Below are 72,089 nucleotides of genomic sequence, written 5' to 3' on the forward strand. Positions count from 1 at the left end.
GCAGGGGAAATTCGGTTCTCTCCCCAAAACAAAAATACAAAAACTGCACACATTGACATTTCCCTACTCAGAGAAAAAAGCAATAACTCTGCCTGAGGCATATTTGTGGTGAGATTGCATGACTCTCTCAGGAAAAGGGTTTGGTCTGTGCTTTTTTTTTTTTTTGAAATTTCACCAGCAGAAGAATTAAACTACTTTGCATCCTTCGTTTAAGGGATCTGAACATATGCCCCACTGTAGGGAAGAAGGAGCATGCCATCACAACAGCAGCCACACAAAATAAGAAGAAGAATTGGAGAAGATCAGAAAGTATCAAGATCTGAAGCTTGAAAGATTATGACATAAACTGGCTGTGGTGATCCCAGTGATTACTGGGACTCTGGGGGTCATATTAAAAAATCTTGGATGGCACTTAGAAAATCTTCACATTAACAACATTTCCATTTGTCAATAGCAAAGGGTCAAACTCCTCAGATCTGTATGTAATGAATACTATGTCAATATATTACGACATCCGAGGTGGGAACTACAGCATTTGGCATCTGTCTGTGTATTGCTTAGACCAGGGGTAGGCAACTTTGGCTATTTTATGACTCGTGGACTTCAGCTCCCAGAATTCCTGAGCCAGCCATGCTGAGGAGAATGAGAGGTTTCCATGCTGAGCCATGCTGGCTCAGGAATTCTGGGAGTTGAAGTCCACAAGTCATAAAATAGCCAAGGATGCCTACCCCTGTCCTAGGTCTGTGGGGAAAACTCAATTTGTATGAAGGCCAGTGCCAACTAAGGAACTGGCAGCTGTGACTTGACATTGTGAACTGATGTTAATAATAATTTTATCTTAGATTCTTGGGAGGAATCTGATAATCCAAAATACCAGCTCCTCTCAGAGCTATGGCAGACATCTACAATTAGGGCTTGAAATCTACTCATTGAAAAGAATATTTGTACTGAGGGTTGAACAGAGGGGTTCTTGATGTTCTTTGAGGTTGGAGGGTTTTTTTGCAGATGTTTCATTATAAAACTAAGTAACATCATCAGTGCCGTTGATGTTACTTAGTTTGGTCATGAAACGTCTGCAAGAAAACCAACAAGCTCAGAAAGCACCAAGGACCCTGTATAATATTTTGTTGGTCATGTTGGCTGAAGTTTATAGAAGTCTAACATGGCCTTTCCCCGCTCCCCCCATTTGCCTTCCAGATATCTGGACTCTAGATTTTTCCCCCCAGAATTTTCAAAAATGCCTGGGTAATTCTGGGAGATGATATCCTGATGTTTGCAGGAGATATTGGAATTGGGATAGGCATCAAGTAGGAAGAGGCTGACCTGCAGCTGATGAATATACAGCAGCTATTTGGTTAAATAGTGCAAGGTTCAGAGACAATATATTCTGCACTGGTTGCCAATTGTCTACTGGGCACAATTTAAGTTATATGGCTTGGTGCCTGGATATCCTCACAATTGCCAGATACAACTGGATTCAACCTGTCCAAAGTAACCCTCCCACAAGTAAACGTTGGGAGTGTCCCGTTTCCAGGAAGCAGATGGGCCCAAATTCCAAAGATGGTGGTTCTCCATGATGGCATGGCTTCTCTGGCATGGCTTCTCTGGCATGGCTTCTCTGGCATGGCTTCTCCCTGGAGGTGACATTGGCTTCACTGAAAATAGACTTCCAGAAGCCAATTAAAACCATCTGGTTTATGTGAAAAAAAGGAGAAGGTCCTTAATTTCTAGCAATTTATAGAACCAAACCCACAAATACAGATTAAATACATCTTACATCTGGTCCAGATTGGTATATGGACTCTGAGTCATGATGTTCACTGTTGGTAAGTGTCACGAAAGTCGAGATAACCGTGATCATATAATAGAAGTCCCGCCCATTTTTTCCCTGCCTATTCTGATGCTGTCAGCCTTTTCAGGTATTCCAAATAAGGAATGCAAAGCATAAGTAAATGAATCTTGCAAGTCTGAAAGCACCTCTTCCCTCTCCTGAAAACGAGGGAAGTCCTTTCTGGCACCATAGCCAACTCACCATGGGACAATTCAACCATTCAATTTAATTATTTAAAATAATTAAAAAAATAATTTTTGTCATTCCCATTTCATTTTGTCCCTTCTCTTGCATCTTTCCTTTAATGATTCTGTTTCACCTTTTCTTTGATATTAGTGTAACTCGTGTCCTGTGGCAAGTTGGTTGCAGCAAGTTGGCCACGGCCAGTCGTCCTAGACCCCCTCCTGAGATGCTTTCTTCACCCACTCCCCACCCTCACCCCCATTCCTTCTGCGGGCTGAGATATCTCTCATCAGACCTTTTCCTAGGCTGTGGCTTTTCCTCTTGTTCCCCCAAGGTCATTCTCCCAGCGATGCATATAAAAAAGAGATGTCCTCCAATTAACTATCTTGACTTTTTGACCACCCCTCCCTGTGTAGAGTACCCTTTCCTCAGTTCAGGTTTCAAGGCTTGAAAACCCCCCATATATCTCCTTTTAGAGCCCTTGTCAGTTTCCTTTGATTTCTTTTTCCCCTTTCTTTCCTTATATAGATAGGTCCTTACAGTGTCTGGGCTAATGCTTGACAGTCATGATGAGTCAAGGATGGGAAATATGATAAAGCAAGCTGCAGTCAGTGCTGCCTGCTGATATGGCTGCTGCGAGCACAGAGGGACCAAAACTATTTCATGTGGTTTAGGTCTGAAAAGAAGAGAAGAAGGAAATGCAAGAGGATAACTCTCGTGGAAATAATTCTGACTGAGATCAGAGCTGGTTTTTATCTGTCAAATGAGTTTGTGGCAAAGGTGAAGCTACCATATTCGTCACCCACTTAGCAGGAATGCAGCAGTTTGGAATTAAAATCTACTGGTAAATCTCTTATGTTACTAGAAAATTGGTTCCTGGTTGGCTTTTGGATATAAATTGAGAAGCTGGTGGTCTAGAGAGAACTAGGAAAATGGTACCAATAAAAGAGAATATCTATTGCTCAGGGTCGAAATGTGGACTTCTGGGTGCTACTTTGAGCTGGCTGTTTCCTTGCAGACGTTTCATTACCCTACTAGGTAACATCATCAGTGCTCTTTGTGCTCATAAGGAAAATAATCTCAATGGAGACATGCAAGCTCGGCTACCAAAGCAAGGAGGAGTGAAATTTATCTGAAGTCCACAACTGACAGAAAATATTCAGAAGTGGCTCAGACAGACACCTCCCCAATTCACAGGCACAAGTGAGGACTTTTGTTATTTCTTTGATTGGCATCCTTATTACCTTCTTGCCAAATCTCTCTAAAGATATATTTTGCTGCTGGAGACATAGTAGCTAATGACATTTCCTGCTTCTCTGTGTATCAACTGACACATGGCTCAAGGCCAGTTAATCTGGTATCCTGGGCAGACAATTCCACAAACCTCTCTCCTCTCCCATGGAATAAAACTATCTCCAGAATAAATCCCAATGGCCAACCATTCGCTGCTTTTTCATGGACTGCAGCATCCTTTTAAAAAGTGCAAGAGAGGGGTGTGCTGGAGAGAGAGGGGGGGAGGGAGGGAGGGACAGAGAGACGGAGAAGGAGAGAGAGAGAGAGAGAGAGAGAGAGAGAGAGAGAGAGAGAGAGAGAGACTCAAGAGGAGATCATATGCTTCAAACTGTATTTTGTAGAGAGAAATAAAACAAGATTCAAGTGAAAACTGAAAATAAGGAAATGAGAGACTTCTGTTCAGGCTACACAAATGATGCACCATAGCTCCTCAGAAGACGATCTGTGCTTCCATTCAACCTTGCTGAGAAATACAGATTCCACAGTACAAGCAATAAGCAGTCAATCTCTGGACCAGAAGGCACATCTGGAATTTTGAGAGCAACCTGTCTAATAAAGTCTCATAAAATAGCCAAAAAAAAAAAGAGATCGTCATCAACTTACAGCCATTAGTTTAGCGATCATTTGAAGTTACAGCGGCACTGGAAAAACTGACTTATGACTGTTTTTCACACTTGCCGCATCCCCATGGTCATGTGATCAAACTTCGGATGCTTGGCAACTATTTATGGTGTTTGCAGTGTCCTAGAGTCATGTGATCACCTTTTTGCAACCTTCCGACATGCAAAGTTAGTGAGGAAGCCAGATTCATTTAACAACCATGTTACTAACTTTACAGTGGCAGCGACTCACTTAATCAGTGTGACAAGAAAGGTCGCAAAATGGGGCAAAACTCACTTAACCGCTGTCTTGCTTAGCAACAGAAATTTTGGGCTCAGCTGTGGCCTTAAGTCCAGGACCATCTGTCACAGTGAGCGACTATATAAGTCGAATGAATGAAGGATAATCTAGTTCAATGTTTTTCGAACTTGACAACCTTAAGATGTGTGGACTTCATTTTCCAGAATGCTCCAGCCAGCAGAATGGGGAGGTAAAACAATTAAATCATCTGGGAGAGAGAGTTGCCCAGCTTCTTCTTAAACACTTTCAAAGTTGGAAAACCTACACTATCCCAAAGTAAATTGTTCTGCTGTTCAGAAAGTTTTTCATTATGTTTAAATGAAATCTAGATAGCTCTTAAGTTATATCTACTCATGTGTTTGTATGCGTGTGTCTATTTGTTTTCTAGCCAAAAGGGTCCTGTTTTCAAAGCCCTGAGTTGTAATTCACCATCATTCTTCAGGCTTTATGTAATTTTTTTTAGGTAATAATTTTTATGCATAAAATTACTCTGCATAAAAATTACACACTGCTGGTTTGGGCTGTGCTGCATTCAATTTCCTCTTTCTTCTTCTTCTTAATTAAAAGAACTTTCTAAAACATTTTAAGTACAGGTGGGTGGGCAGCCTAGTTGTTGAGCTCTGCCATAAATGTTTGATGTTTCTTGCCCCTCCATGTTTGTGTTTCATCCTGAAAAAAGAGTCTCTGTTCAAGTTTCCCAACATCTCACTCTGTGTCATAAAACGGCTAGTATCACCTTCTGAATCAGCCAAAGAGGGGGTTTTTTTATAAAAAAGAAACAAACGGAAGTATTCTTCTTTTAAGTAGCTTTTTTTCCCTCGACCCTTTGCCTGCACTGAAGCATCATAAGTTCTTCATATTTTGGAAACTGCAAGAATCCTTTCTAGACAGTCAATCCTTCCACATCAAACATATGCTACAGGTCATCCTCCATTTACAGCAGCTCATTAAGTGACCGACTGTTCGTACTTACCATGGCATTGAAAGAAGGGGGCTTGTGACCATTTTTCATACTTATGACCGTTGCAGCATTCCCCTGGGTCATGTGATCAAAATTCAGATGCTTGGCACTTGGTTCCTATTAGTGACGGTTGCAATGCATCTGCAGTGTCCCGGGGTCATGTGATCACCTTTTGTGACCTTCTGACAAGCAAAGTCGATGGGGAAGCCAGATTCATTTAACAACCAGGTTGCTAATTTATCAACTGCAGTGATTCACTTAACAACTGTGGAGAGAAAGGTCCTAAAATGGGGGCAAAACTCACTTAACAACTGTCTTGCTTAGCAACAGAAATTTTGGGCTCAGTTGAGGCCTACCTGTATAACTGAAGCCTTACTCTATTTCAGTTCTGCCCAACTTGGCATCTTCCAGATGTTTTGGGACAGCAGTCCCCAGAATTCCTTCTTAGCATGATCTTTGGGCCTTTGATTATGGTGGCTGGGGAATTCTGGGAGTTGGCAAATTGGGGAAGATTGCTCAACTATAATGAATTAGAAGAAGACAATCACTTTGGTTCTGCATTATCCTTTAAAACTGCACTCATTCTCCTCTTAATAAGCCAATTTTCAGTGGCAAGGTCAAACGGAACAATCTCCCCCCCTTCAGATGATGGTACTTTTTATTTATTCATTTGACATCTGCCAAGGATGTGACCAATGGCATGGTGCCAAGATAGGTAGTCCTTCAGAAAATGTCATAAGCATTCAAATCACTGTGCTTTTTAAAAAAATTGTGCAGTGCAATTTTCATTTGTAATCTGAGCACATTTTGCTTGATTTTGTGAAAATAATTACCGGTAATCACAATAACTGTACATTGGCTTTCTCCTCCAGAAGCAACAGGCTGAACAGATGATGTTTAAAAAAAATGATCAAGGTAGTTTTAAGAAAGGTAAAAGTCACCCATTAAATAAAATACAATCAAAAAGAAAAATAATTATAAAGGATTAAAATAGCAATTTGGTTAAACTCACAGGTACATATATGTGGCTTCCTTGATAGCCAAAGATAAAATACATAAAGTTAAGGACTGAAAAGCTTGCAGAAATAAATACAATCTCTAATTGGTTCCAGAACTCCCATTGAGAATTATCTTAATCTCTTTTGTAATCCTGATACAGTAATTCCTGGTTCTCATCATAGCAGAATCAGATAACTTTTCTGGTGTTGAAAGTAAGCTAAATATTTGGCCTTGCAGGGTAGAAAAATGAAATCTGACTTTTATTCTCATTGCATATGTTAATAGTTCTTCTTTCTCTATTTAGATATTTTTTCCAATGATTTTCTTCTTGTGATTCTTTCCTTATATGCTTTGTAGTATTTAAGAATCTTTTTCTCTCATGTTTTATTTTTTATTTAGATGGTTTAGAACACGGGAGTCAAACTTGCAACGTCACGTGACGTGTCGCGACATATTGCGACTTTTTTGCCATTGCCGGCAATGGGGTGGGCGTGGTTTTCCTATGATGCATCTGACCCATGGGCTGGCAATTTGACACCCCTGGTTTAGAATAGTCCCCCTCCTTTATTAAGTCTATTAGTTTGTATAATGTGCTAAGTTTTTTTCTTCTAAAGCTGTGTTTGTCATACTTGGCAACTTTAAGATGTGTGGACTTCAACTCCCAGCTGGGGAGTTCTGAGAACTGAAATCCACCTCTTAAAGACACCAACTTTGAAAAATACTGTTCTAAATTATGTAGCCTTTATGCAGTGGTGATGGATTTACATAATGCCTTTTAAGCAATGTTAATTGTAATGTTTTAAAAAAACCTCAGTTTTGTTTTTTCTTTAAAAAAGGCCAATGGGGTGCTTATTTTTTTCTAACATCTACAAAGCCAAAAAGCCCACCCAAAATAACAGATTGTCTCATGTGATAACCTCATGATTGGATGACCCTATCAGTCCTCTGAGACGTATGTTTTTTCCCTTTTGTTTCCACTTTAAATTGTAGCTTTTGCTAGAAGAAAGTGGCATGATCCTGATTAAAATAAGTCAGGAATAGCTGAGATCAGTCTAGCTGTCTGTCTGTCTGTCCGTCCACGCATCCATTGATGCATGCATGCATCCATCCATCCTCTATCTATCTATCTATCTACCTACCTACCTACCTACCTACCTATCTATCTATCTATCTATCTATCTATCTATCTATCTATCTATCTATCTATCTATCTATCTATCTATCTATGTTGTACTTTTGATATGAATATACCTAGGATTCGAGTTTTAAAAATTATATATGTGTGTATGTGTGTGTGTATATACAGTATATATATAGGTAAAGGTAAAGGTAAAGGTTCCCCCGCACATGCGTGCTAGTCGTTTCCGACTCTAGGGGCCGGTGCTCATCTCCGTTTCAAAGCCGAAGAGCCAGCGCTTGTCCGAGGACGTCTCCGTGGTCATGTGGCCGGCATGACTAGACGCCAGAGGCGCACGGAACGCTGTTACCTTCCCACCGTAGTGGTCCCTATTTTTCTACTTGCATTTTTACGTGCTTTCGAACTGCTAGGTTGGCAGAAGCTGGGACGAGTAACAGGCGCTCACTCTGTTATGCAGCACTCGGGATTCGACCCGCCAAACTGCCGACCCTTTTATATATATATATATATATATATATATATATATATATATATATAGAGAGAGAGAGAGAGAGAGAGAGAGAGAGAGAGAAAGAGAGAGAGAGAGAGAGAGAGAAAGAGAGAGAGAGAGAGAGAGAGAGAGAGAGGAGGGGGGGGAGGGAGAGAGGATATCAATTTCATTTTTTAATGTGTCCCAATGTGTCCACAGAAAAAAGTGACAACAAAGGTTATCTTAGCTTACAACTCTTCTGGCTCAGCGTCCCCATAACTCCAACCCTGGTTTAGGAGGCATTCTCCTTTCTTCTGGCAAAAGATGGGGGTGGTGGGGAGGGAACAGCAACTCTAACATTTGTTTTTCTGTTACTCAAAGGGCCGAGCCTTTCCTCTATCAAGTCCTGACAGCTCTCCTATCAGTTTTGTGGCTCTCTGTGTGTGTTTACCTTGTGTAGGGTGAGGCAGATAGGCTGAAAGAAGCCTCCCGCAATAATTTCATGGGGGAGAAGAAGTTGCAGGAACTGCTGACTCATCAAATTCCCTTATAAATCATTAGCAAAATATACACATGTTGAGACAGGAAATTGTCATTCTTGGAGCATCCTTCCATTAAAAATAGCTGGCTCCCAGCCAAAGCTCTCACTTCCCCCCCCCCACCGACCTGGCTGTGGGGCCTTGCAAAAGTAACTTGGGCTTTAGAACCAGAGATGGTTGGGAGAAGTTGCCACCCCTGAGCTTCTTAGCACCATGAACTAAGACAGGGGTAGGCAACCTTGGCTCTTTTATGACTCGTGGACTTCAACTCCCAGAATTCCTGAGCTCAGGAATTCTGGGAGTTGAAGTCCACGAGTCATAAAAGAGCCAAGGTTGCCTACCCCTGAACTAAGAAGAACAACAATAAGGTGATGGGAAAAAGAAGGCACACAGTTTGGGCACTGCAACAAAAGAGTGCGCCGCAGGTAGCCGTCGACTTAGGGCCAGGACTTAGCCCCAAATTTCTGTTGCTATAAGTGAATGATTCAGTTTTGCGCGCCGTTTTGCAACATTTCTTGCCACGCTGCAGTGAATCAGTTGACAACTGCAATTGTTATCTAAGTAACAAGGTTGTTAAGTGAATCTGGCTTCCCCATTGACTTTCCATCTTCCCCAAAAGTGATCACATGACCCCGGGGCACTGCAACCGTCATACATATGAACCAGTGGCCAAGCGTCTGAATTTTGACCATGGGACAAGGGGGATGCTGCAATGGTTGTGAAAAATGGTCATAGGTCACTTTTTTCAGTGCCATTGTAACTTCAAATGGTCATTAAATGAAGTTGTAAGTTGAGGAGTCCCTGTTTGAAGCACAGTTTCTTTTTAGTTCCTGACTATAAGAAATTGGGAGTTCTGGGCTCAGTGAGTTCAAACCATTTAAAAATGGTTCAGGGAGGAAGATTTGCAACTCCAAAGATACACAGTGACCATGCTGTGTCTTCACTGAATATCTTTGGAGTTGCAAACCTTTTCCCCTGAACTGTTTTCAACACAGGTAGTCCTCCTTTAGCGATTGCCCTATTTAGCAACCATTCAAAATTACAGCAGTGCTGAAAAAGTAACTTTATGACCAGTGTCTCACACTTACAACGGGTTGCAGCCTCCTGCAATCATGTGATTGCCATTTGGGTGCTTCACAACTGGCTTCCAACAGGTCAATAGAGAAGCCAGCAGTCAAATTGCAACTCCTGGTCATATGATGTCTCACTTAATGACTGCAGGTAACTTGCTTAGCACCAAAAGTGAAGTGACATCCTAAGTCTGTTGCAGTCATGTGATGTCCCAACTTAATAACTGCATGTCTTAGCGACGGAGTTGAAGGTCCCAGTTCTGGTTGTTAAACAAGGACTACCCTGTACAGGCAGTGACTGTTCGAAGTTACAGTGGGCACTGAAAAAAGTGACTTATGACTGTTTTTCACACTTACAACCATTGCAGCATCCCCGTGGTCACATGATGAAAATTCAGACACTTGGGAACTAACTCACATTTATGACGGTTGCAGTGTCCCAGGATCATGTAATCAGCTTTTGTGACCTTCTGACAAGCAAAGTCAATGGGGAAACCAGATTTACTTAACAACTGTGGCAAGAAAGGTCCTAAAATGGAGCAAAATCCACTTAACAAATGTTTCGCTTAGCAGCAAAGATTTGGGGCTCAAAATTGTAGTCGTAAGTTGAGGACTAACTGTAGTTCCTTAAACCAGGGATGGATAACCTACATGTGCTCCAAATTCTTTCTGGCAGTTCTTCCACCCCTCCCATCCCCACTTACCGTACTAGAAATCAGCAACATCATTTCTTACTTTTCTGCAACGATCCGTAAAAATTCTTAGGAAAATCCTAGGGGAAAAAAAAATCTTGCATAAAACCTAAACTAGGTTTTGCGGCATGCCCCTCCCCTGCCTGTCTAGAAACTCAGCAGAAAAATAGATCTCAGGGCCTCTCTGGAGCTCCCCACAAGGGTTCTATTACTTCCTTCTTATACATACAATAGTTGGGATTGTTTTGGCTGAAGGATAAAGCTGCAAAGATGAAAATTGAGATTTATAATGTAACATCCTGGATTGACTGGGAAGTCCAAAAAAAAATCACCTCTGTGAAAAGATAACAAACTATTCCCATATTTATTGCCAAGAAAACTATTAAGCTTCTGTGTACTTATCAGGTGTTGAGCTCAACTGGGTGTTATTACCATTTAAATAGGATGTGATAGCAAGTGGTATGGAGGCCTTTAACAAGTTACAATTTGCTACCATTCAACTTATCTGGAATCTGCTGTCTTTCCCCTCCTTTTCCAGCAGCCTGGCTGGGTGACTCTGCTCTCCAGTAGCAATGCTGTGTTTGCTGTCCCAGTTAAGGGAGCCACTCATGCAAAGTTGGGGGTGGGGGAGAGATCCCCAGAACCCACCCACCTGCATTGGGCAATGAATGCACTGCCACTCTGGAAGAACTGAATCTTCTTGAAATGGAATTGTCTGCCTGGATTTAGGTATTAGGTATTAGATAATCTTTATTGTTATTTTTTTAATGCGGGCACAACCGCACAGACTGAAAATGAAACTTGAGTTGCTTGCTCTCAAAGTGTACACATACATAACACACATTTAAATATACTATATACAACGTATGTATAGACCTACACCCTTACATACAAGTAACATGTAACTATTAATCACTGCCTTATCAGTCTGCTGTTCTGAGGCTAGCACAGGTAGAGGTGGTTCTCGACTTACGACCCCAACTGAGCCCGAAATTTCCGTTGCTGAGCGAAGATAATTATTAAGTTATTTATTTATTTATTTATTTTATTTTATTACATTTAATAAAATGTACATTACATTTAATAAGTCCTCCCTTTCCCGGAGGACTCAGGGCGGTTTACAGGGAATTAAAAACCAAAAATACAAAAGTTAAAAACCAAGTTTAAAAAAGATTAAATTTATCCCTGTACAAATAAAACCCCAATTAAAATAAATTAATCCTCAGCCTGGGCCAGAGAGCTCGAAGAGCCAGGTCTTCAGGCCCCGGCGGAATGAACGGAGGTCGGGGGCAGTCCTCAGCTCCACTGGCAGCTGGTTCCAAAGGGCAGGCGCCCCCACTGAGAAGGCCCTATCCCTGGGTGTTACCCGCCGGCAATCTCTTACCGGTGGGACCCTGAGCAGACCCTCCCTGTGGGAGCGCACTGGACGAAGGGAACTTGATGCCGGCAGCAGGTGTTCCCTCAGATACCCCGGACCCAAGTTAGTTTTGCCCCATTTGTCCTTTCTTTCTTACTAAAGTTGTTAAATGAGCCATTGCAGTTGTTAAGTGAGCAGCAGGGTTGTTAAGCGAATCTGACTTCCCCATTGACTTTGCTTGTTCAGAAAGTCGCAAAAGTTGATCACATGATTTCGGGACACTGAAACCGTCATAAATATGAGCTGGTTGCCAAGCATCTGAATTTAAATCACTACCTGGTCACGGGGATGCTGCAGCGGTCATAAGTGTGAAAAATGATCACAGGTCCCTTTCCTAAGTGCCACTGAAACTTTGAATGGCCACTAAACAGTTTGAAAGTTGAGGGTTCCTTGTGGGTCCTCAATTTACAACCATTCATTTAGCAACAGTCCAAAATTACAGCAGAACAGTGACTTATGACTGATCCTCGCACATACAGCGGTCGCAGCATCCCCACGGTCGCATTGGTAGGCGTGCAAGAAAGGCTGCCTGGGCCTTCGATTAACATGTCATTGATATAAAGAAAACATTGGGGCAAAGTGAGGAAACCCCCTGTTCAGGCCCTGAGAAACAGAGGTCTTGGCTGACTGTCTAAGAGTGAAGGACTTTTAAGGGATGACTTAGCTTAAGTTCTTCCCAGCAGATCCTATATCCAACCTGCAGCATTTTCTATTTTTCTATTATTATTATTATTATTATTATTTTGGCAAGTGGGGCTGCTGCAACTTCTACTCTTCTGCAGGTTTAATTGCAAAGGGATTCTGTGCAGATATACCAAGAAGCACATCACAGCCTCTGGAGTTTGCTGACATTAGCAAAGGTAACTGACACCCTTTTTGACTGCAGGCGGGGAGGGGGTGGTGTTAGTTTTGAAACTTTAGACAGTTCATCTCCTCCGTATGAGGCTCTCTGGGTTGGTCCAGCAGAAGAGAAGCCAAGGGGAGGGCAACCATTGTCTTCCAATCTCATCAAAGAGGCAACCTTTCAAATGCTTAACATTCCCCAGCTCCAATGGGGCCTCCAGCTGATTGTCTTTCCTTGTTTACAAAATAAAAGCAGAAGGCTGTATGCCCCCAAAAGAGGAATGTGCTTGTTTGCTCATCTCCTGGTCTTCAGTAGTGTGCTTATCTAGGCACGCCCACCAAGAGTTGCTTCCTGGTCCAGCTTGTGTCCCAAGAGTCCAGCCAAAGGGAGGGATCGAGGAGACTCACCAAGATGAGCTGGAGAGCTATCATCATCTCCCATAGTTGCTCATCAACACAGATGCTACCTAAGATTCTAGAGGTAATAAATAACAATCAGGACAAGGAGCCACTAAGGGACTCATCCAGTTAACAACTTTCCAACCTGGTCTTTCTGCACACCATGGAATGTCCATGTAGGGCAACATGGAATGCCATAACCCAGCTGGCTTTCATGCCTAAGGTGGGTCTGGAATTCCCAGTCTCTCGATGATTGGCCCAAAGTCACCCAGCCAGTTTTCATACCTAAGGTGGAACTAGAACTCCCAGTCTTCTGGTTTCCAGGCCAGCACCTTCACCAATACACCGAACTGGCTTAAAGGGTAATTCCTGAGAGAGGATTTTCATTTCTACTTCAAAGCAAAAAGACATTCCATGCCATTTTAGAAGCTTTTGGAATAAATGTGTTTTACACCTGTATTTAGAAATATCTATTCAACCAAGCTGACAATTAGTTTAGTGGGTGACAATTATGGCCTGCAATCTCATTGTCAAGTCTTACCGTACTGATTGGCTTATTTTATACAATTCGATTTCTCTGGTGTTCGTTAAAGTGTGCGATTAAAGCAGTGATTCCCTTAACAAATGTGAGAGAATTAGGGAGGCACCTTCCTGCATTGCTTCCAAATGTTATCTGGATATTTAGGACTTAAAATTGTTTCAGGACTTTTACTTCATCAACAGTTCCTGCAAATTTCTATCACAATCATTTTTCTGACTCTTTACAACCAACAAAAAACTGAAGCAAAATTTCCCGGAACTTTTGAGGGACTGCAAAAGCCTGACTTTCTGATGCTGGTTCTGAATCAGCTTTTGCTTCTGCTGGTTTGTTATTTTTTAAAAAATAACTTCATCAAGTTAGCTAACAAGTCACTAAAATAGCTGGATTGAATTAGCTGAGAAGGTCAGTTGCAGATGTTTATCCATGAAATCAGGGATGGTCTGATGGGTTTTTTTGTCCACGTTAGTCTTCCACCTTTCACCAAGTCTCTGCTCCACAAGGAAGTGGCCTTTAAATCATGCCAGAAACATTGAGCAATATGGCCTGTAAAAATGAACAGGTTGCCTATTAGTGTTTAAGCATACAGTACTTTTGACCTTGTTTGGATATTGCTACACTTGTCCTTTATTTTGCAGAGAGTCCAAATTTGAAGCTTTGGCTCAGGCCCAAAACGTCTGAAGCAAACGGTAGATAAACCATTCTCCTGGAAAACTACTGGGAATACTGTCTTGGGTGAGTTTTCTTGTGTTACATGAACATTGGGGAGATGTTCTTGGAAACGGAGTTTGAACATAGTTCTTGCATCAAAAGCTTGGTGTCATGTTGGATCAGAAATTAAATCTGATTTTACTCTTTGACTCTTTTTTTTATTAAAAAGTTTTACAGTACATTTTTGAATACAAAACCCCTCCCCTCCCCCTCCCCTCTCCCCAAACCTCCCCAACACTCCCCTCCCCTGCCCTCCCCCCTCCCCGACTTCCCAGAGCTAAATACAGGGTATAAAAATACAAACAAACATAATCTAAAATATGCAAACAACAATAAAATATTAAATTCTATCGCACTTTAACTCTTAATAAAATAACTACAAGCTAATTATACATCATATAAATCTGCTACTTATTCAAATGCTAGGTGAAATTTTTTAGTCCCATATTTGTTTTGAATATAATCTATCCATCTCTTCCACTCCACGGTATATTTCTGTTGCGATTGATCTTTCAAATACACTGAAATCTTTGCCATCTCCGCCAAGTTGGAAACTTTTAAAGTCCATTCTTCTATAGTCGGCAGTTCTTCCTTCTTCCAATATTGCGCTACTAAAAGTCTCGCTGCCGTAATTAAATTCAACATCAATTTAATATCTACAACGGTAGTATCTGTGATAATACCCAATAAAAACAATTGCGGAGAAAACTTTATCCTTTTCTTGAATATCTTTTGCATATTCCACAAAATTTTAATCCAAAAAGCTTTAACCTTTTTACAAGTCCACCATATATGAAAATACGTTGCATCCTCACAACCACACCTCCAACATTTGGGCTGGCAGTTCGGATACATACTTGCTAATTTTTTAGGATCTAAATGCCACCTGTAAAACATTTTGTAAAAGTTCTCTCTTAAATTTTGGGCCTGTGTAAATTTTACTCTTTGACTCTTATCTGGATGTGGAAATAAATTGTAAGACTGCAGCAGAAAGCAGTGTGAAGAGAAGAAGCACAGGATTTTCATTGTTTGTTATATGACATTTTTCCTTTTCCCTCACCATATTTTTTCCTTTTGGGATATGTATTTCAGAAAGTAAGCTTATAGGCAATGTTTGTCTTCTTTTATTGATTGAAGAAAATCCTTTAGAGATGTTTTGGCTAAAGATGTGGATTCAATTATTTCCTATTAAAATAAATAATTGCATGCTTACAAAGAGAATAGTCCTAATTTAAGTATGACAGTCAAGAGAATTTACATGCACAGATAAAGCATTTGTAGGGAAGTGACATAGTTAACAGCTGTACTTAGACAAGTCACTATCTTAAAGACTAAAAATAATTTGCAGATTACTGTGAAGAGAATGCACAAATACCAGAAATGATCAGAATTGACCTGAAATAGGCAGAACCATCCACCTCTGCATGGTTTTTAGCCCATTCCATCGGCACTTAACCTGTGCCTAATCATTGTCAAAGCTATGTAACTCTTTATATAAAATACAGAATACATGCAAAGTTTGCATTAAAGTGGCAAAATGGCTTGTCAGCACAACTTTGAAGAAAACAAAAATCAAAAGCTTAGTAAATACAGGTTGGGAAATCTGTAGTCCTCAGGTCTCTGCTCAAGAATCTCCTGGCATTGTTCAGTCTTGGAGCTGCTGATGAGGCCTCTTGGGAGTTGTAGTGCACAATTTCTGTAGGCTCACAGGTTCCCAGCCTGGGCGTGTGCATTAACAGGGACCATAAACCTCTACCTTGTCTAGGCTGAATTTGAATATTAGAACACGATACACTATGTGCAAAAACAAATCAGGAAAATCCAGGCACATTTAAAAAAAAAAGTAGCTCGACAGGGTGAAGGCTAAACGAGTCTCCTCCCTAATGGGCTGGCTTTCTATCCACAGGTATACATTCTACAAGCAGATCCACAGGTGAACATTTCAGGGAGGCAGTTCAGAAGGCCCTGGAGTTCTTCCATGCATGTCAGCTTTTTTGGCCTAAGTCCAAACACCTTCAGTACAGATGAAAATGAGAAGATCCTGCAGCAGAAATGCTAGTCCAATAGGACTTGCTGATTCTTGCCTTTTTTTTTTAGGTCCAAAGGTTGAGTTCAGCCTCTGCTGCTCTGTAAACGTGTCAGATTGCAGGGAGTTTGGCAGTCTGTATTCCTGGGGGGGTGGGGGTGGGGGTGTTGAGCAAAGGCGGTGGTGGAAAGTCACACTGGGGAGTGCAGTTAGAGGCAAATGGTTGCATCCCTGGGAAAGGAGCCTCCCAGTTGGCAGTGGCCACTTCCCCTTCAGAGAAAGGGATGGTTCTGTAGTCTTTCAGGTGAAGATGGAAACATTTGAGAAACATGGCTCTGGACAGATTGTTGTTGTTGTTAGCTGTGAAGTCGTGTCCGACCCATCGCGACCCTATGGACAACGTTCCTCCAGGCCTTCCTGTCCTCTACCATCTTCTGGAGTCCCTTTAAGCTCACGCCTACTGCTTCAGTGACTCCATCCAGCCACCTCATTCTCTGTCGTCCCCTTCTTCTATTGCCATCAACCTTTCCCAGCATTAGGCTCTTCTCCAGTGAGTCCTTCCTTCTAATTAGGTGGCCAAAGTATTTGAGTTTCCACTTCAGGATCTGGCCTTCTAAAGAGCAGTCAGGGTTGATCTCCTCTAGGACTGACCAGTTTGATCGCCTTGCAGTCCAAGGGACTGGCAGGAGTCTTCTCCAGCACCATAATTCAAAGGCCTCAATTCTTTGGTGCTCAGCCTTTCTTATGGTCCAACTTTCACAGCCATACATTGCAACTGGGAAGACCATAACCTTGACTATACGCACTTTTGTTGACAGGATGATGTCTCTGCTTTTTAGTGTGCTGTCTAGATTTACCATGGCTTTCCTCCCGAGGAGCAAGCGTCTTTTAATTTCTTGGCTACAGTCCCCATCTGCAGTGATCTTGGAGCCCAGGAAAATAAAATCTGTCACTACCTCCATTTGTTCCCCATCTATTTGCCAGGAATTGAGAGGGCCGGATGCCATGATCTTGGTTTTCTTAATGTTAAGTTTAATGTTGAGACAGATTAATCTGCCTCAAAGAAGAGAAGGTCGACCTATTCTCCAAAGCACTTGAAGGCCGGACAAGAAACAATGGATGGAAACTAATCAAGGAGAGAAGCAACCTAGAACTAAGGAGAAACTTCCTGACAGTTAGAACAATTCATCAGAGAAATGGCTTGGCTTCAGAAGTTGTGGGTGCTCCAGCTCTGGAGGTTTTCAAGAAGATGATGGACCACCATTTGTCTGAAACAGCATAGGGTCTTCTGCTTGAGCAGGGGGTTGTACTAGAAGACATCCAAGGTCCCTTCCAACTCTGTTATTATGTTATCTCTTCTGAGTAGGGTTGATTAAATGACTGCTAAGAAATTGGCTCTATTAATCCCATGATACTGGTGTGTTGGGAGGTGGAGTAGCCCTGTGTTTATTTCACAAAGCAGGAAAGACCAGTCGATAAAGGCATTGTTCCTGCATAACTCCATCAAGGTAGTCTTTCTGAATCTTTATACCTGGAGAGATGGAAGCCTCTTTTAAGAATAGCAATTGTTTCCAAATATCAGTCAATCCCCATGTGATAACCATAAAAGAATGTGGAAATGACCTTGAAAATGGAATGGATAAGCCACTAAGGGAAGAAAAATGACAACTCTGTCCTGGGAATGTAAGAGGGATGAGAAGGAAACTCAAAATAAAATCCACTTTGATTCTCTTTGGTATAAGATGGGGCAGAGAAAAATTCTGGCAGACGTCTAAGTTTCTATTTGTCCCGTAGCAAATAAAATGCCAAGCCTGGAAACCACACAGTGTCTGTTTTCCTGTCTAACATAGAGGGCTCACAATAGCTAGCTGCAAACCTGGGTCTTCTCTATTCCTCTTTTTTCTCATTTTTAATTTCGACAGCAATCCTGAAGGCACCATTCTGCATTTGCATAACACACATGCTCCTGATTAATCAACAATTTTCTGGCTTTGCTTGTCACCTTAAATCACAAAGTAATCATGGGCTGGATTTGCAGAACACGCACTAAGTTGAAAGGTGACCCAGTCTGTCATGTAGATCCAACCACAAATGGGATAGTTGTTGGTGCTTTGGGTGAAGTCCAGGGTCTGTGGAAGATGAAAAGTTAAAGGTACACTTCATAACTCAGCTTAAGAGAAGACCTTTCCTCAAATAATCCAGTGAGAACCGAGCATGTTCAGTGACCCAGAATATTGCTTCATCGTATGGCGAGAGGGGCAAGAAGGTGAGAAGGAATCAGGGTCCAAGGGGATGAGGTTGGCCTCAAGAGGTTGTTGGACATCGTACTTGTAAAAATGCAACCAATACCTGGAATTCAAGGCAGGAAAGCTTGATTGGGAAAGGTGATTTCTAACCCAAAGTCTCAGAAGCTACCTCTCTTTTCTTTTGGCAGACAGCCAGATCATTAGGCAATGCTCATTTGTTAAATCCTTGCTGATTATAACACAAAGCACCTCAGTTGGGTAGGTTAACATTTGGCAGGTACATTAGGAATTTTTACAAAATTGTGCCTTTCTCAGCAAGACTTTTTTTTAATGGGGCCGAAGAAGAGATATAGTAGCAATCAGCAAGAAAGGCCCCCTGATAGGGTGGGACAGGACTTGAAAGCATCACACCCCAAAGCTGGCTGTTGACAAGGCTTCCCTTAATTTCCTTCTGTGCAAACAGAGTCCCTTTAACAGAGCAGATGGTCAGATACGGTGGTGATTGAAACCCATGTAAATAATCAACACAGGCCTGGCTGAATAGAAAGAAACTACCCACAGACAATTGAAGAAGAATCTCTGGGTCCTCTGAACCAGCTTGTTCCCCACGTGGAGCACTGCCTGCAATTAAACTTTCAGGGAGCTATAGATTGTGAAGTGCAGTCACAAAGTCCATCATATAGCCCAGGGGTCCTCAACCCCCGGTGAGCGGACCAGTACCGGGCCATGGCATGCCAGCAACCAGTCTACACAAACAAGCAAAGCCCCATCCACCAAATGCAACCAGTCTACACAAAACCACGCCCCCTCCGGTCCACGGAAAAACCTCTCTCCACGGAACTGGTCCCTGGTAGTGCCCAAAAGGTTGGGGACCTCTGATGTAGCCCATAGCCCAATCATATACAGGTAGTCCTTGACGTATAACCATTTGGTTAGTGACCATTCAGAATTACGATGGCACTGAAAAAAGTGACTTATGACTGTTTTTCACACTTACGACCACTGCAGCACCACGGGATCAATACCTGGCAACTGGCATTTATTTCTGACCGTTGCACTGTCCTGCAATCTTGTGATCACCATTTGTGACCTTCCCAGTTGATTTCCAACCAGCAAAGTCAATGAGGGAAGCTGGTTTCTCTTAAGGACCCCATGATTTACTTAATAACGGCAATGGGTTCCCTAACCATGGGGGCAAAAATGTTCACAAAATGGGGCACAAGTCACCTAACAACTGTTTTACTTAGCAATGGAAATATTGGACTCCATAAGTTGAGCACTACCTGTGGCCCATTTTGCAGCCAAAATTTGGTTGCCCAACTAATTTTCAGCAGTAACTTTTTAAATATATATAAAGCCAGGTCTGGTTTAGAGGAGATAATGAGTCCCATGAAGGGGTTGCATTACTGAAATTTTCACATTTTGAAATTCTAAGTAGAATGGAATGGAATGGGATAGTAGAGTAGAGTAGAGTAGAGTAGAGTAGAGTAGAATAGAATAGAATAGAATAGAATAGAATAGAATAGAATAGAATAGAATAGAATAGAATAGAATAGAATAGAATAGAATAGAATAGAGCTGGAAGGGACGTTGGAGGTCTTCTAGTCCAGCCCCTGCTCATGTAGGAGAACCTATACCATCTCAGACAGGTGGTTGTCTAGTCTCTTCTTAAAAGTCTTCAGTGATGGGGCACATTGATTCTATGCCTCTGTTTATACAACTTTATGTAACATTGGTTCCAGCTTGACAGAAATAGGCAATGAATTCTGTAATAATACGCCTCTCTTTTTTTTTTGCACTTTTGTTATTATTTGAAGGAATCGTCCTCTGGTCCATTTTGTAAAGGGCTCTACTCAAATTGATTAAAACAGATTAACATATGGTAGGTAGCAGTACATGCTCAAGCAAAGATAAACAAGTACAGGCATGGTGCAGCATCTAGAACAGAAATGTCAAACTCGCGACGTCACGTGACGTCATGCAACGTATTGGGATGGTTTTGCCATTGACACCCCTGATCTAGAACCCTAATGGCACCCCTGATCTAGAACCCTAATGGCAGGTCACTAACCTCAATCGCACATGCGCTAGCCTCACAATAACTGAATTTGGTTCAAGTTAAATGCAACCTGGTATCATTGTATAGTTTGCACTACTGGTAAGTCTTGCTTACCAGCTGCCTTGTGCAGTGACCATTCAAAGTTATGACAGTGCTAAAAAAAATCACTGTGGCCAAATTGCACACTTGTAGACAGTATGCATTGTACTGTGCCTGAATTTTTTTTCCCATTTCCCCCCCCCCCTTTGTCGAAGACCAGAGAGAGATTGAACATTCAGTATGGATCTGTGGCACTCTTCTGAATTGATATCTAAAGGCTTCCTGAGCATCCAAATCAGTTTAGAAGCATGTCAACTTGCTGATTTTATTTCATTAAGCTGTCTTTGCATCAAACATCTGAACAGAAATCTGCACATTTCAGTTAAAAAGTTACCACACAAACCATTGCATTGAATACTTTGGGATTTACTTCTGAATTAAATATCCATTTATACAAAGCTCATAGTCTTGAAAGTGCAACACACCTCCTTTTTATTATTTTACCAAGAAATTAAAGGTTGTGCAAATTATGGATTGCATCTGTTAAAAGAGTGATTTTCTCATACTCCTAAATCCACAGTTTTGTACCCTGCACTTACTGTTTCTGAGCTTGGCTCCTTATGGGAATTAATAACCCAAGTAATGTGCACACCCACAGCTCTGTTTCCCCACACTGCGAAATGCACATTTTAAAAAGAATCAATGTGTGTCTGCAAATTCCCAGCCCATGAATGTTTCATGTTTGGTCTTGCTAGAACCTGATTATGCAGTTGTTTTAAATAAACACATTTCATCATTAATGAGCCCTGGGCATATTTAGGGAAGTGGTCCAATATGTAAAGAGGCAAGGAGAAGGAAGTTTTTGGGGAAGAAAGTAATACACGTAGTCCTTGACTTACAACTATTTCTTTAGTGACAGCACTGAAAAAAATGTCACTCTTCTTGTTATTTCTTGTTTGCTAAAAAAATAACGGGTTCTTTCATGAAAAATACCTTATGTTAACAGGGAAAGGGGTCCAATGTTCTTTTTTACACAATTCAATTAATAAATATTCTGGGTTACGGCAGCGAGACTTTTAGTAGCGCAATATTGGAAGAAGGAAGAACTGCCGACTATAGAAGAATGGACTTTAAAAGTCTCCAATCTGGCGGAAATGGCAAAGATTTCAGCGTACTTGAAAGATCAGTCGCAACAGAGATATATTGTGGAGTGGAGAAGATGGATTGATTATATCCAGAATAAATATGGGACTAAAAAGTTTCATTTAGCATTTGAATAAGTATTGATGTGATATTTAAATTGCTTGTAGTTATTTTATAAGAGTTAAAGTGCAATAGATTTAATATTTTATTGTTGTTTGCATAAGGTAGACTATGATTGTTTGTATTTTTATACCCTGTATTGAGCTCTGGGAAGTCGGGGAAGGGGGAGGGGAGGGAGGTGTTGGGGAGGTTTGGGGAGAGGGGAGGGGGTTGGGAGGGGTTTTGTCTTTTTAAAAAATGTATTGTAAAACTTTTCAATAAAAAAAAATAAATATTCTGGGAATGCTTCAATTCTGGTTTTCAGTATGGTAAATATTAATATAGCCCATGCCAACAAAAGCTCTTTGAGGGCCCTGCATAATTTTTAAAAGTGGGGAGGGGTCCTGAGAGGAAAAGTCTTTAAAAAAGTACTGCTCTAGTTGTACTCAAGACAGCTCATGAAATTACAGAACTGGAAGAGAATCCCAAAATGCAAAACATAAAGTTCAGAAGCAGTAAGAAGGAAGAGAAGATTCACAAACAGGGCCAATTTAACAAACAATGCAAAGGTTTACCAAGACAAGGCATGCTGTATTTGGAAACATTTATTTGGAAACAATGGAAGGGAGCTTGCCACTTATAAAGGTTTTGTAATCATTGTTGACCCAAAGGTGTGGGTGTAGGAAGGCACACGCCTGCCACACTTTGCAAAAAAGAAAAACAGTGTTGTGTATTGAAAAGATACCACGGAAGATTCAACTGCAGCCTAATTTGGATAGCAGTTCTTGAACTAGAGCTGGTTCTCACTATTTGAAGAGTGGGCTACAGTAATCCTCAATTTACAGCCATTCATTTAGCAACTATTCAAAGTCAAAACAGCACTGAAAACAGTGACTTATGACTGGTTCCCACACACTGTTGCAACATCCCCATGGTCACATGATTAAAACTTGGCTGCTTGGCAACCCGGGTCATGTGATCACCATTTGCAACCTTTCCAGCCAGCTCCCACAAGAAAGTCAATGGGGGGGGGGAAGCTGGATTTACTTAACAACCATGTAATTCACTTAACCACTGTGGCAAAAAAGTCATAAAATCGTATGTGACTCGCTTAAACACCACCTTGCTTAGCAAGGTGAAATTTCCAATTGTAGTCATTAATTGAGGATTGCCTACATTTCAATATTTTTTAAGTACTAATGAACCTTGAAAGCTCTCAACCATTGTTAGCTCCTGGACAGAAGGCCACTTCCTAACAAAAAAGCTGTGGGTACAGTCAGTGGTGGAATTCAAATATGGGAACAACTGGTTCTCTGTGTAGATGCCACTTCTGGAAGTCCATTCTGGGCCTGGACAGCAAAAAATTAGCTACCGGTTCTGCCGAAATGGTGCGAACTGGCTGAATCCCACCACTGGGTACAGTGGCCATCAGATGTCTGGAGGATATGGTCAAAAAGTCAGGATGGTGGCCAGGATTGAGGTTCTGCCTGTTTTAGATCAGCCACCTAGCTCTTCCAACCCCACCATGTGGACATCTGTTTCGACAATTGACAATCTATTAAAGGCTGCCTTGTTGGAAGGTGTCATCACAAGGCCATGTCTAGCCAGAAGAAATTAAGGAGGGTTTATCTTAGGTAGAATTCAGATAGGAGACTGTCTGGGAATGCCAGCAGCAGTAAATTACACCAGGGGGATGTTGCTGGACATTGGAAAGAAGGCAAGGGCAAATAATTTCAATACAATCATGGAGATAATGTTGTCAGCATGTAGATGTCTAAGCTCAAGTTGAGCTTCACTCAAGAGTATCATCCCTAGGGCTTGCAAATATTGACTGCAAGAGTCTACATACCTATTAGATGGCAGCAAGATGTTTGTCTGAATCAATTTTTCCCTACCTTGGTAAGTTCCGGGTATGTGGACTTCAACTCTGAGAATTCTCATCCATGGCCATACTGGCTGTGGAATTCTGAGAACTGAAGTCCACACAGCTTGTAATTGCCAGGTTTCACAAACACTGGTGTGGACTCTTCACCTCTGCTTAAAGAGTTGCCCAGTGCATGGCTAGTGTACAAAATCCTTAAAAGAGTAGCAAGGAGGAAGTTTCTGATCAACATTAAAAAGAAGTGAGCTTAGGACAAAAATGTGGGCCAAGACCAAAACAAAACTTCATTAAACGGAATCCCATTTTAGTGACATTTAATCCCTTTAATTAAACACCCTAGGTCAGACCATTGCGCCTTATGCATTTAAATGTTTCTTCCTTTTGGCATTCTAAAAATCTAAAGTCACTTACCACATTTGGAGAGGCTTCCTGGCTGAGGTTTTTTGGATATTATACACAACCTTGAGGATTCAGGTGGCTCTCAATGTGATCTATATATGTAACTATCCATATGAATGAGCACATCCATCAGGGGTTATTATCCCATTAAGCCACCATATGCTCTGTTTGTTTGGACAAGGCATTAACATCTTCTTTGAAGCTGGCCTTTCTTGTTTTTCTAAGAAATGCCAGGTTTTGTTTAAATCTTTTTTCACAGTAGAAGAGCTTGTGGATGGGGGCAATTGTGCGTATGTGATAACCTTGAGATCTTGGGGGTGGGGGGAGGGCAAGGATCCTGCAATCATCTGCTCTGTCTGAAAATGTGCAAGCAAACATCTGGTGAGGAGCAAGGCACCTTTTGCCTGGGAGAAGTGGGACAAATGTTTGTCTTTTCGGTGGCAGCTTCTGCAGCTGAGAAGGTGTAAGGTGTCAGGGAGGACCGGTGTTGTTTCCAGGAGAGAAGAAAGAAGAGGGACTAAATTGATTTCCATAAATATTTGAGCAAGGCTGAATTATTTATGACCCTTCAGCTATACAACAGAGGTGATGGGGGGGAGCAAATGAAGGAGGGGTAAGGGGAGGTGAATTTTCTAGATGATTTCATTAAAAAATACAACCCTACACACACACACACACACACACACACACACGTGCGCACGTGCGCACACACACACACACACACACACACACACACACACACACGGATTCCAATCCATGCCAAGTCTTTCCTGCCTGAAATCTGGAAGTCAGTCCCTTCCTCATGGGGCTTCCTCCCCTATTTCTCTCTCCCTATTTCTCTTTTTCTCTCTGTTCACCTCTTGGGCTTTGTCTGTCTTAATCTGCCAACCCTCTCAAAGGATGGCATAAAGATGCCCCTTGGATTCTACCCCCTCCTGTAATTGGAAGCCTTTGTCATTCAGATGAAGGCAAGAGGCAGAAAGCCGGGAGAAAGAAAAATAGAGAAAGGAAGAGAGAATAGGATCTCTTTGTTTGCCTTGCAAATGACAGGATGTGGGCAAGAGACAGGAGGGGCTCCCCATGTTTGGATGATCCGGCCCATTCCTTGTTATGGGGAAGGAGTTGTCCCAGGTTGCGGGGGGGGGGGGGAGGGGGGGAGGGGGAAACATGAGGTCTCCCACCAAACATTGCTACACAAAAGGCTATCTTGACAATCTCCTGTCCCTCCTTGTTGGATATTTCATCCTCCATAGGAGTCTCGGTGCTCTCTGAGCTTGGTTGTTTTCTTGCAAACATTTCACTACCCAACTAGGCAACATCATCAGTGCTAGAAAGGAGTGTGCTTGCTCTCTGTTTACATAAAGGTAAAGGTAAAGGTGCTAGTTGTGCTAGCCGTTTCTGACTCTAGGGGCCGGTGCTCACCTCCGTTTCATGACGTCTCCGTGGTCATGTGGCCGGTATGACTAGACGCCAAAGGCGCACAGAACGCTGTTACCTTCCCACCGTAGTGGTCCCTATTTTTCTACTTGCATTTTTACGTGCTTTCGAACTGCTAGGTTGGCAGAAGCTGGGACGAATAACAGGCGCTCACTCTGTTACGCGGCACTCAGGATTCGACCCGCCAAACTGCCAGCCTTCTGATCGACAAGCTCAGCGTCCTAACCCACTGAGCCACCGTGTCTCCTCTGTTTACATACAAATGGCTTAACCTGGCAGCGTTGGTAGGAGTGTACTTGGTAGTTCCTTTATTGGGGTGCTGCTTACTGCTTAAATTTGGTCTGGAATTAATCCTGGTGTTCTAATCTGTTCAGCTGTATCTCACTGTAGGGAGAAAAACACCCCCTCCCCCATTTCTTCTAACATCACTTTTATTATTTTAACAAATAACTCAAGGCAGCCAACCTATCCAACATACCTCCCCCCTCCTATTTTGCCCTCAACATCAACCATGTGAGTTGGGCTGAGAGAGTGTGACTGTACCAAAGCCATCCATCCAGCTTTCATGGCTAAGGCGGGACTTGAACCCACAGTCTGCCTCTGTCTAGCCTGATACTTTGGGTCTCTGGTTCCATTCCATTCTCCTTTGTATCTATATACTCCTTCATTTCATATCCTTGCCTCCACCTTATCATAAGACTGTAAGACATCCTAGAAAATAAGATGATTGCTTTGGTTTCTAGGACATGGATGCTTAGTGACCACTCCCACCTATATGTAATTGCCATTTTTGTAAGAGTGTCCTCAGCATGTTTAGATGCTCAGCAGGCCATCTTTGCAGATTGCAGATCTTTGGCAACTTTGTAAGTACCTGATGGGATGGAAGATAAAATCAGAACCCCTTGATCTTGTTTTGAAAAACAAATTGCAACACTTTTGAAGCAAGGCTTCAGCATGGAATGTAACAACTTTCCTGGGAACTGATCTCCACCAGCAAGTGTGAAGACATCTGGTTGGTTGCTTTTAGCCTGGAGGGGAGCAAGTCACACCTCTATGCAATGTTGGAAGGACTGTTTGGGTGGCATGTCCTTATGTTTTCCCTGGGATAATGGTTAGCCTAGTTAGGTTATCCTAAAAAGGCTACCATCACAATATCTAAGGGGCTGCCACAAAGAAGAGGAGATCCACCTATTCTCCAAAGCACCTGAAGGCAAGCCAAGAAACAATGGATGGAAATTAATCAAAGACAGAACCAACCCAGAACTAAGGAGAAATTTCCAGGCAATTCGAACAATTATCAGTGGAACAACCTGCTTCCAGAAGTTATGGATGCTCCAACACTGGAAATTTTAAAGAAGAGATTGGACCACCATTTGTCTGAAATGGTATAGGGTTTTCTGCATGAGCAGGGGGTTAGACTAGAAGACCTCCAGGTTCCCTTCTAATTCTGTTATTCTGTTACTTTATTACTCAGGCCCTAGTTTACCCCATATCTCCCTCTTTCTGAAGGGTCAGCAGCATTATAGAGTAGGAACTGGGGCAATTGTTCGTCAAAGCTTATTCAGATAAATAAAACACTAGGAAAAAGTGTTATTGCACACATTCGCTCAGGAAAACTGTGCCTTTTTTGTGTGCAGTAAACCTTTGGAATTTGCCACGTCAATCTCACACTTTCCCTAATTTTCTCAGAAACTGTCAATGATTGCACCAAAGAATTTAGGAAGACAAATCTTTAACCCTTTTCTTGACTCCTTTATGTCATTCTAAACTTAGGGGACACTGTTGCTGAGAAACAAAACAATCTAGAGGACTCAAATCACGGTACTGAAATAATTTTAATTCAGTGGCTGTTAGCACTGCAACCTGCTTTAATTTGGTGTCAGATGGTGCTACATATTCCCTTCCACTTCTCATTCAGTCTGATAGAAGGTTTTTAATTTCACAATTTATTTATTTTTTATAAAAAAACAGGAATCTGTTAGGACCTTTATAACAGCTTTTATCAAAAGTGCACACCACATTTCTATTTGTGTTGTTCTTTTGCTACCATAGACTACCATGGCTTTCTTCCTGCAATTTTGTCCAAGGGAGCCGATAATTTTGGAGAAAATCTTAGGTTCTCCTGCTTAAGTGGGGGGCTGGACTAGAAGACGTCCAAAGTCTCTTCCAGCTCTATTCTATTATGTTCTGTTCTGTTCTGTTCTGTTCTGTTCTGTTCCGTTCCATTCCATTCCATTCCAGTCTAGTCTAGTCTAGTCTAGTCTATTTTCTATTCTGTTCCATTCCATTCCATTCCGTTCCATTCTATTCCGTTCCGTTCCGTTCCGTTCCATTCCATTCCAGTCCAGTCCAGTCCAGTCCAGTCCAGTCCAGTCCAGTCCAGTCCAGTCTAGTCTAGTCTAGTCTAGTCTAGTCTAGTCTAGTCTATTTTCTATTCTGTTCCATTCCGTTCCATTCCATTCCATTCCATTCCATTCCATTCCATTCCATTCCATTCCATTCCATTCCATTCCATTCTATTCTATTCTATTCTATTCTATTCTATTCTATTCTATTCTATTCTATTCTATTCTATTCTAAAGAAAATCTTATCTGTGGTCTTTGGGCGTATTATATATGCCAATGCCCCATCTTTCATTAGGGAATCCTTTCTCCAGCAGTCTGCAGTTCCTTGGCTTTCTGTGCTTCCATTCAATCCCAGGGGAAGGAATTGGAGGATTTTCAGATTGCAAAGTGTGGGCAACAAGGGAAGCTGCAGAACAAAGAGGTGTTGTAATTGTAAATCATAATGCCAACAGTAGCATTCCCTGCCACCTCCAACAATAAACAAATTTCAAAACCCTCCAAAGGAAATTGAAAGCAATTGGAGACTAAGAGGTGGGGAAAGTTTTTAGGGGGTTGGGGAAAAAATACTGCATCTGAGAAACTGCAGAGCAGATTTTGGACGTGTCCAACAAGTCCATAGGTAGCTTTGTTTCCTTGTGATTTTTCCCCCCCCCCCATCATTCAGAATTTGTGGGAAAACTATTCTTTTGCAATTAGGATGGGGTGTGTCAACCTTTTGGCTAACAAGGAAAGTGGAAACCATTTCATTTGAACTTAACTACCTGGCAGGCCAGGGAAATGTAAAATAATGGCTCTTTTAAATTCTCAGCTTGTTATCAGCTACAAATATGCTACAGTAATCCAATTTGGGATTCAAAAGCAGAACAAAAGGACCCCTTCCCTCCCTCCCTCCTCCTCCCTCCCTCCCTCCCTTTAAAAAAAAAAGAAGAAGAATATGCATTCTGAGCAGGCTCTGTTTGCAGATTACCTTCCTGCACCAACTCCCTGTAAATGCCAAAACAACCTCAGAGCAATTCCCTTTTCCCTAAGTGACATTTGAAGGAGTTGGAATGAAATCCTTGTTTTCAAGAGGAGGTGTGCTCCTTTGGGCAATCATTCCCTTTTGTTTTCCAGCATTGTTGTTTTGATGGAGGCAACACCAGTGATGGGAGGCGGGGCCAAGAATTCCCAAGTAATAAAAAAAAAAATCAGATTACACAACCCAGGGCAAAGTCTTTCTCCAAAGGCCCTTCCTCTCTTCTGCTGTCCTTTGCCTGCCATTCTGATGGGGAAGTAGCAAGTTGCATCCGGAAAATTGTGCAGGTAGACCTCGACTTACAAAAGTTCCTTTCGTGACCGTTCAAAGTTACAACGGCACTAAAAAAAAAAAAGGTAGCCGATGGCCATTTTTCACAGGTATGACCTTTGCAGCATCTCCCACGATCCGATCCTGCGATTAAAACTGAGGTGCTGGGCAACAGGTTCATGTTTATGACGGTTGCAGTGTTCCAAGGTCACGTGACCTGTTTTTTTTTGTGACTTTTTGACAAGCAGAGAGTCAAAGGGGAAGCCACATTCACTTAACGACCTGGTTACTAACTTATCAACTGCAGCGATTCATTTAATAAGAATCCCTGAAAGGTCGTATTTTGGGCAAGAAAGGTCGTAAAACGGGCCAAAATTCACTTAACAAAAGTCTCGCTTAGGAACAGAAAGTTTGGGCTCAGTTGTGGTCTTAAGTCGAAGACCACCCGTGTTGCTAACCAAAACTACAACACTGAATGAGCTCTTCTGGTAAGAAAAATGTTTCGGAATAAAGAGTCAATCCTCTCCCCCCACTTTCCCCTTTCTCCCTTTCCCCCCCCCCCCCCATACTTTTGAGGACAGCAACGAAGCCGTTAGGATCACTTCTCAGTTTGCTTGTCATGTGCTGGCTGAGTCCATCCTTTAAGGAAAGGCATCTGTTGAACATGAGACTCTCAGCAAGGAGACAGATGGCATTTTATTGCCTGACCGCAGTTCAAATTCCTTTTATTTCTCTGGAAGCTTGTGAACATGCAGGTGAGTTCTGAGCAGAGAGGCAGGCGTGTGCTCCATTGTTTGATGTGATCAGAAGGCCAGGTGCCCATCGCTGCTACTTCTGATCACCTAGGGCAGGGGTAGGCAGCCTTGGCTCTTTTATGACTCATGGACTTCAATTAGTGCAGGTTCAAGTCCCACCAGGCTCAAGGTTGACTCAGCCTTCCATCCTTCCGAGGTAGGTAAAATGAGGACCCAGATTGTTGGGGGCAATTAAGCTGACTTTGTAATAATGCCGCTTGGGGTGTGTGTGAAAGCCCTAATAAGCAGGCATATACATAGAATGAAGGCTACTGCTAAGCTTGTAAGCCGCCCTGAGTCTTCAGAGAAGGGCGGGATATAAATGAAATTAAAATAAAAAATAAATAAATAAATTCCCAGAATTCCTGAGCCAAGTGGCTCAGGAATTCTGGGAGTTGAAGTCCATGAGTCATAAAAGAGCCAAGGTTGCCTACCCCTGCCCTAGGGTGAGTAAGAATTTCCTCTAGGCGAGCAATCAAACAATATAGCAATAGCACGGAGACTCATATACCGCTTCACAGTGCTTTACAAGCCTCTCTAACTGGTTTACAGAGTCAGCCTGTTGCCCCCAATAATCTGGGTCCTCATTTTATCAACCTCGGAAGGTTGGGAGGCTGAGTCCACCTTGAGCTGGTCAGGATCGCTGGCAGCCGGCAATCAGCAGAAGTAGCCTGCAATACTGCCTTCTAACCAGGAGCCGTCGTGGCGCCGCCTTTGGAATTTAGAAATCCGCTTTCTTTTTTGACGTGGGTAGTTCTCAACTTACAGCCACAGCTGAGACCAGAATTTCTGTTGTTAAGTAAGGCGGTTGTTAAGTGAGTCAGGTCCAATTTTACAACCTTTTTGATAAGGTAACCTTTATTGCCATCACTCTGTATACAGAATGGCAACATGTTCCATGCTTTTGCCGTAGTTGCTAAGCAAATAATTGTAATTGTTTCGTGAATTGTGCAATCTTTACATGAATCCATCTTTTCCCATTGACTTTGCATGCGGGAAGACGATTGGGAAGATTGCAAACGGCAATTGCGTGACTCTTGGATGTTGCAACCATTTTAAATACATGGCAGAACGCAAGCAGCCAAATTGTGGTCATGTGAAGCTGGGTAAGATAATTCCTGAATGGCTCAAGAAACCTGGCAGTTGAAGTCCACAGGTGTAAAGTTGTGATAGTTGCCCACTCTGGTCAAAAGCCTCAAGATGGAGGTCATGGCAATACGATCAAAGGCCCATCTCATCTGAATGCACACCCATTTTGAGGTTTTTTTACATGTATCCAGTGGTGGGATTCAGCCAGTTTGCACCACTTCGGCAGCTATTTTTTTTGTTGCCCAGGCCCAGAATGGACTTCCGGAAGTGGCATCCACACAGAGAACCGGTTGTTCACCTATTTCAGACATGTCAAACACAAGGCCCGGGGGCCAGATCCGGCCCGCAAAGTGGTTTCATGCGGCCCGCGAAGCCATCCTGCAAACAGTGAGGGAACGGCCCCCACTGCCTTGGCCCTGGCCCAGAGACCCTCCTCCTGCCAGAGACCCTCAGATCTGTCCCACTCCTGCCCAGGCCCCCATAGGCACCCTTGAAGCCAACGATGTAGAGCTGGCCACGCCCACCCAGTAGGCCATACACACTCTAGCCACGCCCACCCAGTAGGCCACACCCACCTTGGCCACACCCACCCGGCCCCCTGAGGGCAACCGCAATGCTGATGCGGCCCTCAATGAAATTGAGTTTGACACCCCTGAGTGAATCCCACCGCTGCACGCACCCCCAGAACGGTGCTGATTACTTTCGATATTAGACTTTTTTTTTGGCCACTGTCATGCCTCATCAATTATCCAAAGTATGCTGCCTTTCCTGTTTTCAGTCCATATTCATATTGCCTTGTTGTTTTGTTCTGGCATAGGGAGCAAAAGATGACATTTCTGCTTAAAGATGACATTTATGTACAATGGCTTCCTATTCATACTGGAAAGGCACCTTCCACCTGTACTCTGGCAGCTTTCACAGCCTTCTTTTACAGTCATCTGACTTGGCAGGGCATCAATAGGTGAATAAGTGGTAAATTCCATCATTTAAACTCTGCGCTGGTTGTCCCCCCCCCTCTTTTTTTGGGTTTGTTCAGGTTTTAGCACTACAAGGAGTGCTGAATTATTAGGAGACACACTTATCTTAAAAAGACAAGGTACACCTTTTAGGACAAAACCATTTCCAACAACGCTGTGATCTCATGATTTACATCAGGCTGATATTCAAGGAGAAATTTCCATTTAGTTCCATTTTCTCTGAACAATGTCCTGATTAGCAACTGTCAGATTTGGGATTTAGTTGTATCAAGGATGTACCTAGACTGTCGGTGAGAATCCTAGATGCAGTTTCCTCTTGAATTTAGGACTTGCTTAGTGACCGACTCTTCCTTGTCTGGTGCCCTCAGTTGTGTCATGTTTTAAGTCCTGGAAACCCCAGCCATCACGGTAGTAGAAATTAAACCTGTCACAATTTCACTCCTTCTAAAGAGCATCAGGTTGGGAATAGGCTTTCAAAGTACGTGGTATGAGTAACAAGACAAATAGTAAGTCCTGTTGAACTTACACCAAGATTTTTTTTCTGCAGTCAGAAAGTCTGAAGTCCAGGGTTTGTATCTTTTGCAGCCAGATTCAGGTTCCAAGATCTCTTTGTTCTAGAACAGTGTTTCTCAACCCTGGTAATTTTAAACCGTATGCGCTAACTCCCAGAATTCTCCAGCTAGCACTTTCTCCAGCTAGCACTCCAGCTAGAAACACTGTTCCAAAACCAGCTCAGAAACTGGTGTTTTGCTTTGTTTATGCCAGCTGAGAAGGGCCCTAGGCTGGCCTCTTGCAATGAGTTGTTTCGGCAAGTAGAAAACTAAAAAAGGTTTTAATTATGATTTATTTTATTTTATTTCAGAGTGATAAGGCTGCCTGGCTCAAACTATCTCATTCTTTCTCAACCCAAAACATTTCCATTTGGCTACTCTCCCATTTTTAAGCTGCTGTTTCTTTCAGGATCGTTCTTATTGGCCTTGTTCACACAATACACTAAGCCAAATTTTGTTCAGCCGTTGTTTGTTAATCAAGAATTGTTGATTTCTCACAGCACTATGTTGTGTTGGAAGCAATATGATAAACTTGCCTGGTTCTGACATTTGGTTACAGGAGGTCCTTGACTTATGACCACAACTGATCCCCAAATTTCTGTTGCTAAGCAAGGTAGTTGTTCAATGAGTTTTGTCCCATTTTACAACTTTTTTGCCATAGTTGTTAAGTGAAGCAAGTGATCGTTAAGAAAATTTGGCTTTTCCCTTTGATTTTGCTTGTCGGAAGCAAAATACATGCCAGTTGCCAAGTGCCTGAATTTTGCTCATGTGAGCAAGGGGCATGTGAAAAACGGTCATAACTCACTTTTTCCAGTGCTGTTGTAACTAAATGAGGACTACCTGTATTATTATATGATTTTGTATATTTGTTACTTGGTTGCTTGGTTGTGCCCTGGAAGCTGCCCAGAGTCAGGTGGACTTGGGGTGACATCTAAATTGAATAAAATAATAATAAAAATACCAGCTTAGTTTATTATGCAAATCTAACCATGAGGGTCCTTTTTCGAGGAAACCCAGGTGAGCCAACCATGGTTTTGCAGGATGTGGGAACACCTTCTTTCTAGCATGTCTGCTGTTGGAGAAGCCAGCAAGTCAAAGAGTGGGATTGCCAGAGGAGGCACCTGCTATTTCGCTTTTGATTAATGAGCGTAATGGAAACCGTCTCCCTAGCCCGTCATCCTTCTTCTCCTCTTTCCCCCCCCCGCTCTCCCCCTCCATGTAGTCATATTATCTCTTTGAAGCACATTTTTATGCAAATGGCTTTGGCGTTCTTTTCACCAGGCACAAAACAAACCCAGACGGAGAACTTGACTGGGTCTAATATGGAGCTTGCCTCGGCTGCTTCAGTCGAGAGGCAGAAGTGTGTCTCTGAACAAAGGAATATGATAATTGCTAGCTGGAGGGAATGCTGGAAGGTGGAGTTGGGGGAGGAAGGAGGAAAGAGGCAAGGATGGGATGCTTGAGGATGAGCAGCAGTTTTGGAAGAACAGGTTGTCCTCCAGGCTTCCTAGATGGCACAGCAGCAGCAGGACACCATGGCTATCTACGTTATGTATGTTCTAGCCAAAGAGTTGGCCATAGATTTTCTGCAAGAGCCACTATTCCATCCACCCTTCTTGGGGGACTGGGATTAAGGCTACCCTATCTGCAATATACAAGATGGCTCAGCTGTTAAAGATGCCAAACTTGTCAGTTGGAAAGCTGACAGCCCAGATTTGAGACCCGAGCATTGCATGATGGGGTGAGCTCCCATTACTTGCCCCAGCTCTTGCCCACTAGCAGTTTGAAAGCATGCAAATGCAAGTAGAGCAATAGGTACCACCTCAGTGGGAAGGTAACAGCGTTCCCTGTGCCTTGGCGTAAGTCATGATCATGGAAGTGTCCTCAGACAACATTGGCTCCCTCGGCTAAGAAACGGAAATGACCATCGCCCCCTAGAGTTGGAAACGACTGGAAAGGGGAAATTGGAGTGTCATTTTGTGGTTCTCAAAAGTCATCTGTGATTTCTTAAGATACGCTTCCCTCTGTGCATAAAATTTCCAACTTTTCTCTTCTACTTATAAAGAAAAACTTTTTCATAGCAGGTCACTTCTCTTGACTTAAAAATACAAAACGCAGCTGAAAAGATCTCTGTAGAATTATAATTAAAGTCCAAACAGTAATCTAAAAATAATCCTCCCAGCCTTATAGAACAAATCAGATGGAGCTGTTTAAAGACAATTTAAAAAAACCAACATCGAAAATGTAATTACATTATTGGTCTGTTAATCCAAAATAGAGCTTGAGGTCTCATTCTCATTTTTCCCCCCGCTCTCTTTATACAAAGCATAATATTTTCCCAGTTTTGAAAAAGCCATTCAGAGATACCACCCTGCTCTTTTCTAAGGAGCGATTATGTTTTAGAAACTGAAACTGTTAAAGATAAGCCATTTTTGAGCTACATACATACATCCCAAACAGTAGGAGAGGTTTTTTCATGTAATCAATCCTGTTTCTTTGGTATCAGCTGGGTATCCACAGAGATGCTATTACAAGGGTCTTCAAACTTGGCCCTTTTATGACTTGTGGACCAACTCCCAGAATTCCTCAGCCAGGCAAGCTGGCTGAGGAATTCTGGGAGTTGAAGTCCACAAGTCATAAAAGGGCCAGGTTTGAAGACGCCTGTGCTATTAAGACACATGGGTTCTTGTTTCTTCACCGTCTTAGTTGTGTTTGTGATAGCCGTTTGTTCCCTACAGTAGAAGGAAAAGAGGTAATGTGTTACCAGGAGAGGCAAAAGTGGCATTAATCTGATTACAAATTACATATGACACAGGGGTTGATAGCCCAAACACCTCCCAAATATTGCTAGAAATAGCATGCAATGACTCAAAACACCCAAATTTAGCCAGAAATCTTGTAAGATCAAAAGTTCTTACAAGATGTTGTTGTTCTCACAAGTCTTGTTCAAGAACAATGAAGATCTTGTCCTCAGATAAAGTTATCATATATTCATGTGAGATCCTGAAATGTTTGCAAGATAATCTTTGGGGAGGCTGCAGATTCCATTTTGGTTGAGAAAGAAACCTCTTCTCCGCTGCCAAGAAATCTCCATTGAATATGTGTAAAAAAAAAAAGTATTTGGAGCGAGTAGCAAACAAGCATCAAATTTTGATTATGGTCACAGTCAAAAAGCAAAATGTAGTAAGCTAAAATATTAAAATGGAAGAACCTAGCTAATTGCCTCCTGACATGGAACAATCAATCAGAACTTAATTATATCCCAGAGTTTCCTTTCAACAATTATAACTGAAAAGTTATTTTGCTATGGTTTTTTTTGAGATTTCTACAGATATGCCAGATGATGGAAAGCATTCTTTTCCACAATACATTTGGAATGATTTACAAGAAGGGTGAAATCAAGATAGAGCATCACATTTGGTAAAGTGGACAGCTCAGCAGAAACTGGAAAGTTGATCTAACACCTGACCCCTGTCCTGGGAGGCAAAGTTGCTATCCCTCCATTTTAGAACCCTTGATAGGGAGAGTACAAGTAGTTCTCATCTTACAACCATTTGTTTAGCGACTGTTCAAAGTTAAAACAGCACTGAAAAAAGTGACTTATAACCGTTTTTCCACCCAACCATTGCAACACCCCCACACACACCCCGTGGTCACGTGTTCAGAATTCAAACACTTGGCAACTGACACATATTTATGATGAGTTACAGTGTCCCCAGGTCATGTGATCCCCTTTTGTGACCTTCTGACAAGCAAGGTCAATGGGGAAGCCAGATTCACTTAACAACTGTGTTACTAACTTAACTGCAGTGATTCAATTAATGGTGGGAAGAAAGGTTGTAAAATGGGGCTAAATGTACTTAACAACTGTCTCGCTTAGCAACAGAAATGTTGAGCTGAATTGTGGTCGTAAGTTGAGAACTACCTATAAAAAAGCTCTTCTACAAGGCTTGGAGAGAATATTGTATAAATACTTAGGAATGCATAAAGCCCTAATCCAACAATTAGTGTTACAGGGATAAGAAAGTTTGCTTGTGTCTTCTAAACTCAGATCTAGAATCCATTCCTTGATCTCTTGTAAAACCCTGTCAACCTAGTATTGTCAAAGACTTGATGATCCATGACTTGTTGGGTCATCATTTCAGAGATACTTCCTTAAACCAATAGAGGTTGTACTAACAATCCACAATTAATCAAATCTGAAGCTATGGGTTTTTTCCCAAGAGGAGACAAACTTGTCAATAAGGATTGACTTGGAAAGAGTTCTGTCCCCCAGAATTAATTTTAATTGGTAATCTCAATCCTCAAATCCTCATATGAGCCTCTATAGATAGGTAATTTAGCTCCATGTTCAAGCTTTTATTTGAAATCCAGGGAAGGACACCAAGCACAACTCTTAAAATCCTAGTTTGAAGTACCGTACCTCCATTTTTTTTTGCATCTTCATAGATAAAAAACTGGTGCATCATAAAGTATTAAGCTTAGCACATTGGCCCTGGAAAACATAATTGCAGCAGGGACAGAGTAATTTCCATGGTGGTTGGCAAATTAATGATTACATAGGAAGGTTTTTTTATGCAAAATGAAATCTTTTTCTTGGTGCTTCCAGATATTAGAGATTGAAACAATTTCTAAAAATTTAAAGATGCTTCATTTGCTTAACCTGATTGCCATTGATTTTCCCCTAATGGGGGACTTTAATGCATCATTTTGTGAATACAACCATTTCTCTCCTCCCTCACATCCAGATATTCAAGTCCCTGTAGCTTTATTGGCAAGATTTGAGAAGTGGCTTGCCATTGCCTCTTTCCTGGGGCTGGGAAAGAGTGACTGGCCCAAGGTATTCAGATAGCTTTGTGCCTAAGCGGGTCTAGAAACTCACAGACTGACCTCACAGTGTCCTGGTTTCTAGCCTAGTGCCTTTTCCTACCCCAAATTGGATCTCTACTTTTCTCTTACTATAATTAATTTCTACTTTTTCTTCTCTACAACAAGTATCTAAGGCAAGGGTGTCAAACTGCTGGCCTGCAGGCCGGTTGCATCATACGGAGGCTGCGCCCACCCCAGCTCCAGCAATGCAAAAAAAGTCATAATACGTCGCGACACATCACATGACATGGCGTGTTCGACACCCATAATCTAAGGCTTATAAACTTCCTTGAAGACCAACTAGTGCTGGGGAGAGGATGACTGCATTAGCCACTTCAAACAAAATAAATATTAAGGGGTTGTGGGTTTTTTTTGCTAGCATTAGGGGATGAATTTCCTTTTTCCCCCCTAAAGACCAAATTAGGGAGTTGATATAAAGATTAAATAAAAGGTGGGGCAAAGTGCAATTTTGTTTAATTCCCCTTTTGGTGGGGCTTGAATCTGAAGGATCTCTATCCCATTCTCTTTCTTACTTCCATAATATGTTTAGATTGTTTAGGCTGCACTTGGTACATTTAAACCCTGGTTAAAAGTATCTCATTAGAGCAGCAAGAATAATTTCCAATCGTTAACATAGCCCTCCTTAAGTAATCCAACATGTCTCCTTGTCAACTTTTGCAGAGAGATGCTTATTACTGTGTATCTTCCTTTTCTTTCTTTCTTTCTTTCTTTCTTTCTTTCTTTCTTTCTTTCTTTCTTTCTTTCTTTCTTCCTTCCTTCCTTCCTTCCTTCCTTCCTTCCTTCCTTCCTTCCTTCCTTCCTCCTTCCTTCCTTCCTTCCTTTCTTTCTTTCTTTCTTTCTTTCTTTCTTTCTTTCTTTCTTTCTTTCTTTCTTTCTTTCTTTCTTTCTTTCTTTCTTTCTTCTTCCCTTTCTCTTCCCTTTGCTTTCAAAGAACAAAACTGGGGTATGAGCTGCTTAGCATTCAACCTGAACTCCCACTTTGCTGTTGGCCAATTGCGATGCCCCTTATCCCTGATGGATATCTGAGTGAGCAGGTGAGCCTTTTCTCTCATAAATTCTTGTTCAGGGTGTACTTAAAATTCTGTTTCCATGGAGACTCATTCTTCCAATTTTGAAAATTCCACTTTCTGCCCAAACTGATGCCAAGGAAACCTAGTCACTTCCCTGCATATTGGAAACCAGTGCAAAAGGGATTGAGAGCAGAGGGGGAAATGCAAGCTTTGATACATTTGTGATTTCTAAGAATTGCATTATACCACGTGTGGACAACATCCTCACAGGTCTCTTTATGACCTCTGGACTTCAACTCCCAGAATTCCTGTGCCAGTATGACTAACAGGAATTCTAGGAGTTGACATCCACGGATTGTAAAGGGGCCATATTTGCCAACCCCTGCTTTACACATGGCAGCATATGGCTTCATTTCTCCTGACTAAGTTGTGCTCTGGATTGAGTCATTCTCAAAAGCCCCTGAGATGTTCTTCAGAGCTACTAGTCTCCACAAAAGGGGGCAGGTGGGCCCCCAAACTACATCTCTGTGTCTTTTTGATCACTAGGGTGGCAGGGGGTGGTTCTCACAGAAAAGGACATCTTTTTCAAAAATAAAGCAACGGCGGCTTCAGCCGTTCATCGTTTTGAGGAAGGAGAACACCATCTGCCATTTTTAATAATAGGCAGCCTGTTTATAAGTAGGAGTTCTGACTTAAGCTGGATTTAGAGCTGCCTGCAATTGCACCTAGGTGTTCCTGTATCCCTACACTGCGAAAGGGTTGATGGGTATACGGAGGTTGCAGATGGTTGCAGACAGGCTGACATGCACACCTCCCAAATCCCAACTGCGCATCATACGAAAGTGAGTGTCGTGATTGGTTGATCCAACTTCCTGTGGGGAGACTTTCTTGTTTGAGCATCCCCTAGCAAGAATGAACATTCACAGATGTATGAATGCAACAGCTATGCAACCGAGTCTGAATGACAAACGCATACATTCCCTCCCATGATGGACAAGTCTAATCCAGCCTTTCAATATAAATTTGGGTTCAAGACAGGAAGGGAACTTGTTCTTAATCTGGAATCTCCCTGTAGTTGGGGTATACATAGAATTGAGAGCCCACAAAGTGCGAGATGGTAAAATAATACAAATGGTTATATAAAGATCAAGCCCCTGACTCTGGGCTTATTGTATGGTGATTGTAACTGGTCTTAAAAAGTAACTGAATGACCATTGGTTTGGTAGCCAAGAGTAAAAGATTTGTATACTTTTATATTTGTATACTTTGCCGCCCCAGGTCTGGATTTTTGCAGCACAGAGAAGGGAGACCTAGGAGATTAATGATCAACTAGCGAATCTACAAACCCTCTCTGGTGGCAAAGCCCCAAAGGGTCATGTAGGTGCCTGGGTCTAAGAAAACAAGAATAAAAACGTGAGGCTGCATTTTCCATGCATTAAAGTGAATGCTTCCAGCAAGAACATAAAAAAGAAAGCTGTACAAACTGAAACTTTAAAAATAGCAAAGCAAAAACAAAGCAGTTGGTCCTAGAGTTTCATGCAGACTTGAATATACCACACAGGATGGAGACTTTCAGATCTGGCTGGGTTCAAATGTCATGCTAAGGTATGATGGTGTTGTTTCTGACTTTTTTAAAATACTTTTTTAGCTTTTTATAGGTAGTCCTAAACTTACAATCCTTTGTTTAGCAACCATTCAGAGTTACAATGGCACTGAAAAAAGTGATTCATGACTGGTCCTTGCACTTACAACAGTCATAGCATCCCCCGTTCACATCATCAAAATCCAGGTGCTTGGCAACACACATGTATTTAAGATGGTTGCACCATCCCAGGGTCATGTAATCACCATTTGTGCTCTTTCCAGCCTGGCTCAAAACCACTAACGGTATATACCAGAGGTCCTCAAACGTGGCCACTTTAAGACTTGTGGACTTCAACTCCCAGAATTCCCCAGACAGCCATGAGGACCCCTGGTATATATGCAACCATAGCTTTTAGCAAAATCCATATAAAATTGCAACAATCTGTATCAGTTCAATACAAGGGATCTTGGAAGTCTTCTAGTCGAATCCCCTGTTCAGGCAGGAAACCCTTCAGACAAATGGTTGTTCAATCTCTTCTTAAAAAGGTCCAGTTTTGGAGCATTCACAACTTCTGGAGGCAAGTCATTCCACTGATTAATTGCTTTCACTGTTAGGAAATTTCTCCTTAGTTCTAGGTTGCTTTTCTCCTTGATTAGCTTTCATCCATTGCTTCTTGTCCTGCCTTCAAGTGCTTTGGAGAATAGGTAACCCCTTTTTCTTTGTGGCAACCTCTGAGATATTGGGACACTGCTAGAAACACTGAAAGAAAACAGCCTTTTCTTTCAAAAGAGCATAAACCTTTGTTCGTAAGAGGCCTATGTAAGACCTGATAAATGCTGAGAAGCTCTAGTCAGGCATTAAGCAGGTAAATGCCTCTTCAGGATCCAAGTAGCTGGTCAAAATAGCTATGCAGGACAGTTCACAGTGACCCCAAATGAGTGGGTGTCTCTTACATAGCCTAAAGTACAACACAATATCCGGTCACTACGTGCCCCTGATTGTGTCATCACCAACATTGTCAGTGAAGCTAAATCGTTTTCACTGCAAAAAAATGTTGTCAGGAGAACTGGAAAACAGTATTTGAAAAGTGGAACTAGCTGAAGATGTCTTAAGTTGACTTGACTGTGGGTTGGGGATGAGATAAAAACACCATCATGATGACACGGCATAAAACTTTGGTTACTAGAATAAGTTTGAGCTGAAGTTATGGAATAAGCCCAAAGATTTCCTTTAGCCTCATCTGTGCAGGTTTCTTCAGGACTTTTGTCTGGGCCATTATTGGGAGATATTCCCAAACAACATCCCAGAACTTTTTATCTATTATGCAAGTTCTGCAAGATGTTGCATTTTTCATATTAGAGCCTATTTTTCTCGCCTGAAGTTCACAGGCTAGGTTCCCCACACCAACTTAACCTGATTGCTCAACCCATTTTCTGAGTTTTCACAACATCATAAGCAACTGTCCTCATTGGGTTGTGTGAATGCAATCATTCTGTCCTTGCCCCAGGTTTGCGTGCAATCAGGTGGTTGCATCGGAGAGTCTGCCAACTTATTTGGTAGCAAATCAGGCCACTGGCCAGCTGAGACCAGGGGTGGGCAACCTCATGACCATGAGCTATTGTGGACCTCCATTCCCCATAATCCTCCATCAATGTGAATAGAGGCAAGGGCCAGTCCCAAACACCTGGTGTACACTTGTCGCTCGCTTCTGATTTATACACACTGACTGGTGGCAGTCAGTCAACCACAGGAGTCCTCCTGGACTCTTCCTGGTGATGTTAAGGATTGAATTTGAGACCTTCTGCAGGAAAAGCAGAGGCTCTGCTGTGGAACATGCTCCACGGTGGTTTTTCCTGCAATTTTGCATGGCATAGCCCAGAGCAGTTTAGCTGCAGGAGCCAACTTGCACAGATGGACCTTCCTCTCTCTTGCTTACGATATCAGCGAGAGTCCTTCTTGCTTTCTCATATCTCAGGGTAAAAATTCCAGGAAACTAATCTTTGTTTCTGAGTTTGAGATGGACTTGTGTCTTGCTGGGGGGAAAGATATAAATAACCCTCTTCCTGGTTTGAGTATTGTTTTGCAATTTAAGATGTACCAGAGAGCAGAAAAAACAAAAAAACAACAACCAACAACAACCAAACCCTGACTCACAGCTGGGACTTTCAAAAAGCCATTTCTAGCTAGTGAAAAGGAACTTAGCACGGAGCTGAGCACAGAATGAGCAGTGCAATCCGAAAGAAACTCTGTAACCCTAAATCTGTTGGATAGAATTAACATCAGCCTGTTGGTTGGGCAATCAGGAATTTAATTCCTCCCCGTTTTGCAATTATTTACATAGAATGCACACAAGGGCAAGGTTGTAAGATACAAATAGTCCTTGGCTGATGACCACAACTGAGCCCAAACTTTTTGATGCCAAGTGAGACATTTGTTAAGTGAATTTTGACCTATTTTACAACCTTTCTTGCCACAGTTGTTAAATGAATCCATGGAAGTTGTTAAGTTAGTAAGGTCACAAAAGGAGGTTCCCAAAAGGCAATCATACAACACTGGGACACTGCAACAGTCATAAATATGAGTCTCTTACCAAGCATCTCAATTTTGATCACATGACTGTGGGAATGCTACAACGGTTGTAAGTCTGAAAATGATCTTAAGTCACTTTTTTCAATGCCGTTGTAACTTTGTACAGTCACTAAACAAACTGCTGTTAAGTCAAGGGCTACCTGTACTTGCTGTGAGCTGGTTTGTACATGCAGACAGTGCAGTTAGCTTGCCCATATTTTATAAAAGAAATATAATTAGTTGAGTTCAAACATCAAGCAGATCCAGCCTTCCAAGGATGTGAATCTCAACACATCGCCCAGAATCCTCAATAAAAGCTTTGAGTTGGTCTTCACATTTGGAAAGTGTCTAGATAGGACAGGGGTAGACAACCTTGGCTCTTTTATGACTTGTGGACTTTAACTCCCAGAATTCCTGAGCCAGCATGGCTCAGCTTGGAAACCTCTCCCTTTCCCCTCAGCATGGCTGGCCCAGGAATTCTGGGAGTTGAAGTCCACGAGTCATAAAAGAGCCAGGTGGCCTACCCCTGAGATAGGAGAAGGCTTGATCTATTGATCTATCATTTCCAGATGTGAAGACCAACTTCCAGAATCTGAGTGGCTTACATAATTATCCATAATTAACAAAACTACAGCTTTTGTGATCCTCTTTATCTTATAATAACATTTTTTAAAATTCTCTATGTACCCCATATACATCTGGCCAAATTCAGAAGAGAGTTATAGAAGACCAGTTTATTTGGTCAGTACTTTGAATAAATCAGACTGAAAAACTGTCTCTCCCCACAAAACTCAGAAACCACCCCACCCACTTGGATCATCACCTCATCTATGGAGAATCTTGCTTCTCCAGATACTAAAATGCAGTTCCTGCAGACCAAAGGACTGCCTGCTATTTTATCAGAACAATGAGCTGTATTTTTAGGATTATGCTGCACTTTAGGCTGTAGACCAGACATGTCAAACACAAGGCCCTGGGGCCGGATCCGGCCCGCGAAGTAGTTTCATGTGGCCCGCGAAGCCATCCTGGAAACAGTGAGGGAACGGCCCCCACTGCCTTGACCCTCAGATCTGTCCCACTCCCGCCCAGGCCCCCATAGGCACCCTTGATGCGAACGATGTAGAGCTGGCCATGCCCACCCAGTAGGCCATATGCACTCTAGCCACGCCCACCCAGTAGGCCACGCCCACCCTGGCCATACCCACCCAGCCCCCTGAGGGCAACCGCAATGCTGATGCAGCCCTCAATGAAATTGAGTTTGACAGCCCTGCTGTAGACTGTGCCATGGGAAGGCTTTGCCCTAAAAACCAGCCTAAAAGCAAATATAAAGACATAGGTGAGAAGAAGCATGGAACTTTCACCTCTCTGTACTGAGCAGCTAAACTGGTTCAGCTACTTTGTCACCAGAACAGAACCAACAAGTTCTCCATTGTTTTGAGCTCATTAGAAGGGGTGTTTCAACTATATAAAAGATTCTTCTCTGTCACCATGGTTCTTTCTCAATGATGATTATGAAAGTATTGTGTGGGTTTTGTTTCTCTTTTTCTTAACCTAATTACATGAGCATGCTCCATACATGTAAACAATTAAATGAACATTTCCTAAAGATGCTTCCAAGCACCCAGCGATCATAGTATAGGTATACAGATGTCTTCAAGCATGCAATCTGTAGAGTCAGTTCTTCCTCGGTTCATCCTAGTGGAGATACGAGAGACATAGTCACAGTTACAGACAACCATGTGACCATAGATTCTTCCTTCCCATCTCTTCTATCACGATCCTCATAGATAAATGCTCATAGAATAATAGAGTTAGAAGGGACCTTGGAGGTCTTCTAATCCAACTCCCTGCTCAATCAGGAGACCCTCTACCATTTCAGATAAATGGTTGTCCAATCTTTTTTTGAAAGCCTCCAGTGATGGAGCACCCACAACTTCTGAAGGCAAGCTCTTCCATTGGTTGATTGCTCTCAATGTTAGGAAATTCCTCCTTAATTCTAGGTTGGTTCTTTGGTTAGTTTCCATCCATTGTTTCTTGTCTTGCCTTTTGGTGCTTTGGAAAATAGGTTGACTTGACTCACTCTTCTTTATGGCAACCCCTTAGATATTGGAACACTGCTATCAGGTCTCCCACAGTCTTCTTTTCATTAGACCAGACATACCCAATTCCATTATTGTGCCTTCTGAATCTCTGAGGAGCATCAAGAGATGGATACATTCTTCATCAGGAAGTCCCCACACAGAAGATACAGTTTTCATGGCCTCCTTTTCTGCAATGTTATTCATGTAATTTTGATTAGTTGATTACTGCATGTGTCATCAAAGTGTTGGTTCTTAGCAACCACATTAACTCCATGATTATTTGTTCCTAACCTGGTCTTTCAGGACTTCCATGAATGCACCTATTGCCACTGGAACTGAGTCTATCTTCCTCACTGTTGATCGTTCCTCTTCTTTTCCACTCATATGAGACTTTTATCCAATTTATCCATTTCTTTTCTTTTTCCCCTTCTTTCACAGCTTAAGAAGTAAATAGAACAGTAAGTCCTCGCAGAAGTAAGAACTTTTTAGTAGCCCCAAAATTCCAGAAGTACAAGCAAGGTTGTTTAATTATTTAGCTTAATTATTTCCATTTCTTTCAAGGCTTTAAAATTTTGGATCCCCAAATAGGCAGTCACTGCTCTTCCAAGAGAGGGGAAAAAAATTTTCAGAAAAGTCCAACAGGAAAGTAATTAGGGAAGTAAGAAAGGTAAGGTCTCACCCAAATCCTCCAGATTGCTTCGTTGTGCTTGATGGTGATTTTGGCTTTCGTTAGGGAATGGCTTAGTGATCTGCCATGCTGATGGCTGATCTTTTCTTCTTCAGGCCAGAGGAGCTGCTTGGCATCAAATGGAGGGCTGCCACCCTTCCGCGATTGCTCAGAGGGCCTCCTCGCAGTTGTCGCCCCTCCAGGGCGACTTTCGACCCTTTTCAGGGTCCTCCATGGAAGAAAAACCGGACGGCAGGGAGAACGTCCTTCCTGCACGTCCGCCGGCGCCGCACGCGCAAACCAGAAGCCTTTGGTTGTCCCCATCTTCTCTTCCCTTCCCAACATTAGGGCCTTCTGTAAGATCTTTGCATAATGTATCTACATAAACCTTGTTTAAATAAGCACAGCTCAGTCAACAACCACATGGAACTTTTGGGAAAAGGTCTTGAATTGAAACCATTGAATTTGTTCTGATTTGTCCTAGACTGATGTTTGCCCCTATTCTTCTAGAAATGGTTCACAATTAAAATCAAGTGTGTCCATATAAGGGTTCAAAAAGTCAAGATGGCAACTGCAACCTTTGGTGTATGGACAGACCTGCTCCTTTTTAAAGTGTGATACAATGCATGTAAACGAATAACATTTTTTGACCTCCAATTATAACTCCTGATTATAATCTTTTTCTCCAAACACATATATCAGTCTTTCAAGGTAAGCTAGGTCAGAAAACAGACTCCACAAATGGGAACAGAACTATTTTTATTGCTATAGCAGTATATACCAGCCAGCAAGGTTGAATACTCAGGAATTCTGGGCGTTGAAGTCCACAAATCTTAAAGTTGTCAATGCTGAAAAATACTGAGTAACATCCTGGATGTATTTTCCCTTCCCTTCCTATATTCCAGTGAATTAGGATGAAGCCCAGCTGAGCACCTTGTTTTTGTTTTTTTTTCTAGTGCAAACGCAGTGTTTCTCAACGTTAGTTTTAAGATGTGTGGACTTTAATTCCCAGAATTCCCCAGTGGTACTGGTCCAAGTCTTTAATCCTTGCATTGCATTATTTTCTCTTTCAGTTATTATGACCTAAAAGTAGCTACTGGATAACATGGAGTAGCTTTGAATAATGTTCCAGAAGCTAAAGGGACAATCTTTTTTTCTCCTCTCCTAAAGGTTTGTTTTTTTGGGGGGGGTCTTTATTTATTTTGACAGAAGAGAAAAAGCAATAAAGAGGAACAAATATTACATATACAAGAGTTTTACAAGCAGACACAAAGTTTGATACTAGAGTTTTAATAACAGATGACCGTATTTCATTATCATTGTCTCACTGTGTTAGAACTTGGGATTATGCATTAAATGTAGAGAAATTTGAGAGCCATAATAGGAATTAAACTGTGGAATGTGCTAGCATCAAAGGGCGTGAGGGCTACTAAATTAAAATGCTTTAAAAGGGGACTGGAAAAATTGATGGGAATTGAGCTACCGCTGGTTACTAGAATAGAATAACAGAATTGGAAGGGACCTTAAGGTCACCTAGGTCAGGGGTGGGCAACCTTGGCTCTTTTATGACTCGTGGACTTCAACTCCCAGAATTCCTGAACCAGAAATTCTGGGAGTTGAAGTCCCACGAGTCATAAAAGAGCCAAGGTTGCCTACCCCTGACCTAGGTCATCTTACAGATTTTACTCTACCTTCTGATCATGGGCAACAACTCTTAAATATCAGCTTTACAGAAATGGGAGAAGGTAATTTCCCTCCTGTGAAATTTGTGAGCTTCCTGAATTGGCCCCATATAATTGGTCTTACATTGCGTTAACATAATATATAGCATGAACTGCTTCGGAGGGTTCTCTTCTGGAATATCTGCCTCCAAAGAACGCTCAAATCTCTAGGGAATCCCCAAAGACTAAAATCGTATTTGGAAACCAAGGATCTGTAGGAGGAGCAGGGGAAGAGAACCAGGGGAAATTCCCTGGAAAGTAGGGGGGAAAAACACCAGACTCTTTGTCCTTAGGGGGAAGAGAAAATAACCACATGTTGGTCAATATTTGGATAATGGTTATTTGCTGGGACGTTGCCCAACATGTTTATTATGATAGATCCAGGGTCAAAAACAGTTGTATTATCTATTTCCCACCCAGTTCTCTATACAAGGAGATAGAATAACAGAATAACAGAGTTGGAAGGGATGTTGGAGGTAATCTAGTCCAACCCCCTGCTTGAGGAGGAGACCCTCTATCATTTCAGACAAATAGCTGTCCAGTCTCTTCTTAAAAGCCTCCAGTGATGGGGTATCCACAACCTCTGAAGGCAACCCATTACATGTGTTCAAACATCACTCTAGTTCAGGGTCCACAGCAGAGGGCTACTAAACAGGGCCAAATCTCAAATAGGCAAGAGTACCATTTTTTTTGTTTCTTAGGAATTTGGGTTAGGGTCTTCATGTGATATTTCATTTCATATGCCTATATTAGAGTTTAGATTGTAATTTTTATCTGCCTTGCCCTCTTCAAAATGGTAGGAAGCTGTACTGTTGGTTTTCAGCAAGTCTGAGGATCACAAAAAGTGGACCTCAGGGTCCCATTCCATCCTTAGGCTCCAGATTGCTCTCTCTGCACTAAACCATGGTTTTATTAAATAAACCACAACTGATTAGGTTTAGCCATGGTGTGAAGCCACAAGCTGACCAGTCTTTCACTGGCTAATGCTTTCTGCAGCCTCCATGGCTCGCACACCTCAAATCTCAAGGAAAGACGAAAACTTTGCTTTTTGCTGTCACGGCGCTGCTCTCACATGATGATGATGATGATGATGATGATGATGATGATGATGATGATGATGATGATATTGGAAGGTACCTTGGAGGTCATCTAGTTCAACCCCCTGCTCAGGCAGGAAACCCTACACCATTTCAGACAAATGGCTGTCCAGTCTCTGCTTAAAAAGAATGTTTCTTTTAATGTTCGCAGACCACATAAAACCTGCCAACATATTAAAACTACCAATATATATTTCACTATTTCTACAAGCTTCCCCGGCTGAACTGAAATCAAAATTTAATTTTCCTAATAGGGAAAACAATTGCAACTTGTTTTGTAAGCCGCCCTGAGTCTTCGGAGAAGGGCGGGATATAAATGGAATTAAAATAAATAAATAAAAATAAATAAACTTGAGACATGAAGTCAGGGTTACAACTTTCTGTTTCGCCATGCCTTCTAGCTGAAGTTTTTGAATTTAAACAGGTGTGCAGTTAAAAGTACAGGAGTCCTGCTGCTAAAAAAAAGTTATTTTTTTTTACAACTTTAGAATTAAAACCCAACATCTCTTGCTTTGAAATGGACCTCTGGAAGAAGCAAGCGATGGCTTATGGTCTTCATTTCTTTCATTCTTATGAAAAAATCCCAACCTTCCTCCCCCCCTCCCAACTCATCTACTAATTTCCCCACTCTTTACACAACATTTATTCGGTTGCTACTTGTGATTGCCAGTAATGTTATTTTTAGCTAAGCAGGCAGAGCTGACAACAGAAATATGTAGATGAACAGATAGGAAGGAACTGGGACTTGAAACCGTTTATGAAGTTTGCAGGGTGTAATGACTCCTAAGCAGCCAGTCTAAAGCCCTATTTTTAGAGTTGCCAACTTTTTTTTCTTTTTTTACAAAAAAAAAAGAAAGAAAACCAGCCCTACTCTTTGCTTTTAACACCAACTGAACTTAGATAAGTAGCAGGTGAGAAATAATGCATTTATACTTCAAATATATATGTATATGTGTATATGTATATGTATGTGTATACTGCAGTGGCGTAGCGTGGGTTGTCAGCACCCGGGGCAATTTGCGCCCCCTAACCCGGTGACGTCATGGCACCGCCGAAAAGACGTGCCCCGCAGCGGCGTAGACTTTCCAAGAAGAGTCGCGCGCATGCGGGATGCTTCCGGGTCCCTCTCGAGGGCGGCTGGGCGGGGCTCCGACCTGCAAGAGCCGCTGCATTCAAGCTTGCACGTGAGCCCCGCTAAATAAAGCCACGCATGCGCATGAAGCTAGGCCAGCCGGCCGGCGGGTCCGTCTTCGCTCGGCCAAGCCTGCCGGGGCGCCTGCGGGGCGCTTGCGGTTGGCCTGAGCCTGGGCGGAGAGTTGGGCGCTTCTATTTATTTTATTCAGTTTATGTGGCCGCCCATCTCACCTGCCGGACTCGTTTCGCTTTGCAAGAAAGAGCAGCTCGAGAGCGGAGCCAAGCCGACTCTGTGCAGCCCTTGGGGCTCCCTGAGCAGCTCAGTGCGAGCGCGCCCCCCCCAGATGTTGCGCCCGGTGCGGCCGGCCCCCCCTGCACCCCCCACGCTACGCCACTGGTATACTGTATATGCGTGTGTGTGTGTGTGTGTGTGTGTGTGTGTGTATGTATATATATAAAGCTGCTTTGCTTCTGAGGGACGTGAACAAGGAATGGAAAAAAAAACTTTGCAGTTTCCACAATAGGGACACATGTTGTGGGAATGTTCTCCCTCCAAAGGCTGAATAGCTAAAGCTTTCTTTCCACCACCACCCCAATCTTGCACAATTATGAAAGCCTTTTGCTTTGGTGAAAAAAAATGTTTCAGTTTATAGGCCGTCCTTGACTTACTAAGGCCACGATTGGGACTGGAACTTCCATCGTTAAGCAAGGCAATTGTTAAGTGAGTTGTGTTCAGTTTTACCACCTTTTCTGCTACAGTCGTTATGTGAATCACTCTGGTTGTTAAGTGAATCACAGGGTTGATTGGCAAATCTGGCTTCCCCCACTGACTGTTCCTCAGACGTCAGCTAGGAAAGTCTCCGATGGGGATCATGTGACCCCAGGACTCTGCAACCATCATAAATACATCCCAACTGCCAAATGCCCCAATTTTGATCACATAACTGTGGAGATGCTGCAATAGTTGTAAACGTGAGGAGTTTTCAACACTATTGTAACTTCAAAAGTCATTAAACAAATGATTGTAAACTGGGGACTCTGTGATTAAATGCACTGATATTTGCAGACAGGTGAAAACAGTCGGGGGTTGGGCATTATTTTCCTGCTATCCTACAAGCAGAGGTGAAGATGGGTGACTTTGTCAGTACAGGTAGTCCTCGACTTATAACCGTTCATTTAGTGATGGTTCAAAATTGCAAGGGCACTGAAAAATGTGGCTTAGGACCATTTTTCACATGGTCACATGATCAAAATTCAGATGCTTGGCAGCTGGTTCATATTTATGACGGTTGCAGTGTCCCAGAGTCATGTGACCACCTTTTGTAGTCTTATAAACAAAGACACTTGTCTGAGATGGTCAGGGGTAGGCAACCTTGGCTCTTTTATGACTCGTGGACTTCAACTCCCAGAATTCCTGAGCCAGTAGCTGGCTCAGGAATTCTGGGAGTTGAAGTCCACGAGTCATAAAAGAGCCAAGGTTGCCTACCCTTGGTATAGGTCCTCCTGTTTGAGCAGGGGGCTGGACTAGAAGACCTCCAAGGTCCCTTCCAGCTCTATTCTATTCAAAGTCAGTGGGGAAGCTAAGTTCATCTAACAATCGGGTTACTACTTTATCAACTGCAGTGATTCACTTAACAACTGTGGCAAGAAAAGCCATAAAATGGGGTGAAACTCACCTAAAAAATGTCTCACTCAACAACAGAAACTTTGGACTCAGTTGTGGTCGTAGGTAGAGCACTACTTGCATCCCTTTCTCCTTGCTAATGTGCACATTCTCATTAAGTCCTATTTGAGTGGGGCGTGGACAATCAAAATGTCTCCTCTCCTTTGGCCACTGGGCTCCATCCATTCCAAATATCAGGTCTTGAGCGACTAGTCTCAAATTCTGAGGCTGGCTTTGTAGTCACAGTCCTACACATGGAGTGATGGATGTTCCCTTGGTAATTTGGTGTCTCTCCCTGTCTCCGTTGCTTCAGAGAACTACTGAGAATTCAGGGTGTGGCAAAGAGGAGTGCTCATTTGAGATAAGCTAGTCCTGCTTGATTTTTAGACCTAATCTTGAAGAACTGCATGCTCCCTTTATTCAACTACTTGGGAGGAGGCTTCTAAGTGATAGGCCCAAGCTGGCCGAAAGAGGTATCTCAATGGTCTTCCATTGCACGAAATTCCTCTGCTCAGAGCCAGCTGTTTTCCCTAGCTGTTTCAGCTTTCGCATTATTGACAATCAGTGGCAGTGTTGAAATGGCTTCCTTGAAGCTCCGTAAATAGATCTAGCACAAGTGAACAGGAAATGCTGGTGCAATACCCAGGAACATCACCGAACTACCAGCTCCTGCTGCTTTCTTTAAAAAAAAAAGAAGTTTTATTGATTTTCTAGTTTTACATTTAAATATTTAAAAAGCAACGTGGCGGTTGAGTTAATCGATAATTCAATAACATACAAATATCTTTAGTACAAGTCTCAAACTACCACATTAAATATTTCCTCTCTTTTCCTCTTAGTGTTTACTGTCTCATGTTTAAACTAATACAATTATTATTACATCAATTAAATAAAAATAACTTTCTTACATTTATCAATCTTTATAGACTATCAATGTCCTAATTAGTTTTTCCCAATTTTTAGTTTCCCATTAATGTTTAAATTTAACATTTAATATTTATAATTTCCAAGTTTTAAATAACCACAGTTCCCTTTATCCCAATTCATCACAAAATCTAATGTTCAGGATACATGTCTTATCTATTTGAGTATGTTCTATTTCTCACCATCTTACATCAAGTAATTAATAATACAGTATATAACATTCTTATTTTCTATTAATTTCCAAATTTAGTAACCAAAATTAAATACTCCCTCTCTTTTTCTCTTGATGTCTACTATCTCATATTTAAGCTAGTAATTTTTATTATAGCAATTAAGTAAAAACATATTTATTACATTTATCAATAGATTTTTAGCTTATATATATCTTAATTACTTTTACATTCAACCTTTATAAGCAAATCAATATTCAGATTTCTTTTAATATTTATACTTCCATGTTTTAGATGATCAAAATTTTCTTTCTCTCAGCTCATAACAAAATCTAATATTCAAAGTACACATCTTGTCTATTTGAGTATGTTCTACTTTAATTCTCACTAATGTCAAAATCCCAATTTTCTTCAGCCTTATTCTAGCTTTCTTTCTTTGCCAACTCACCTTCCATGTCTATGCTTTTAAGTCATCAAATAGATCTCCCTGTGTTATTATACATATTGCTTGAAGTAGAAAAGGCTGCTGCTTTCTTTTCGAGGGCAGGCAGCTAAGATCATTTCAAAGACAGCAGGCCAAAGGAACCGATTTGTATTGGTGAAACACTGGAACAAACACATTGAAAGCCTTGCCTGGGTTTGAGATAGATCTATACAAAGAGTCTCCAACTTGTTTCACTTCAACAAAGATCTGGATCAGACAGTATAAAAAAGATGTTGCTATAATGGAAAGAGTGTAGAGAAGAGCAACAAAGATGATGGAGGAATTGGGTATGTCTTGTTTAATTAAAAGAAGGACTAGGAGTGACATGATAGCACTGTTCCAATATCTAAGGGGTTGTCACCAAGAAGAGGGGATCTACCTATACTTGAGAGCACCAGAAGGCAAGGCAAGAAACAATGGACAGAAACTAATTGAGGAGACAAGCAATATGGAATTAAAGATAAACTTCCAAACAATGACAACAATCAACCAAAGGAATGGCAGACCTTGTGGGTGCTCCATCACTGGAGGCTTTTAAAAAGAGACTAGACCAGCATTTGTCTAAAATGGTATAGGGCCGTGGGGGCGAACCTAGGACACACATGCCACAGGTGGCACACAGAGCCCTCTTTGTTGGAACGCATGTCGTCGCCCCCAATCCTAGGCCTTCAGCTAGGTTTTATAAAAACTTTGCGCTTTAGGCCTCCGCCACTGTGTGCATAAAAAAATAATTTAAGCCACTACTAGTGCTAAGCTTGTAAGCCGCCCTGAGTCTTCGGAGAAGGGCGGGATATAAATGGAATTTAAAAAAAAACCTTATCTGAAATAGTATAGGATCTCCTGCTTGAGCAGGGGGTTGAACAAGAAGACCTCAAAGATCCCTTCCAGCTTTATTCTGATCCTGAGTCTTCTGAATTTGTCAGGCAGTAAAAAAATGATAGTGGGAGATTTGTACTTTCAGACTTGCAAGATTCTGTTAATGGAAAATGGTAAAATTAGCTCATCCAGTCAGTTTTCCTGGCTTGACCACCTGGGAAGGTTGACACTCAACTTGCCAATGGCCATGGAGACCAGGATCTCCACTGCTAAGCAATGTGATTGTAAGGCATGATAACACATGTCCCTGTGGGCTTACAACAGCAGTTGCAGTTGCTATTGTCAGGCAAGCCTTAAGTGGTGGTTGCATCTCACAGATCGTCATTTGTGACCTTCTGTCAGCCTCCCTACTGACTTTGCTTTTCAGAAGCTGGTAATAAAGGCTGCAAATGGTGATCACATAACTGTGGGACACTGCAGCTTCATAACTGCAAGACAACGGCTGTGCACAAGAACCAGGATCACATGATCAGCATCTCATCCACCTGGATAAATTTCAGGTGACATCTCAGTGACTTCTGCCCTGGGATTGGGAGAGGGAAGTGGAATGACTTGCCTCCAGAAGTTGTGGGTGCTCCAACCATGGAGATTTTTAAGAAGAGATTGAATAGCCATTTGTCTGAAATGGTAGAGGGTCTCCTGCTTGAGCAGCGTGTTGGACTAGAAGACCTCCAAGGTCCCTTGCAACTCTTAGTCTGTTATTCTGATTGTGGGAATGCTGCAATGTCATACCTTTGAAAAATCAGATATTATATGAGGGCTAACTGCATTCCTATTTTTCTCCTGGCTCATAGAACTCATAGATCATCCACAGAATGATTGATAAGAGTTGGAATGGATTCTGGAGGTCATTTCATCCAACCCAGTATTCCTGGGAAGTAATAGTAAGTAAGCCTACTGTTAACTGAGCCAACTCCTATTTAAAATCTTCTAGTAAAGAGAGTTTCCAACTTCCATTCTGTGAAGCAGTTCTTACCATGAAGACATTTTACGGAAGTTCAACCCAAATTGATGAAAGCAGAATTTTTTTCCTAAGGGAAAATGGACTTTGCACGAACTTGGCCCAATTTCACTAAAGCAAAATAAATAAATAAATGCTTTTATAATTTTGATTATTGCTTCCGGTTGAGTCAAAAATAAATTTACCCAGCTGTGAAACTTAGCCAATATTGTAACACCTTGGAGGTTTCGCTCTGCTCTGGGTGCAGAATCGTTAGAGCATAAGGAAATACTGACACCCCTGTTTTGTGCTCAGGAAGCGCTGAGTCAGTATATGGCTACCTGTCAGAAGCCGAAGGTGAAGATTTTCATTATGTGATCTGTTTCTCATTCTTAGCATTTTCTTGCATTGACCTTCCTTCCTTCCTCCTTTCCTTGCCTTTGACTCAGTCTTGACTTCTGACAATCAGATGGACAAGTCCATGCAGTTTTCTAGAAATACAGGTTTCATAAGAGTCCAACAAATAACTCTGGATTGTTTTCTTATACCAACTCATCCGTGCCTACTACCTTTTGCTGTGCACTATGGATTCAAATTGCTATATTCAGCTTCCAGAGAACTTACAGGATTTGGCTGCTTTTTCTTTTCCTCTCCTACCAAAAAATCCTCTACTAACCATGAAACAAAAAAGAACAGTTGGGTACCATTTGCATGGTTATCGGAGGGAGTAAAGCTTTTTTTTTTTAACTTTTGCTGTGCAGCTAAAAACGTGCCATTTGTTCTGCTGAGTTGGCAGAAACAGCTCAGCTTGGTGAATGAGCAGCTAATGAGAAATATTTCAAGCAGGAATCAGCAGAATCCTGAAAGAATAAAACCCAAAGGCCAGATTCTTTCTATCTCCTTAAATGTTTCAGTAGATTTGCTGAAGTACATCAACTCCTCTAACGCTAATCCAAAGAGAGATATACACTTACACTCATGTATGTGTGTGTGTGTGTGTATATATATATGATCTGTGCTAAGGACACTTTTAGAAGGGCCAAAAATAAATAATTGGGGTGGATAATTTCAGGTATTCTGTGTGGGAGGTAGGAGTGCAAAATAGGAATTGTTGGGCAACTACTGATGATCCAGTGCCAACCTTCTCTCTCCTTCTAGAACAGGGGTCTTCAGACTTGGCTCTTTTATGACTTGTGGACTTCAGCTCCCAGAATTCTTCAAGCAGTGGGCCTGGCTGAGGAATTTTGGGAACTGAAGTCCACAAGTCATAAAAGGACCAAGTTTGAAGACCCCTGTTCTAGAATTTCCTTTCACCTGATCAGAATAATAATAATAATAATAATAATAATAATAATAATAATAATAATAATAATAATAATAATAATAATAATAATAATAATAATAATAAAAGGTCTTGGGGTGGTAAGTGCTGCAGGGAGGCCAGGATGGACCATCAGGCATTCTGATACAGTTCTGGTTGGTGATGTTAAAGAGGAAGCAGGAAAAGTCGTGGCATGCAAAAATCTCAGTTATTTTGTGTTACTGAGCAGTCTTAAACTGGTCAATTGGACAATTGAAAGCCCTTGGAATTAAGCCAATGAAATGGAACTGTTTGCAGCTTCTAAATCAAGGGTGTTCAACCTTGGCAACTTTAAGACTTGTGGCCTTCAACTCCCAGAATTCTCCAGCCAGCCATGCTAGCTGGAGAATTCCAGAAGCTGAAGTTCATGCATCTTGAAGCTGCCAAGGTTGGGGAAAACAGAGGCTGTTCATGTTTCCCCTTCTAACTTTATAATTCTATGAATATCCCTGTGATTAGGCATAGTTATGGCTGTAAATTGCTTTTGCTCAATTTCCACCCCCTCCCCTCTGCATTTTTTCAAATTTTCATTTTGCATTCAAGGTGTTACCAAGTCCTTTGAGTGTGCACAAACATGTCTAACTAGATTGCACCCCACCTCTGCTCCTCTTGTTCTAGAGCAGGGATCCTCAATCTTGGCAACTTTAAGACTTGCAGACTTCAACTCCCAGTCCACAAGTCTTAAAGTTGCCAAGGTTGAGTACCCCTGTTCTATAGGACAGGGCTAGCTAAGTCACACTGCAGACAGCACCTGGCTGTTCGGCTTTTGGAGGTGAGCAAACCCACCCACCCCCACTTCTGTCAGGCAAAGGAGGAGAGAGGTGTCTTCTCCTATGTTATCTCAGGAAAGCTACAACCTTCTGGAGGGCAGGAAGAAGTAGACAGCAGAAATCCACTTGGTTTAGCAGTTAGACTTTACTGTACAATGCAGACCTAATCAAGGAGAAATGACTTATAAGCATTCAGTTACTGACTATTCAAAGTTACAACAACACTGAAAAAGTGATTTATGACTGTTTTTCACATTTACAACCATTGCAGCATCCCCAGGGCCACGTGATTCAGACACTTGGCAACTGGCATATATTTAGGACATTTGCAGGGTCTCGGGGTCATTAGGTCAACTTCTGCAACCTTCTGACAAAAAAGGTCAATGGGGAAATCAGATTCACTTGAGACCCATGTCACTAAATTAACAACTGCAGTGATTCAGTTAACAGCTGTGGAAAGAAAGGTCGTAAAATGGGGACAAATTCATTTAACAACTGTCTTGCTTAGCAAGGGAAATTTGGGGCTCAGTCGTGGTCATAGGTTGAGAACTACTGGAAGTCAAAGAAATCAAGATGGTGGCCAAAGTGATGAGATTGACTAGACAAAATGGCACCATCCACAAGAAAATATCTGCAGATTCACATGATAGAAAATTATGGGAGCTGAACTATAATGCATCTGGGAATACAGGGTTGGGCAAGGTCACTATATTTATCATAATAAAGAGTCCCTCACTCCAAAAATTTATCTCTGCTGCTCAGAATCAGAAATGGCATGTGAAGATCATAACGCTTAGAAATGTCTTAGGGCTACATCTAATATACCATGATGGAAGGGGATGATCCAGATCGTTAAGGGAAAGTCATGGTCAACTTTCCTCAGCTGGAAAAAGGAGGTGAATGCAGAAGACCCTTCACAATATGTAGTGCAGAGTGTGCAAATAAGGGAGCTATCATTAAAGCATTTAAAACTGGCTATGGAAATTATGAAGGCCTGGACATGTGACAAAGCAAAGAACTATTGGAGTAGGATTCACATCTTAATGCAGAAGATTCTTAACACGAATATAAAGATAAAACCATAGACTTTTCTCTTAGGCTTAATGGATAAAGAACTTCGAAAAAAAATTGGAGCTTTGATGTTATATATGCTGACGGCAGCAAGAATACTGTATGCACAAAAATGAAAGGACACTTTAATTCCCACAGTGGAAGAATGGCTGCAAAAGTTGATGGAGTTAGCAAAATTGGTAAAATTGAGTGCTTTATTTAAGAAAAGAACACTGTTAATTTTGTTTCTACTTGGAAACCACTTTTGGACTTCGTGCTTGAGGTGGAAAAAAATATGAAACTTTGATTTTGGGTTTTGCTAATTAGATAGGCTTGTTATAGAAAAGGCTAGTATATATTATTATATAAAAGTAAAAAGTTGAGGTTTTATGTTACTACCTTATTTATTGCACCAAAAGGAATTGGAAGTCAATGCTTTCCTTCCCCCCCCCCACTCTCCTCCTCTACACTTTTTTCTCTTCACCTTTTCCTCCCTCACTTCCCCATTATTTTCATTTTTCTTTGTATATCTGTATTTTATATTTTGATAAACGAATGAAATATTTGAATCCAGAAAAAGGGAAATTATAAAGGCCAAGAATTCTGCAGGGGTGATCCAAAAGCTCAAGAAGTTAATGACACTTGTGTGACAAGAGACCCTGCCCCATTTATGTACCATGCATGCACAATGCACATAAAAGTGGGTGTGTGTGTGAGAGGAGGAGGTTGAATAACATGGGCACATGTTGACTTTTGGCACCCCTCCCCCTTCTTAGGGCCTGCAGTTTTGCATCTCTTTGTGGGGTGGGAAGCATGTCATAAAGTTTCTGCCTCACACCTGGATGCCTGTCTCGATGTTCCTTCCCATCTTTCCCCATCCTGCTTCCCTCTTTCTCTCTTTCCATGTATTAAAACTGCAGGGGACCCTGCAGTTTGGGAGGGGGGAGACCTGAACCCTGCACTCATTCCCAGGGGATTGTATAGTTTGAAATCTTCCTCGGAGACCTGTCTTCTCTTGGTGCAACAGCTGCATTTAAAGCTTTGTGTTTTGCTTCGGTTCCCATTCTCCCCTGATACTTCTGCCTCCATTTTCTTCACTTCTAATTGCAACTTTCCTGAGGCGGAATTAAAGCAGATGCTGAATGTGTTGATGCAGCCCTCCATTCGCCATGCTGAGCTGGCTTTTTCTTTGACCCGCTTTTGAATTGTGCTGACATGAATACGGTTCTCTTGTTGACGGGGATTGTCTTGTTCACACATTCAGTCTTTAGTTACATCTCGAGACTCCTTCTCCTGGCTGCTGAGCAGGAGGTGGGCCCTCAGGTTTGGCAGCAAAAATCAAAGTGACTTCAAGAGAGTGGCAAAGAGCCCGTCTGGTCTACCGATTGAGGCACCAGGTTAGAAATCAGGAGACCGTCCCACTTTTGGCGTGAAAACCTGCAGGATAACTTTGGAAAATTGCTTTCTCTCTCTCAGCCCAACCCACCTCACAGGATTGTTGTTGTGGGGAAAAGAGGACGAAGAAGGTGTACTAAGAATGTTTGCAGCCTTGACTTATTTATAAAACTACAAAAATATATATATAAAAATTGAGTTTATTTGTAAAAATAAAGGCGGGCTATCAACAAATAAATGAAGAGATATAGAAAATTGTTAAGTCGACCCTGCTATCTAGTGGTCCTTCAAAATTTTGCTATCAGATCTGGTTTGAAGAAGAAGGAAAAAAAAGAAAAAAGAAAAAAAAGGTGAGTCCACCTATGATCCGATTCTCAGATCAGATTCCAGACTGGATGTAATGCTGGATTGTCCTTAGCCTATTACTGCAAACCATGATCTTTAATTCAATTTGTAATGCAACTCAACCACTTTGGCTTATTTAGTAAGCCACCATGAAACAAATCACATTCTGATCTGGGAATCCCTTCAGTTTCCCCATTAGCCCAGTACTGTTGATTCTCTTTAGTCAAAATCTCTCTCCCCCCCCTGCACCCCCCCCCGCCATATTAAATGCCAAAACAAGGAATGCACAAAGTTTTGTTTGTACTTTTCATTTGCTTTGTGAAGTCAGTGCACACCGAAACACCATTTATCTCTTCATTTAGGACATTCAGAAGCGTTTAAGCAATGCATAATAAAACAAAGACAAACGACACTGCAGTAAAAAAAACACCTTTACTTAAAAATCAAGAGAGAAAAAGAACTAATAGGTCACCCAATGATTATGACCTACTAAATGGCAAATCATTATTTAAAATGTAAGATTTTCAATGCCTTCCTGAATATCAGAACTGACCTAGTTACAGAAATTCCACAATAAAGGGGCTCCTACAATGGTCTGTCCTCTGGTTTACGCCTCTCTAACTCTTTCAATTCTCATGGAGACAGGACACTAATCAGATCTTTTCTGGATCCCTTTACTGGATGAACAGAATCAGACAGGGAAAGGTGCAGAGGCAGCTGACCAGAAACTGTGGATTCTAGTCCTGTATTAGGCATAAAGCCAACTGGATGACCTGTGGCCAGGCCTAGGAAGAAGAAAATGGCAAACCCCTTCAAATAGCTTGCCAAGAAAATTAGAGATTTGTCTAGACAGTCTCCAGGAGTCAAAACTGATTCAAAAGCACACATAGCGTGCAGAGAAGGTGGTCCCCCAACATCCTCACCTTGATATGAAGATCTTTATCATTCATAACCAACTCATAAGCTAACATCATCCCTGATTGGTTGAGAATTGCTTAACCAGCAAGACAATGAGGAGACAAATTTGGAAAAAAAATATTCATGGAAGGTACTGAAGACATTACCAGATGAACTGAGATATTAGTAGATAAATAAATGGTAGACTGGAGGCTAAGACATATAAAGAATGGTTGCAGGAACCGGCTATGTCTAGTTTAATGAAAAGACAGACTAGGGGTAACATGATAACAGTCTTCCAACATTTGAGGGGCTGCCACAAAGAAGAGAGGTCAACCTATTCTCCAAAGCAGGACAAGAAGCAACGGATGGAAACTAATCAAGGAGAGAAGCAACCTAGAACTAAGGAGAAGTTTTCTGACAGTTAGAACAATTAATTAGTGGAACAATTTGCCTTCAGAAGTTATGCTCTAACACTGGTAGTTTTTAAAAAGAGATTGGACAATCATTTGTCTGAAATGGTAACGGGTCTTCTGCTGGAGCAGAAGACCTCCAAGCTCCCTTCCAACTCTTTTATTCCGCTACAGTATTCTGTTCATTGGGGATCTCCTGAAATCTACTATTGAACATTCAGTGCCATCTGAGTCAATATGTCTTCTTTCAACTGTTTTCTGGGAAGGGAGTGTTTACTAGGGCTGCACTGAAGGTTTGAAAGCTAATTATTTGTGTGATTTATTTGCAGGCATAACAGTTAAAAAGAAAAAGCCTTGCAGCTTCTTTCATTTATGTCATGTGTCAACATTGTTAGGGCATGGCTAAAAAGGCATTCATCATCCCTCTCTGCCCCCTCCCCCTCCAGGCCCATCTCATGCTTTCTAGATCTCTCAGATTAGGCAAACCACCTGCAAGAGTAACCTGGGAGTTATAGTCCAACAGATTTGAAGGGCACCAGCTTAGGGAAAGCCAATGCATCCCTCTCCTTTGTTCAGTTTGGTGGTTGAGCTGTTTGATGTTGATATTGTTGCTTCCTGTTCCAGGTTTCCTTACATCAACCTTGTTTAATCTCACAGTAAAAGCTCCTGCAGAAAAGTGTCAAGTACAAGAGCTAGCAGGAAGAGAGCAATGTTGAAGTCATACCTAACGACAATACATTCCTGTTTCGATCAAAATAGGTTTGGTGTGTGCACTGCAGCCTGATTTGAATAAAACGCCTTTTAAGTTCTGGAGGTGGAAAAAAAATTGCATCCACGTGTGTAGCCGTGCTGGATGTTCAAAGATTCTTTTAACAACAGGAGTTGCATGTGGAGCCCGGCCTCTTCCTCAGCCTCTCCTCCGTGAATCATCTTTTCTTCCTTTCATATAGCTCCCTCCAACAGTGGCTTTGCATTCAGCTGAGCGCCTGGCCTGAAACAATGAAAAGGCAGATCACAGTTGCAAATGACAGGAAGGGTGAATCTCCAGCAGCGCATCGGGCTGTTTGTTTTGCAAAGCTGCAGCTGGCGAGTAACCAACCTCTCCAGGAGATGCTGCATTCTTTGCTACTTTTCTCCTGCATTAACTTAGTAACAGCTGGTAAAAACCTTGAGCGGGGACCTTCTTTTAAGTGCCCTGGGATAATGGGCCCTGGGTTGTGCCAGCCATACGAATGAGCTGGCCAGGAATCCGATAAGCAAGCTGTGATTTCTAACAGGTGGAAAGCCAATTGTACTGATAGAGGAGATAAGCTTGAAACGGTGTGTGTGTGTGTGTGTGTGTGTGTGTGTGTGTGTGTGTGTGTATGTGTATCCCCTTAGTGCTCTTTCACCTTGGTAGTTTTGTGCACTGATGATGTTACCTACTTTGGGTAGGTAAGAACCAAGCTCCGAAAGTACCAAGGGCTACTCAAAGCAATTGTGTTCTACTGTGATACGTGCTCCCCCCGCCATCTTTTCTGTTCTCGCCAAAGCCCACAAGACCAGAACATCAAAATTGTGTCTGTACATATGTGAGAATTGTACTAATAATTTGGGGCTCATTTGCAGCAAATAAGTGAGGTAGTGTTGATCCACTTAATGAATACATGTATTAACATTAAAATGGTATTGGTAATCTTAATCTCAACCCTTCCAGTCACTTTCCTTGGATCACCACTGTGCTCCTCGAATCTCTTCACCCAAACACACACTCAAAATTGAGGGATGATTTAATAAAGGTGTCTTCTGGCGGAAGTTGTTCTCCCTGTTTTCTGCTCAAATATCAGGGTTTTTTCTCTCTCTCTCTCTCAAGACATTCCAATTCTGTCTGTCTTTCTCTCATCTCTCTCTCTCTCTCTCTCTCTCTCTCTCTCTCTCTCTCTCTCTCTCTCTCTCTCTCTCTCTCTCTCTCTCTCTCTCTCATCTATTGATTATCTGTCTGTTTTGCTTTCTTTTTCTATTTTTTTCAGTTTAATTTTGCTTAATTAAATAAATGTGGATATTAAAATATATTTTACTTTAAATAAATTGGTGTAGCCTTTCAGACACACACACACACACACACACACACACACACACACACACACAGAGCTTACTTCCCTTGCTTGTTCCTTTTCTGTTTTTAATTGGTCATTTAACAGGCAATGAGCAAGCTCAGTCCTTATTGGGCTGCTGTATAATATATCCATCTTAGATATATCCATCTCCCCAAAGTCTTTTTTCTAAATATTTGCTAATTCAAATTTTCCTCCAAAACTAATACTGTAATGCCTCCTTCAGATGAAAATGATGATGAAAGCTTTGTCATAATAAATAATATTCTTTTTTTAAAAGCTTCACTCTATGCATTCATTGATACAGAATCATGAAATATACTTAAAATTGGATTTGCGAAATGCATTGCCTGGATTTACATAGTCTTGGGCCTAATCTATAAATTCACACAACATGTTGACCCACAGATCACCCAAGCCTAGGTTTGTCTAGGCCAGGGATAGGCAATCTTGGCTCTTTTATGACTCGTGAACTTCAAATATTTGAATTGTGGAGTCCTTGGTGCTTTCTGAGCTTAGTTGTTTTCTTGCAGACGTTAAATGGCCCAGCTAGCTAACAGCTTCCGTTTCGTTACCTAATTGGGTCATGAAATGTCTCCAAGAAAATAATCAAGCTTAAAGAACACCAAGGACTCCAGAGATTTCGACTCCTCCTATAAATGTCCCTGGATGGTTGGGGAGAACAGAGTATATGGAAAACTATATCTAAGCCAATATATTTCACAGAAATAGGCATGTCCGTTCATTCTGGTCTGATACAAAAGCATTTCTGTTGACTTGTCTGTGTTGCCATTGAAACAAGCAAAAAAATAAATAAATACAGTGACAGTAATACTTCAAAATGAGATTTTCATTTAAAAAAGCCATGCACTAGTGACCATATATTTCATCAGCTCCCTTTGATTTCAGAGTGGAATAAAGCTGCATTGAATAAATTGCTGATGTGGACCAAAATTGACTTTTTATCAATGGCTGCATGTAGTATTTTCATGCAACGTGTAGAACATTGTGGTCCTTGAAATTCATTTTTTGCAAAATCACACTCCTGTGTTTTAAAGAAAGCAGAGAGAGAGAGAGAGAGAGAAAGGAGCCTTGAAATCAACCATACCTAATTGTCTATTTTAAATGTCCCAGCTTCATTTGGCTATTAAAACTTTATTAAAACTGTTATAATTCTAATCTGAAAAGCTGTGGTTCACCGTCCAGAATATTAGCATCGTTGATATTATTAGAAGAAGTACATGCCACAAAATGTGGCAGGATCAAGTCCATGCCTTCAGCTATGCCCCCATCCAGAGTACTCCATTGTATTCTTCCATGTGCAAGTTTTCAGGGTAGCTTCAACTTCTCTCTGCCATAAAGACTTTTTTGACTTCAGGCCTTGGAGGTCATCCAAACTTGCTGATATACAGTACATTATATTGGGGTAGAATCATGCAGCCATTTGGATCAAGTACTATGGCAAATCTAGACAGTATACTAAAAAACAGAGACATCACCCTGCCAACAAAAGTATAGTCAAGGCCATGGTTTTCCCAGTTGCAATGTATGGCTGTGAAAGTTGGACCATAAGAAAGGCTGAGCGCCAAAGAATTGAGGCCTTTGAACTCTGGTTCTGGAGAAGACTCCTGCGAGTCCCTTGGACTGCAAGGCGATCAAACCAGTCAGTCCTAGAGGAGATCAACCCTGACTGCTCTTTAGAAGGCCAGATCCTGAAGCTGAAACTCAAATACTTTGGCCACCTAATGAGAAGGAAGGACTCACTGGAGAAGAGCCTAATGCTGGGAAAAGTTGAGGGCAATAGAAGAAGGTGACGACAGAGAATAAGGTGGCTGGATGGAGTCACTGAAGCAGTAGGCGTGAGCTTAAATGGACTCCAGAAGATGATAGAGGACAGGAAGGCCTGGAGGAACATTGTCCAATGGGTTGCAATGGGTCAGACATGACTTCACAACTAACAACAACTATAAGGATTAAATAACTAATAATATATGGAAAGCAGAACTCACTGAAATAGTTAGTCCTTGACTTGCAACCATTTGTTTAGCGACCATTTGAAATTACAGGAAGTCCTCAACTTGCAACATTTCATTTAACGGCCATTCAAAGACCATGACGCTGAAAAAAGGGACTTATGACCATTTTCACACTTATGACCATTGCAGCATCCCCATGGTGACGTGATCAAAATTCGGACTTTTGGCAACTGGCATGTATTTATGATGGTTGCAGCATCCCTGGATCATGCGGTCACTTTTGCGACCTTCTGACAAGCCAAGTCAACGGGGAAGCCAGATTCACTCAACAACCAGGTTACTATCTTAACAACTGCAGTGATTCATTCACTTAACAACTGTGGCCAGAAAAGTCATAAAATGGAGCAAAACACACTTAACAGCTGTCTTGGTTAGCAACTGAAATTTGGGGCTGAGTTTTGGTACGTTGAGGACTAGCTGGACTTAGGATGGGTCCATATGCTTACAACCGTTGCCGCCTTCCACAGTAACATAATCAAAGACTGGGCTGGGTTGTCTTGAATTGTGAACATGAAGCTTCTATAACTGAGAATGACACAGAAGAGAAGAGACACAACCAAGTTGCCCCTTTCTAAACTCTACAGAAAATGTGGCTCTCATTTGGGGACAAGCAAGGAAAAAAACAACTTGGGAGCATGGCTGGTTCCTCCTGATCCTTTTTCCTTTTGCGTGTAAATGATTAATGGGAGATATTGTGGAAGCAGATGTGGTTGCCACAGTAACCAAGGGGAGTTGTGACAAAAGGCATGCACAGAATACTAAGCCTTGCTTGCTCCTTTGCAAGGCAGCAATCTTAGCCATCCTCAGATCCTGGCTATCAACACCCAGCTGTCCTCACCCCAAAACGAGCACATTTAAGCAGATATAGATCAAAAGCAGTCTAGAAGCAACTTTTCCAGCTAACAGATTTTATTCAAAGACTTTCCTGAGCTGCAGCTGACTTCATCGAATGCATAGAGGCTAGACTGCTATAGGATTGGAATTGGGGTGAGGTGGGGGAAGGGAGAGGGAGGGGAAGGTAGGTAGGTTGGTTGGTTGTGCAAAATCAGGTTACAAGTGAGCAGATTACAAGAGTCTTGTATCTGTGCCTGTGCCTTTGAGTCAGGGTTGACTCCTGGCAGCTGCCTGGACTAGTTCCTGCGTTTTTCTTGGCAAGATTTCAGAAGTGGGTTTGTCACGATACGAAAAGCGCGCTGAGACCTTAGAAAGTCTGCGGAGAGGAGCCACAAAGATGATAAAAGTTCTGGAGGCTAAACCATAGGATGAATGGTTGAGGGAGTTAGGTATGTCTAGAATGGGGGGGGGACATGACAGCTGTCTTCCAGTACTTGTGGAGCTGTCACAGAGATTAGTGGATTGACTCATTTCTACAAAGCTCCAGAGGGCAGGACAAGAAGTAATGGGTGGAAGCTTGTTAAAGAGAGATCCAGTCTAGAAGTCAGGAGAATTTTTGTGACAGAACAATTAATCAGTGGAACAGCTTGTCTCCTGGAGTTGTGATTGTTTCATCACTTGAGGCTTTCAGAAATAAACTGAACAACTATTTGACTAGGATGGTGCAAGGACGCCTGCCTTGGGAAGGCAGTTGGATTGCCAAGATCCGTTCTAGCCCTATGATTCTGTGTTCTATTGCCTCATTCCTAGGGCTGAGAGAGAGGGACTGGCTCAAAGTCACCCAGTTGGCTGTGCCCAAAGAAGGACTAGAAGCCGCCACTCCCAGTTTCTAGCCTACTGCCTTAACCACTATAGGTAGCCCTCAACGTAATTCGTTTAGTGACCGTTCAAAGTTACAATGGCACCTTTCCAGCATCCCCATGGTCACGTGATCAAAATTCAGATGCTTGGCAACTGACTTATGTTTATGACGGTTGCAGTGTCTCGGGTTCATGTTTATGATGGTTGCAGTGCCCCTTTTGTGACCTTCTGGCAAGCAAAATCAATGAAGAAGCCAGATTCTCTTAACAACCAGGTTACTAACTTATCAACTGCATTGATTCACTTATCGACTAAGGGAAGAAAGGTCATTGAATGGGATAAAATTCACTTAACAAATGTCTCACTTAACAACAGAAATTTTGGGCTCAGTTGTGGTGATAAATCAAGGACTACCTGTACACCTATAGTCAAAGCTATGGTCTTCCCAGTTGCAATGTATGGCTGTGAAAGTTGGACCACAAGAAAGGCTGAGCACCAAAGAATTGAGGCCTTTGAACTACGGTGCTGGAGAAGACTCTTGCGAGTCTCTTGGACTGCAAGGAGATCAACCCTGACTGCTCTTTAGAAGGCCAGATCCTGAAGCTAAAACTCAAATACTTTGGCCACTTAATTAGAAGGAAGGACTCACTGGAGAAGAGCTTAATGCTGGGAAAGGTTGAGGGCAAGAGAAGAAGGGGACGACAGAGAACGAGGTGGCTGGATGGAGTCACTGAAGGAGTAGGCGTGAGCCTAAATGGACTCCAGAAGATGGTAGAAGGCAGGAAGGCCTGGAGGAACGTTGTCCATAGGGTCGCGAGGGGTCGCACACGACTTCACAACTAACAAGAACAACACCTGTGCACCAAACTAACCTTATATCTTCAAGTCAACGTTTACTCCTGGCAATGGACTGGACCAGTCCCTGCTGTTTCCTTGGCAAGATTTCAGGCACGGCTTCTTCCTGCTTCTTCCTCAGGCTGAGCAAGAGGGACCTGCTCAAGGTCACCAAACTGGCTTCTTGTGCTAGGCTGGACTAGAACACAGCGACTCCCTGGTGTCTCAACAACTACTCCAAACTGGCTGTACAAGTAACCTTATCAGATAATAATTGTAACATCTTAAAAACCCCATTGAGTTTGTGGAGAACTTTGAGGATTGCCTGAAACCTTTTTGATTGGGTTTCAGTTCTGCAATCTCTTGCTCAATGGTGCTGTTAAAGTCTCCTTTTCCCTAACTGCTCTCTCTGAGGTGTGCAACGTCTAGCAGGATGAAAATGCTCTGTTATTACTTTGTCCTAATCCTGATGTCAAACTTGTGCCCACTACAGGTATTTTTTGGTTAGTGACTAGTCATTCAGCAACTTTTCAAAATCATGAAGTGCTGAATGGGGAGACTTATGGCTGGTCCTCAAAGTGGTAGCTGTCGAAATGTGGGAGATGAAGTCCAACGTTGCCAAGGTTGAGAAACATAACATAGTGAACCAGAATCCATTGTGAGTAAAAAGGACATCATGGCCTCCAGGAATGTCAAGGCGTGAATCTCCAAAGATCTGATTTAAATTATTCATTGGATTGCTTAAGCTCAGGTGAATTGATTCAATTCAGGTCAAAAACTGTGTTGCTTCAGTTTCCAAACTGATTGGATTTGAAGAATCGAGTTAATTCCGAATTACCAATTCAAATGAAGTGACTTGATAAAGAAACAAAAATGTGGGCTTCAGTGTATGAACATTGAATCTTCAAACCTAATTAAGGCCACTTGGCCTGGTCTGCTGAATCCATTTAACAATTTATTCTAAGTAGCTATTTGTGACTTTATACCAGGGGTAGGCAACCTCGGCTCTTTTATGACTCATGGACTTCAACTCCCAGAATTCCTGAGTCAGCTGACTCAGGAATTCTGGGAGTTGAAGTCCATGAGTCATAAAAGAGCCGAGGTTGCCTACCCCTGCTTTATACAAACCTAATAAATTCCTTATTCATATGTGGCTTTTAGCAAATTCAGTGGATAATTAGTTTAACAGATTTAACTTGGTGGATTTTAATTAATAATAATATTAATTTAGTGGATTTTTGCATTTCACCTTCAAGAAAAGCCACAAGTGAAATGAACTTTGCCACAGGGAACATCCACGTAGCATTCTGTCTTTTCATCTTTCCTTAAAAACAATACATAGAAAGATTTAAATGGTCCCACTTACTTTTAAAATATATGTGGTCAGTCAGGAAATGCAAGAAGGGTGACATTTTTAATATATATTTTTTTAAAAAGAAAGAAATATGGCTAAGATTCCTTGATCAACTCATGGACTGACTAGGTGTCATGAAGTTGATGTTGACTTTTAGTGAGCACATAGATTTTCTCCAGGATGATCTGGCCCAACCTGGTCCTTCAGATCTTTAAATGATGTACCCATCACCACTATAATTGAATCCATCTGCCTTGTTACTGGTCCTTCTCTTCTTCTCTTTCTTTCCCCCTTTCCTAGCTGCAGAGAGCTAGATCTTTGCATCATGTATCCAACATAGGACAATCTGAACCTTTTGCCTCTGGACTGATTTGCTTGATGATCCATTTGACCAACTCATCCCTTAAAAAAAAAAAGTTGATTCCCTTTACTCTTACATCTACACCTACCCTATCATTTAAAAAATAATAATAATAATCCAAAGCACCAGGCACAAACATTCTTCTGCCAAAGTGGGCAGCAAAATGAATCCCGCTCTCCTGGGATTTGGAAAGTCCTGAATGTCTTCCCAGGCCTGAGCTTAATGTGGGCGTGATTCATTAGTCGAGACCATGTTGTCTTGTCCTTGTTGTTCTAGTTGTTTTAGTCTCGATTGCCTGTGTTTGGGGGGTTTTGATTAATTTTTATGGATTTTGTAAGCCACCCAGAGTCTTTGGGAGTGGGTGGCCGTATTAAATCAATTAAATTAAATTAAATCAGTGGATTATAATAGATTTTTGAGGATCACTTTTTCCCTTTGTTAGTGAAGCTCCTGAAAAAAAAAAGAGTTCCCCAAATAACTTCACCAGTAAAGGAAACAGACCCAGTCCCCAAGCTGGCTCTTGGCCCTCTGCCCTCTTTTGCTGATGAACCAGGTTTGCAGCTCTGTAGCTCAGGGAACCTATCTTGCTTTCAGACCAATTCCTTGCTCAATAGGGCATTAGTGGAAACCTCTGTCCGTGGTAGTGGCATGGCTTTAGTGCTAGATAACAATTGGCCTTCATGGAAATATTGACAGGCAGAGCTGGGTGCCAAGAAACAGCTCACATTGTCAGCAATGTCCTCGCCTCCCCCATTGTTAAAATCAGGCAAACGTTCACCCCACCCGCTGGAGCCTTCCTGGCTTTGATAACGGAGGAGATCTGGCAAAATTTATGCTGATCTGTAGCTGCTCCGGGGATGCCATCGTAATTCTCCTTCAACGTAAATCATGTCTTCTGCACTTCCTCATATTGCTAGTGGTTTCCTATTATTTCTTTTCTGGGTTTTGGTAGGATCTCCGGCTGAAATGCCCTCTTGAACCTTACCGTTTTCCTTTCCCTGGGAACTTCTTGGGCTTTCCGCAAGCACAATAAGAACACAAGTGCTGTTTGGAAGAGTGTAGAAGTCCTCCACGTCTGTGGAATGGTAGATGTCTTCAGATTCAAGGAATACGACTTTCCAAGGATCTTGGACATACTTCCTTGTTCTCCTGAGCCCTATTTTGAAGGTTTTCTGTTAGTGGGGTAGTCCTGTTTTCAGAAGATCTGCAGATGCCTTGGTGGCCTGCATTTTATCCTATCTTCTACAGTGCATGCTTTAAAAGCATGAAGAATACTCCTCCTCCTCCTCTTCCTCCTCCTCCTCCTCCTCCTCCTCCTCCTCCTTCTTCTATGAGAAGGCCAGGTGGGGTGGAGGTGTTACACTGACCAAGGAATGATTGACATTTCTCTGTCAGTAGGCTGGTCTGCTCAGCTGCTTGAATGTCTTTCATATAGACAAACGCATGCGTGCCTACTATACTAGGAGAAACCTCAGGGTTATCACTCTGTCTAAATTTTCCTTCTTATTTACTATTCAGTATTGATTTTTCAGAACTCATTTGCCATGAGCTGTAAGTATGCTTCTAGTAAGGATCAAAGGTTCACATGAACAAGTCCAGGTTAAACGCTTCTGTCTCTGGTTATGCAGCAATATATTTTTGCCCCCTCCCCCCCTCCAGACTCTGCTTATTTATTTACTTATTTATTTATTTTTAAAAAACTCTTCGGAGAACTTATTTATTTATTAAATTTATTTATTAACTTAGCATTACCTGGCTAAGAAAAGGAGTGAAGAAAAGGAAAAGATAAAAAGAACGGCCCTGCGGAATGTAACTATAGATTACTGGCCTTAAGGAGAACAGTTTGTTTGGATAATTGCCCCAAAGACAGAATAACAACATCCTACTTTACACCAGTAGTCCTCTACTTACAACAGTGTGTTTGGTGACTGAAGTTACAAGGGCACTGAAAAAAGTGACCGTTTTTTACACTCATGATCGTTGCAGCATCCCCGTGATCAAGATTCAGACGCTCGGCCACTGACTCGTATTTATGATGGTTGCAGTGTCCTGGGATCACCCGATCACGTTTGGTGACCTTCTGCCAAGCAAAGGTCAACGGGGAAGCCGGTAACTGTGTTACTAACTTAATGACTGCAGTGATTCGCTTAACCAGTGTGGCAAGAAGAATCGTCAAATGGGGCAAAACTCACTTAATGCTTAGCAAGAGAAATTGCAGTGATTCAGTTGTTGGGTTGGGGTTTGTGTGTCAGTATTTTATTTTTATTTATTTTTATTTTATTTCTTTTATATTGTGTGTTTTATTTTCCTGTAAGCCGCTTTGAATCACCCTGAGTAGGAGCAATATAAAATTTCCAAATAAATAAAAAAACCAAAAAAAACCCCAATTGTGGCCACAAAGATTGTAAAAATGGACAAAATTCAGAAATTTGGGGCTCAATTGTAGTCGTAAGTCAGAGACTACCTGTATTTCCCCCCCCCACCTACCCATTCCTGGCTACACCTCTGATGTCTTAAGAGGTCGGTTAAAGTCAAGAAAGCCACCACTCCTCACAGCGCTTAAGCTGCTGGCCGAACATCAGAGCATCACACAAAAGTGGATGGAAGCATGGAGTAGCTATACCTCCCAAGATATTTCTGAGCATATTAATCCTAATAGTATACCTCCAGGATTTAATCCACCCCGACACATATGGGTGACATACAATAGAATTAGAACGACTCATGGGGTGTGCGCCGACTCTTTGTATAAATGGGGAAAGACATCTTCAGCGCAATGTGATTGCGGGGCTCCTGGACAGACTATCCAACATATAGTGAGGGAATGCACTAATAGAAAATACCCAGGAGATTTTAAGGACTTCCTCTGCGTAACAACGGTAGCTAATTGACTGGATTTCCAAACTCGATATTAAACTCTGAAATGTTATTTCTGTTTTCCTCTTAGGTTTCATTATTGCTTCTTTTTAAATTGTTTTAACTGTTTTAACTTGTAAATATGAAGTGCTTTTAATATTGTGTGTGACCAACCATACGCTAAATAAATAAATCCCCCCTTTCTCTTTCTCACTCTTGCTCTCTCGCTTTCTCTCTCTAATTCTCTCTTATCTACCTATACACACAAACATACAAATGTATATTTGCCCGAATGATGTACAATGTTAAAAGCACAGAGACGCAACAAAGCAACAAAAAACCAAAACCACATATCATTTAAAAGGTATTAAAAATAAAAAGTAATACATAAAGGTACCATCCATGCAGCTAAAAAGGCATTGCCCTTGTTTTTTTGCAAAAGGGTTAACGCGGTTGCATTCTTTT

General features: G+C 41.8%; 1 long non-coding RNA gene across 1 annotated transcript; it reads left to right on the forward strand.

The window, feature by feature from the left end:
• The first annotated feature begins 12,332 nt into the window (after window positions 1–12,332).
• LOC308671819 lies at window positions 12,333–38,473 on the forward strand. The gene is made up of 3 exons (XR_014027300.1): window positions 12,333–12,352; window positions 13,911–14,007; window positions 38,177–38,473. It is a non-coding gene; the product is annotated as an uncharacterized lncRNA (long non-coding RNA).
• Window positions 38,474–72,089: the final 33,616 nt, after the last annotated feature.

Source organism: Vipera berus (assembly GCF_964194415.1).
Source record: "Vipera berus genome assembly, chromosome: 9".
Taxonomy (NCBI): Eukaryota; Metazoa; Chordata; class Lepidosauria; order Squamata; family Viperidae; genus Vipera; species Vipera berus.